Here is a 64,736-nt window from a genome sequence, read left to right on the forward strand (position 1 = left end):
GTGGCTAGCACTGGCATCAAAAGGAACTTCCAGATTAGGCTGCTGTACTTCCGTTCCCGGAGAAATCATGGGTTGTCGGCCGATAAATAATAATGCCCTAAACAGTAAACACGAGGAAACGTCAAGCGGCGGGTGTCCCGTGTAAACTGCGTGGAAAGAAGTGATCAATCAAATGTTAGGCACGTTTAGAGCGGTCGCGAAAGCCCTCGGCATCGAAAGTCCCCGCGTCAAAAAAGCGATCGGCGCTCACAAACGTGTGTCCAAAACAACTGCGCATTTGGGTATAAACTCAATTGAAAGGTCTGGAATAAAACTTCTGGCTCAACCATTCAGTTCATTTGAATACTTGTGTAGTAGCGCGCGAGAGGCGAGTCGGATATAAACCAATGTGATTGCTCCCGTACTACCCAGTCGTGTTTCATTTCGTTCACCTTCCTCCCCCTATTAGCGGCCCTACCAGAATATAAAGCTCACCTACCGCATAAACATAATCGCCCTTTGGCCGGGCGCAAATACAAACATGTTGTCGAGCAGATCAAGCAGTAGCTGCTCGCATCAAGAGCATGGAGCATAAGCATCGTCTTTCAACACTTGCTAGCTATAGCTTGCAAGTACCACTTCGAGGCATCGTAAGTATGCATATAATTGGGCTATGAGACAATTATTGACACAATGCGTTATCGCGCGGTGTGAGAACACTTTTTTAATGCGCTGCTGTTTATAAGGTGGGCCCGCACTTCCAAGTAAACTACGCGTGCGTTCCAAAGTAAACAGCTCTCATTCGTCGTCGACACTGGATCCCGTTTCAACTTATTTATCTAATTCATTGTTGCGTTCAGAGACGTTTAAAAAAAAGGTAACAGGAAAAACAGCACGCACATAATCGCGTCGAAACGTCGGCCGCAGTGCGCATACAAGCCCAGCAGTGGCGACGGCTTGTGGCCCCCATACGACGGGTGGCGCCTCTAGCGACAAATTTTGTCCCTATATCAACCTTCGGGCGGAGTTTCGTCACCAGAAAAGCATTGAAGGACTCTGGTATTACCATAGATCATTGTTTGGCAATTTCCTGCTTAAAAGTTTGATAGATATCTAGTGCGGACTTCTTAATCATGCTAATTCTCCACATATCGGTCTCAGCTTCCTTCACCTGGGGTACAGCTGGGTAGGGTGCCTTGATGCCCGCGCGCTCCGCTGAGGGTGAGGACAGCCGCGTCGTCTGCTACGACGGCCGCCATTACGGCTCCTGCGGTAGTGGGGCAGCATGCGAAGCGCATTACCGCTTGCGGTGCTCGCGTATGGTAGGAAAGAAGTACTCGTTGGCGAGCTTTTTTTTTTGGTGCAACTTGGACACCTCTTAGTGCTGTTGTTGCCTAATTGTTAAATGGAACAACGCACGTCATACAAACTGGTGGCCTGTGCTTGTACAATGCGCCAGGGGCTGACATAGACTGAATGAAATGAGCCACGAACTCCCACACCAGAAAGATTCGCGTTAAACCGTTGTCGTCGTTAAGACGGAAGGGCGCATGAACTTTTATTACTACGCTTGCTGAAAGGAATGCAATATTTGGGTCTTTGTGAATCAGCCGAATAGCAAAGGCAGGAATCGCTGTACTTTATATACTTGCGTGTGTGTGTATATATAACACACACACACGCACACACACACACACACACATTATCTGACATTCGGTACCACCTTCCCCTGCCTCACCATTTCATGCACTGTGCAGGCAGCATACCCGAGAGTAACATGCTTTACCAGTGTACCTTTATGAAACGACACCCACGATTTCAGTGAACAGGCCATTTATTTGTGCGCCTTAATGCTGCGTTGTCCCACTAGTGAAAATCAAAGTCAGATACAAGACAAACCAAATGCAGTACGAAATGAAATGTTTAAAAATAAAAAATGCAAGAGTCAAAAGCGTGCCCACGTGAGCCGAAACCTTTTAAGCATACATCTTATCTTGGCGTGTCCATTTCTCATGAGAGGTTGACGCCGGCACATGTTTTGCTTGCATGTCCATTGCAACTCCCGACTGGAACCTGCCGAAGGTGAATGCGCAGCCTTATTCTTGCGTACCTCTCTGTGAGCAGTCGGTATATACTGTCCTCGTGCTCCGCGCATACACACAAGCTGCGGCGGTGCACCTTGTTTAGGTATGCGGTGAGTGAACGAAGCGGCGACTTCATCGTGACTACTTTGTCCGTGCACCAAGAGTTTATGGCAGCAAAATGCTCCTCATAGTCTATCAAGGCTTTCATAACTCCCTTGCTGGGGTAGATGAGGTTGCCTCCATCTGAAACGTACTCTTTCAGTGCTGTCAGCGAAGCATGCTCGTCGTTGGCAGTTCCAAGGAGAGCATCTTTGCATTTTGCGCACTTCACAGATGTCAAAATTCCCTTCAAAATAAATCCTCCTAGGTAAAAGAGAATACTGCATTCTGTGGACGACAATCCTTCGATGAACAAAATCTCTGAATCATCGATTTCTTGAGCTTCCTTCTCGACGCAGGCTTCCTTCCCCTGGGATAGCAGGTCCACCAGGTACTCCCTGTCATCAAGCTCGTAGCTGGTCGTCCTCGGTGTATGCAAAAATTGGCTTACGCTCACCAGTCTCAGAGCGCACTTGAGATCGTAGGCATTGGGAACCGGCTTCATAAGCCGCACCACAGAAAAGAGGTTCTCTAAGCAGTCCTGCAGGAGCCTGCTCGTAAGAAAAAACTCATAGCCTTCGTCTCCTAAAAGAACGTCTTGGAGGCGAAGTACAACTGTAGTTGATATGAGTACACCTGCTTGCGACGGTTTCCAATGGGATGTGGCACCCATTTTCATAGTTCTGATGGTTTCTATTGCTGTGTGTAATGTATCTAGGGCTTCGGAGTACTTAGCCCTACTTCTCCGACTCAGGGCCAGTGTTGGATGCTGCGAAGACATCAGTGCATACCATTTTGAAATCAGCTCCATGAACCAAGCTGTTGTTTCTGCTTCCTGTTTAAGAACTCCTTCCTTTATAAGGAATCTGATAGCTGGGGGAGCTTCCCGAAAAAGTTGTACAGCGACACCAACCTTCATTTTGGTGAAGTGGCCTGCGCTGGTGTGCATTTCGGATAAGTTTGGGGCTACCTTCAGTTCTCTTTTAGAATCTTCTTCGAGCACAGCCTGAACATATTCCAAGTTGACTTGTGAAGAAGGCAGGCCATGTTTGGCAACTGTGGCCTCACTCAACGTGAAAACTTCTGAGCTCAAGAGCTGGCCTCTGAGGTTCTTCAAGACGTGAGCCGGATCAGCAATGAAAAAAGTTCCTTCCCGTCCATGCACGGATGAGGTATGGAGCACACCGTGGAAGAATCTCTGTGACTGGAAAAGGCGAATTCCCTCCACATTGCGCGGTTTGCCGAGCCCATGTCACATGTGATTGCGTGAACTCTCAGATATATTTGACTGCACAGCTGTACTAGTTCCAACACATAGTTTTTCAGCAAGCCGCCATCGATGTTTCTTCCGGTAAATTCATATGCAATCACCTGCTTCCATCGCTGGTTAAGTCCGCCCAACATAAATACCAGAGCATGAACCGCAGGCTCTTCAGGCTTCGGAGGAAGAGTTATTCCTCCGAGAAGTGCGTCTTCAGCCCGATCTAGCTCAAACCCCGGCACTATCTCCATTTCATCCAAAAAAAGGACGCAGTCCTTTTCTACATCCTCCATGGTCTCGGCTTTGCATTTCATAACGTCTATCACTTCGTGAAGAACGCCTGGGAGAAACTTCAAATTTTGAATCCTCCGTGCGAGCGTTCTTTTGGATGGGAGAGGATATCCCATTTTTCTCAAAGTTTCATATCCGGTTGTTCCACAAGCAAACTTAATTTGAAGGCCTTGCTTGACAGTGTGCGGAGACCAAGAGTTCCCCAAGCTGCTGCTCCTTGAGAGAGCGCGTACTTGATCGTCGTTGAGAAATTTCATATTTTGCGAAATATTTGTTGCCTCAGTCTCGTGTTTTTGCACTTTTTTCTTGAGACCACTAATGGTGTTCTTGGCTGTGTCATGATGTTGCTGAAGTTCAGAGTACTTTCTTGTAAGGTCAGCAAGCTTCTTCTTCAGTTCTGCTGATTCTGCAGTAGAATTTGATGTCTCACCAGCCGCTGCATTAACTTCTCTTGAATCTGCATCACTAGTGTTCGCTGACAGTTCAACAACGGCGTCGTCAACTTCCATGGTGTCGTGCCCATAACACGATGTTCCTTGCCGTGTAGATTCAGGAACGGCGTGGTTTTGTGGGGTCTCTAGGGTAGTTTTAACTGCAGCTGGATATTGACGCAGACCAGGAGGAGATTTGTTGGTCTCGTTGCTGGAGTGTGCAGGCACAGTTCTTTCTTTTGGTGGCTTTCGTTCCTTAGGCAGTGCTGCAAGCAGAAATGTATGTATTCATGAACATATTCAAGCAATGCCAGTTCATGTCTAGCTTGTTAATTTTACAAATGTAACACATGCAGCAGATACCGGCTTAGTTATTGACGTGAGGAAGACACTTGTCCTTCCCCCGCCCTTTCCACAAGGGATAGGGGAAGGTCTTAAAATACCATAATTAAATTGTGCTCAAAATTTCTCCCCACAATAAATGGCTCTAATTCAAATTGGAGCTTCATATGCCAGAGCTACACGTGTGCGCCGTTGTGGAGGGCTCAACTGACATTCGCTCCCTATGCAGTTTATTGATTATTTGATTGTAGGGCTTAACACGCCAACGCAACGCAGGTAATGAGGCGCACTGTAGTGGGGGCTCGTGCATCGTGGATCTCGTATACATAATGGTTTCCGTTTTCCCCCTTTGTAAATAACATAGCCACTGCACCTGACATCCTAGCAGTACACGACCGTGTGCTAAGTAGCGGAAAACTGTTGTGCAGTGGGTCATGCCTGTAAACACTGAAATCCAGACGTATATACAGTCATGACCAAAAAATGCAAACAAGAAATATAAACCACAACACTCAAGTACCGCAATTTTTTTTACATGCAAGTCAAAGTGATGCAACGTAATCACAAAAACAAAGTTGGGAAATGTAGCTTTCCAAACGCACTAATAGCGTGCCATTATTTGACCGTCTAATATTAGCAGTATTTTTCGATTTTGCGTGGTCTGGTTCACATTTTTGTGTTCGCATTTCCTAGCTTTGTCCGTGACTGCATTTCCAGAATTTATGCACTAATGTGGACGCAGCATATGAGGACCTATTTGGTGTTAGCTTCGTAGAAATCCCGGGTACATAGAGTACTTGCAACTGGTGCTGCTTTATGTAATGCAAGAAAAAAGTTCAATCTTACGTTTGAATGTGAACAAAGTTGGGACGGCATTTGGTTTCAACTTCTTCCAGCCATCCGCACGATGTTGCTCATAGTTGTTCTCTTCAAAGTGAGCCTGCAAATAAAACCAGAATTGGAAATTAACACACTGGCAGAAGAAAAACGAATGTCTGTCACTGTCAATAAACAAGATTTCATGTATGCATTCAGTATGATTCGCAGCAGGAACTAGCAGCAACTTTGAAGCACAAAAAGAAGGAAACTAATTGAGCTCACGCGCGCTTTCACGTAAGCCACTTCAGTGAGCGCGATCATAGACCCAGCCTGCTGTTATAATAACCCTTTCAATTTTCGCACTGAAAATCTGTAAGGATTCCTGAATTCATGTGAATAAAATATTAGTCTATTGTGCCGACAAAGGACCAGGTCTGATTTTATAGCGAGCGTTACAGATTTCGTTCTATCGAAAGCTTTGTACCCAAGCCTCCAAGTTCCCAATGCAATCGAATTTATTTGTCAGGTAAAAATGACAACACTCCGTAACAGCGCTTGTTTTGTTCGTCACTGAAGTGTTCCTGATTCCCAAGTATACATACGACGATACACACAAGACGGGCAGAAGTCCGGCCTCGTAATATTACGAGTTTTTCGCAGGAACAGCATGTTTATGTTCAAACGGCTTGATTTCACAAGAGGCGTTCAAATTTCGACCGATCAGTGCCAACGCGTGCACGAATAAACATGGGCAGGCCTCGTAAGCGTTGTGAAATCCCCCTACCACGCACCCGAGCCTATGTTAATTCCCTGCGAGGCCATATGCGCGCATTTCACGTCCAATTTCCTCTTATGTGAATTACGTGAACTCTACGTGCCGTACTCTTGAAGTTCGGCAGCAGTCAGACGCCGTCAGATTTCCGTACTCGCTCGCCGGCACGCGGCCTGAACTCACTCCCCGTTTTCTGCCCTTGCATATAATTTTCTCCCTCCTCCACTTTCTAAATTCTCATCTGTTTAACTACACCTCCTGCGTCCCCATCTCTTGCCTACTTTTCGTTCAGCTCAACTCCGCCAGCACCCGGTCGACGCGTACGCTGTCGGGGCGAGTTGGCGAGCGAGTACGGCAATTTCACGAAGTCTGTCTTCGGGCTGCGAGGCGGACGGTCACGACAGCGGCAGCCGGTCTCGCGAGCAAAATAGCTGCGAAGCGCAGTGCACGAAATTAACAGCCTCGGGTAGGGGGTGGGAAGGATTTCACAACGCTGCTGCCAAGGCAACACTTTCCCGTGCAAGGGCACTGAAACTAGTCGCAATTCCTATGAATGTAGTAGCACACTCGAGGCCCTTGAACCAGCATGAAATGTTATCGACACGGGGGCTTCCGAAGCCCCCGTACTTGACGCATTTTCTTAAAGCGTGATCTTTTAACACGAGCACGCCGCACAGTACCCTGCACGACGTTTGGCTGTCCTGCGTTTACATTGCGCACCTAAATAAAAAACAACGGCGCCCTAAATAATGCTGACCAGTCAGAATACGACGCACTAAAAAAAAAATGTTTACTTACGCTGCATACGTGCGACGTATTAGTCGGTTGCCACTTGTCTCGTTTGATTTTAACGGTCCAAAGAAGCCTTCTTTTTGGGTCTCTTGGAAACCGGTACAACTTCCATCCGTTTCTCGAGTGATTCGAGCACTGCGGCACGCAGCAGCCGGGCATGGTGATGCGGAGATGGGTGCATAAAACTGTAAGGGAATGAACACTGCCCAACAACACCTCACACGCCAAGCACGAACTACCGGCCGGAGGCGCCAAAATGGCGGTCGCGCTGGCGCCGAAGCTGAGGCGGCGGCATCTGCCCTTGCAAAAGCTGACACCACTCTAAGCGGGGGCGCGCGCATCGAGGCACTCTACAGCTGGGGTAACTCGAGCTCCCCTAGGCGGCGAAGTTCGGAGTCCGAGCCGGCGCAGCCGCGCAGGCAGCTCCGTAGATCACCACCAGCTGGGCAGGTCAGGAGTACAGTAGGTCGTGATAAAAACAACAAAATTTCATAGTAAGACCGAACTGCAACCTTAGAAACATACTCGCGCAAATATTGAACGCATGCGTAGAGCGATGCGCTCACAATTTTAATCAGGGAGCATCGCGATCATCGCAGTGCCTTCTTGTTTTATCTAATGATTTTTAAGTGCAACCCTGTGGTTGCCCTTTGTGTACTTTTTCAATATGTTAGCGTTCAAATGTTCGACTTTTTCAATACGCTGTCTTTTCCAATTGCAAGGCGTGGCCAATGATTTTGACACGTTAAAACATGGTCGTCTCAGTATACCTGCCACATTTTACAGCAAGCAACAGCTTTTCAGTGTACGCTCGTAATTCATGCAGCGGACTAGCAATTGCGTGAATCTGCAAGGCCAATGCTTGCGAGTGCTCCGGCAACCGAAAGTGTATGAGGAACACTACAAGAAAGACGGTCATCGCCATCATTTACATCGCTAGCGATATTTGCGCACTGATAGAGTAGCGGACAATCTCTGAAACACAACGCACGCCAAACAAAATGGCGAACCGCACGGTAAAAGATGCGCACTCGGTGCGCGGCACGAACCCGCAATATTTAGTCGAAAAAATCATCAGATCGCGCATCTACGATTCTCGATACTGGAAAGAAGAATGCTTCGCGCTTACAGGTAAGCTTCTTGGTTTTTGTTCACCCCGGCGCGTTGCACTGCAACTCGTGCTCCCGGCGTTTTGCAGCCGAATTGCTGGTCGACAAGGCGATGGAGTTACGCTACATCGGCGGTGTTTACGGAGGGAACGTTAAGCCGGCACCGTTCCTTTGCCTGCTGCTCAAGATGCTGCAGATCCAACCGGAGAAGGACATCGTTGTCGAGTTCATCCGTCAGGATGAGTTCAAGTAAGGCTGATCCGGCGCGGTGTCTTCGAGTATCATTGCCGCGAAAGCGATTTTGTGTTTGTGAGAATGCTCGTGAAGACGTGACCCGATCTAGGCTAACCACTTACTGGGTGCGCGCTAAACCGTCGGGTTGTAAATGTCCGTCAGATCGGCATGCAATGTCTTCGTTGTGTAGTACAGACTGTGCAAGCGCTCGCTGCATGAACGTTGTGATTACCGTACTATGATCCGAACCTTGTCAATGCCATCGCAGCACTTGGGCAGCTCACCTGGCAACATGTTGCAACACTAGCCGTAGGTGACGCTAGTTTACGCAACATTATGAACTAGAAAGTTCGGATGCACTGTAGCGGTGCCAGAGAATTACTGAGCATAGCAACGACACAACTGTCGACGCCAGGCGTCACGTAACTAAGTAGTCAAATATCAGTACTTATATTTCAGAACAGGGGGTATTCTGGCATCTTAAATGCTTCTTGAATACTTCTGAAAGGGGTGACATTACGTACATCATATAACTAGGGTGCATGCATGTTGTTGACGTGTTGGAGCATGGAAATTTCTTTTATAATTGTTTTTCAAAATATCGGAGACTTTCTTCGTCTGATTCACCTGCAATGTGTAATATATAGACTGGATACTGCATAAAATACACTCATGCCTTGCCAATGCTGGTGTTATTCTTAGGCCTTGTAAGAAGCATTGTGAAAAATATGTGAAAAGAATGGCATTTTTTAACACTGTAGCAAACTTCAACATCCTGGATTGATAGGTCACTAGTGTAGGCTTGAATCTCAGCCATTCTCACGTTTGGTGTTTACATGCAGTATTCAGGTGATTTCTTGCTGAAATGCTAGCATATTTAGTCAGTTAAATAAGAAATCTCATATTTTTAACACATGCATGGCTACTTTTAACCACGACCTACTGTACTCCTGACCTGCCCAAATGGTGGTGTTCCTATGGGAGCGTGTCCCCGCTCTCGTTCAACCGCTCACCGTTAGTGGCGCTACCTGTTGATCTGCTACTCTACGACTGTTTGGACGGCACTGGAGTAAGAATGTTGTCATTCTATGATCAACTGCTGGCATATATTTGACTATTTCTTCACTTACATGACTGGTCAAGTAACCTGTTCAGTGCAGTTTTTTTTTAGGTATTTATTATTGCACACTAGTTGACAAACGTGTGAACCGGTAAACTTACATAATGTACAACAGCCTGTATGGTGTCGCATCCATTTAATTGCAAACAATTTCTGAATGACTTCTAGTATATTTATTTACAAATTATTTATTTGTGCATGATAATTACACACTGTGAGTGCTCTGTTGGCCGAAATATGACCACAAACGCTGAAGATGACGTCGGCAAACAGGTGCTGACTAGTGCCAGGTCGCTCGTATATTATGGCTCTAGCGGCAGAAGGTACAAACAAGATGTGGGCACTGGAGAAGGGCTATCTGGTCAGGTAAGGAGTACAGTAGGTCGTGCTTTTGACTACTTTTATTACCGTTGGCTCATTTTGGCAAGTTTTCTCAACTTGGTGCTTTTGACTTTTTGACCTGGCAACGCTGTCTTCTTTTATCATAAGAAGTACCAATTGGCTCAGCTTAACGTTTTTCTGACTCGGTGTATTTCTTTTTTTACATTGTACAGTGCGTTCATTCTGTAAATGCTTTCCCAGATATGTGCGGGCCCTAGGTGCCAACTACATGCGTCTTGTGGGCAGCTCACTAGACTGCTACAAGTACCTGGAGCCCTTGTACAACGACTACCGCAAGCTCCGGCGTCAAAATCGGGACGGTGGTGAGTGAATCATTGTGTGCGTGTGTAATACCCCTGTCACTCGACAAATGTCATGTCAGTAGCCAAAGTGGCATTCGCAAAATAACATTAGCAATAGACCTCTACCGAGGTACGTCACAGCGTGACATCACTAGCGCACGTGCAAATATGAGGTTGCCAAAACAACCCTGCTGGTGGCTCAGCGCGGTACAGTCATGTGGAGTTTGGTGCAAGTTTTTTTTTCTTTTTTAAAGCCTAAACTTGTATGCTCAGGGCTAAGGGTTGACTGAAGCCTTCAGAAAGCAGACCGAGGCAGTATTAGAAACATGACCTTCATCGACTGCGCGCAAGCTCGACTGCCAGGGGGCCGTTTTTCCATGCCCGCGTGAGCTCGTGCGCTCGAGCACCAAAAACCAGGGTGATACTGACAAATTTCTCGTTACAGTGGCGATATTAGCTGTAGTACACGTCAGAGAACTTCTAGCCATGTGGTAAACTGTCTGGTGAAATGTTTGCTACGCTGGCTGCTTACCTTGAAGAAGTGAACACACATGTCTGCCTACACAATAAACATCGGCATTGTCTTCGAAAATGTGCAGTGTTGATTGTGGCATGTAGTGTGCGTTGAAAAGGATCACCAATATTGGTTCACCGTTACGTATGGTGAAACTGGGAAAACTGTGCGTGGTGTGTGCAGTGTGAATAAGGATGAGTCTTGTTTGCGAAAATATTGGCACTGGCTGTGGGTTGGTGGCAAAAACCGGTTGTCGACAGAACTTCTCGGTTTGACGTTTTGGTCAAGGCACAAAATGGATTTGACGCGATCATCTGCGAGTGGGTACATCTTAGCGTTTGCACTGTGTGCAGAGGAAGAATCGCATAATCTCTGGGCTAAAAGATACAACCACGCATGAATTATAAGGATGTTTACCATTGCCGAAGTTGCAGATACGCTTTGCGCTAGGGGTACGCAAACCCAATAAAAAGAGCCCACGAAATGTGAAAAGAAGCCGTGTGACGGACCGCGAGCGCACTGCTGTAGTACTGCTGTAGGCTTTCTTTAAATCGCAGAAAAAATAACAGCACTAGACGTCTCGTACAGGAAACAATTTCGTCGGTGGTTTGTGAAAGTGCTCTATATCTCAGCGTATATATTTGGGTTTCCAGCCCACAAACAAAAAATAGGCAATAATAATTAGGAAATAATTAGTATGCAGAGAAAAAAAAATTTTCCTGAGTACCTACAGACTAGTGCGCGTAGTATGCGTTTGGTTCTATCTGCCACTGAAGTGTCTTTCATTTTCAAATTCTTTGCTTAAGGGGGGAGGCTACCCTGGAGACCGAACTTTTTTATTTTTTAAGATATCTGGATGAACTTTGAGGGGTTGTTCACTACAATAAAACTAGCACAACTGCTAAGTTTCACAAGCTGTGTTTCTTAGTTCCAGAGTTATTGAGGTTTAACTGGGTGCTTCACATGGGTGCCTGAGGAAGAGTCGTGAGAAATCCCAGGACATAGTAGAAAGCTGAAATTCATTGTGGTCATTCCTTGATAGCTATCCCAGGGCGCTACAAAGCCGTTTTTTTTTAAATTTCCCCCCTCAAAAATGTTCACGCAACTTTGAATTTGATGTAACCAGTAATGACTAGATTCATCAAAAATTAATTATTATAAATTAACAGCACCGATTTTCAAAAAAAGGAGCTTGTTACGCCCTTGCAAGGTGATTCAGGAACAGAATAAAAAAAACGGCACACAAATCTAATGAACGGTTTTCGAGTTCTTGCTTTCCTCAGCACCACAACTAGTAAAAAAATCTGTTCTGAAAAAACAGGCCGAGAAAGTTCAAAACACGTGTTTTCTTCAAAAAGCTCCAGCACAGTAGCTAGAAGTGTCCTGGCTCACTCTTTTCTTCTTTTGCCTGGCCTCCATCTTCTCTTGGTGTCTTTTAGAATTCTTTTTTAGGCGTAAAGCGTCTTTTTCACGAGCTCGCTGGATGGCCAGATGACCTGGTTGAAGTCCAATGGAGTCCGATATCACTTGGGTTGCTTTGCAGCAGCCGGCATTGTAGCACAGCACTGCTTCATGCAGTGCTGTTTCTACCGCGATCAAGGATGAGTGTTGTTCCTTCGGCATCAGAGACCACAGAATGGAGTGGAATGATTCTGATGCATTTTGCGTCTTCGCTCCCAGGCAGCGCTGAAGAAGTGACTTTTGTGACAGTCTTTCGTAGATGGGCAGCATAGCTGCAGCGACATAGTCCGGTAGGCTGTGTTTATGTTTTGGCTGTGGCTCACGCTTTGCCTCTGCAGCTCTATGGCGGCACCACGATTGAGCCCCCTCTGGGCAAAGTTCATGGTGAGGGTCCTGGTCAGTCGATGTGACGTGGTGATATGTTGCCATCACTGCACGCTGCATGGCTGTTAGGTCAGTTGAATTGTTTCTCAGGGCCCAACCATGATATCCTGTCAGCTTTTCAATGAGGGCTTTAGTCAGCTTCCCCTTCCCACTCAGTGGCTTATCACTTTTCTGCACAATGTTTCGAAGAGCACTTCCAATCCTTTTCTGAACATGGTTCAGACATTCTTCTTTTACAATTGGCACTAGCCCGTACACATTCTCTTCTGTCAGGGCAGCGAAGGTACGGCTGTCTCCGTCGGGCACAAGAGTGGTGTACCGCAAGCCATGCTTGGATACAGACCGCCCAAAGAGAGTCAAGCCTGCCTCCACTTCCATGCTTCCCGATTTCGCGTTTGTGTTTTTCTGGCAAATGTGGTGCTTCTGCCAGCTTTCGTATGCTGCATCTCCAGGTTTGGGCCCTGTTTGGCATCCAAGGCAGTGGTTTGAAAGAACTACAGCATCCAAGATGAGACCTGTAAAGAAGTCAATTACCGATCCCACTCCGATGTGTGATGTGTGACCCCGCTTATGCCATGTGCCATCGTACACTACGGTGATGTCCTTGCAGAAGCTGGGGTCCATTTCTTTATATGTTTTGATCACTGCTGTGGCAGAATCAGCATAAAACTTCTCCAAAGCGGTGGCCTCTGGCTTCCTGAACGTCTCTTTCAAGTGCTTTTGAAACGTCTTGTGGTGAAGACCTCTGTAAGAGACGTTCATGGCAGCCCAAAAGTCATTAAGAGCTGTTTGCCCCTTGCCTATTTGCTTTATAGCCATTATGGCGCGGACATTTACATCGAAGGCCTGCGTGTCCTTTTTGCAGGGTGGTGTCCATAATTTATCGGCGGTGCCACAAGAGGCGCACACGACTTCAAGTTTTGTTGCAAGTCCAAGCTTGGTGCTCTCTCGGACAGTCATAGCACCTTTCAAACATTCTTTGCACACTGTGCGGCTGAGCACGACGTTAAAGATGTTCATTTGAACGAGCGAAAATTGTTCGCCCTCACTTGTCACTGCAGGTGCAAGAGCCGGCTGCATCAGTTGAAATTTCTTCTGCGTCGCCAGCATAGACTCGAGTTCAGCGCGAACGACGGCACGACGTTTCGCATTCGCATCGATTTCTTCCTTCGTTAGGAAACGCGTCCGCAGAGGAAGCGACGGTCCACTCACCCTCGATGGCGGCACCGATTCAGACGAAGTGCTGGGTCCGGCGATATCAGAAGCACTTGGTGTCACGCTCGATGGCACCGATTCAGGCGAAGTGCTGGGTCTGGCGATATCAGAAGCACTCGGTGTCACACTGGATGGCATCGATTCGGAGCACGTGTCGAGCCCGGCGATCTCGGAAACACTCGATGCATTTGCGGCTCCAGCCACACTCGATGTGTCGGATTCTCGACTGGCGACAGCCGACAACACAGTTCCGTCGCTGCAAGCGTCTACGCAGTCGGCACCCGCAGCAGAATAGCGGAATTTCGATGATCGTACAAGCCGCATAGCGCGTTTCCGCGCACCGGACTTCCGCACTGACTTCGGCTTCGTTGCCGGCATCGCCCGCAACAACTAAGACGAAAGGCACAGAACTAGTGCAAAAAGAAAAAAAAAAAAAACGAGAGAAAATGATCGAAAAGATAGCACTAGGCGAAGAGCGGCTCGTAAGCAGACGTCTGTCGAGGCGGACGGAGCAGAGAGCAACAACGAAGCGAGCGCGCTGGACGCGCCATCGAGAGGAGCGACCGCCCCCCGCTGCTGCACAGCAGCCAATGGCGGGCACGCTTTCTCCCGCGAGATATGAATACGCTGCTCTAGCCAATCAGCGCTCCGCATCGCATCGCGGGAAAACGCCAATAGCGTATCAACTGCGCTGCCGACACCATTTTGCAAGGCGGCGAACGAGAGAGAAAGAATTCACGGTCAAAACAACACCATGATGGCGCGGGACGACCGCATGGTCCGGGAATGGCGCGCATTTGCGCCTGTTTTGGACGCCGCAGCGGCCTCGAAAATAGTATTTTTTCTTGCGCTTTGCGGTTGAATTAGGTGCTGATAATTACAGAATAGGTAGTTTATGAGACATACAACCCAAAAATGTGGTTTTTCAAAAACCGACTTTTTCGCGATTTTTCTGTTTTCAAGGGCCGCGTCCCCCCTTAAGTTATGTGGGACACCCTGTATACTTCGTACCTCTACGACCTGATATTTATGAAGTGATGATGCGCACTACATGTTTGTATGTCAAGTCTTAAAGGAGCAATGTAAATATGCAAATACGTTGTAGGCATCAGATTCAGTGATGTAACTGCTCGAAAGGTTACGTATATAATTAGGTTACTGAGTTTAAAATAGCATGAATTTTCGGTGGCCTATGAGGAACACACGAACAACTTCACTTTGATTTTAGTGAGGATGTGTTAACGTCAGCTGAACGCACGACAAAGAGTGCTTTTTGTGTTGTTGTTTTTTTCCTTTTTGCCCCATTCACTTTCGATCAGAATTTTGCTCTGAGAGTGAGAATCTTGTTCATAACCTCTCCCACGGCAACTCTAAACCATGCTGCTGCCAATGCTGTGCCTCGTTTAGAACTGCAGTGCAGATTTCGCAGCGAAAATTCAAAGCATGCGTTACTGTCAACACGCAGAACGTTTGCTTTCAAAGAGGAAAAGATTGTTTTTAATGGGTTTCATCTACGACGAGCAAATCGGCGCAAGTTAACCTTACAGAATCGTGCAGTGACCCTTCGCTTTAGTGTCTGTAGAAAAGCAAGAATTCGCCGAAATTTCTGTCTGAGGAATGCAGATACACGCAGCCCTTCTATGCAGAAAAATCCCGTCGGTGGAACTTTCTTGCCAACCAGCCCCTGCCCCGATGGAGGGAATGGTGGGCGCGGTTTTCGCAGTCATGTTACACTGTTTGCAAACAGAGAGAGTTCTATTAATGTTAATGTCTGTTGTCAGTCCTGTGTGCTTTCTGCTTTTTTATTAGTTTCTGCTGACAAAACTTCAAAATGCTTTCTGCACAGAATAATATAGCTTTTGAAATTCTTATCTTGTTACCAAAGTGCCACTTCATTTGAATTGCGGAGGACATAAAAAAAGCACTAATTAGTGTTTGTGATCGTGACTGACTACACAGTGAGTATTTAGTCGAAATGAGGAAAAAAGAAAAGAGTTGTGGAAATAGCTTTAACTGTCATGCTGTATGTTAGATAGTTCTCAAAAAGCTGACATGGACAGTACATGAGAACTTTCTAACATTTTTCTTCAACAATTTGAGGGTGGAATTGACTGAATGTAATCATCCAGTGTTGCCGTTTTTGTCGCTTATTTAAGTTATTTAGATAAATATGTTTTCAAAAAAATTATAATTTGTTAAGGGTGACTACAAAGTGACAAAATGTTGTTTGTGTTGTTGCGTAAGTTCTAAAAACAAGCGTATACAACTTGGAAAATGGTGATTGCAAATAGGTGTTCACAGACCTGGGAAAATAAGTGCTCAAAGGGTTGTCAAATGGAAACATGGAGGGAGAAAAGTCACCTTTAGTCCAGTCAGCCTTGCCTCACTGCATACACTTTTGATATGTCGCTTGTTCATCAACATCAGAATCTTAATTCGAATGTAGCTCCTCATATGATGAGCTCGCATTCAATGAATTAGATTCTGATGTGGCAGTTCAGCGGCATTCTGGGAAATTGTCGCACTACTCACTTACAGCAGAGCAACCGCTGCAAGCTTCCATGGCACAAGCAAACTTTGTGGGTCAGTGCACATGTCCAGAAAGGTAAAACAAGTGAGAAACCTATAGCAATTGCCCGTCTCATCACCGAGATCAGAACAGCTATTTTGACTCCCAAAAATAAGAAACGCTGCCGCAGAGGCATAAATTGTGCAAGTTTACAGGTGTAATCGCACCACGAGGAGCAATAAATAAAGGAGTAATGTAGCAGTCACCCTTTGAGACATTATAAGCCAGGCAGTCATCAGTTTTGTTAAATCCAGAAGTTAAAGGACGAAACCAGCCAGCATTCACGACTGGATGTATATAAAAAGCAAGTGGAGAAAAAAAAACTTCAAGAAATACGTCAAGAAAATACTCCACGTAATCGTGCAACATGGCCAAGCAAGCGAAATGGTAAAAAAAAAAAAAGGTGCAGTTTTCAAACAAACCATATTTACTCGCGTAATGGAAGCACCTTTTTTCTCGAAAAATTGAAGCCAAGTTGGGGTTGCTTTTATTATGCAGGGCAAATTTTATGAAAACCACAATTCCCTAACCGTAAAATGCACCGTAAGATGAACCTCAACCCCCTGGTGAAAGAAAAGGTGGGAGAGGGGAGGGGGGCTGTAGTAGATAGAAAATTTTTTGTCTTTGGTTCTAACTTGAGCAGAGAATGCTGCTCAAGCCGCTTTAACCTCAGTACACAGGTGCCCTGCGGAAAAGAGTTTTAAGATTAGGAAGGGGCTGTTAGCGTTATTCAGGGCACACTAGACATTTTGCTAGGTTACTTATGAGTTTGTATGCCACATAATTCTATGTACCAGTATAATAAGTGACATATAGATAAGTTAGTGACATTCATATGGAGCAGTGTACTATACTGGTATCACACGGCACTTTTAATCGCGATCAGTGTCAGTCCAGATTAACCACGATCCAGATTAGGTGCTGCTACACGGTAACTTTTAATCACAATTAGGCGTGATCAGGATCAAGACTATCGCAATCCGTGCATTGCGATCTGCCTAAGAGTTCGTGAATTTGCTGTCCTCTGCGCCCCCTAGCCGAGCTTGTTGAAAGCACAATAAACAAGAAAATCGAGCATAGATTAATAAAACTGCTTTAAAATCATAAAGAATCAAATTCTAAACTGCTCGTATTGGAACAATATCTGAAGTATTACATATTTTAGGATTCGCATCGACCGCGTATAGTTAGGGGAGAAGCAGACGACAAGCAGTCGACCGTTGCTTTCAGCGCTTAGTTGAACTCTCACCCCGTCGGAGCTGTTGGATCATTTCGAAGCAAAGTTATTATGATTTTTGCAAACCTTTCGACTACGTCGCAGAGTACGCACACTTCAAGGTCGAATGAAGAGATCTTTACAGCAATTGACTGCTGGCAGGAGCGACTGGAACAGACTTTGAGGTGCCAGAAGTGAAACACTAGTGCGTACAACTAGATTGACGCTTCGCTGCGACTACACGGCTACGCGTGGGGGCCATTAGAAATAAAAGCGAAGGTAAAGAATCTCACACAGCAATACAGGTAAGTGCTAGGAAAATTTCATCGGGCGATGAATTTATGAAATTGCTATCGTATAATGGCATGCAAAGTTTTTGACGTTCCAGCGGTTCTTGCACGAATAATATTGCTGATAAAGGGCGCTATAGATATACCGTACGCAGAGTTTTGTCAGTGGCATGCTTTACGGGACGCAAATGCCACCTGGGGCATTTCATCTGACCCAAGCTCGAAACGGATTAGCTTGGGTCGTGTAGCAGCGGTCATAATGTTGATTGCGATCAAGAAAACTGATCCGGATCACCTTGATCGCGATTAAGGGGGGACATGGTTCTTAGGGCTCTCTCATTTATTTTTGAACCAAGTGTGACAAAAGTTGGTATGCTTACTTAGTTTGTTCTCCAGATTCTAAAAATGTAGTTATTCTTTTCTGTAGCTTTACTAGTTATTTAATTAATCAGTGTAACAATTTTTATTGTTCTTACCATAATAGAAATATATCCACCTGTAAAGAATTTATAAATAACATAGGGATTGACAGTAGAAAGCTTAAGACATGCAGCATCAGAAGCACTTTTTTGAACGGGTCATCATTTATTACTTTACAGTGCACTAAACTTCACAGCCCTGAATGTGGTCATTGTGTGGTCACACAAAAGACTAGTTTGAAAAACTTGCATCAAAAAAATCAAAATCTGCTTGCTATGTTGTGTGCTCCAAACATATAGCTTCATGCTGCAAAATAAAATATTCTGCTATCTGTAATAGTTTCAGATATATTGCAGTAATTTTCATGCAGGGTGTACAAAATTGCCATTTTGAGAAAATAATGAAAACAAAGAATTCTAACATTTTTAAGTGTAATAATGTGTACACTTATAATTACATAGCCATTGACATATAAATGAATGCTAGAAAGCCTAAGGAGTGCAATGCTGCAAGCTGATCGAAAATTGAACGAGTACTTCACGAATTACAGCACAGTAAAGTTCATTGCATGTAACCAAATACAGAAATTTTTATATTAAAATAAAAAAATGTAGCTGACCATTAAAAATAGGCTCCCAGCATTGTTTTTTGTGCACATTTAGCTACATTGTGCAAAAACAATTACAGCTCTAGCTGTCCTAGGTCCACTTTTACCGAACAAGCAAAAGAAAGTTGTCAAAATCTGTGCTTCGAGAATAATGCTGTTAAAACTTAATTTTGCCGTTCGGAGGGGAAAATATCATGGCACACATACTTTTAGTCAGTTAATATGCACCGGGAATGTAATAGGACTGATTGTTTTGTAGTGAAGAGGAATGCCCACTACTAAAGCGACATCGACGCGTTGGCGCGAGACACGAGCTAAGACTGCCTGGTTGTTGCTGCGACGCTGCCCGTACACCCGGCCAGCTCTTGCTACTTTTGTACAGACGCTGATACTGCTTTTGACCTTGCATTTACATTATATTTTGGTGGAGGTGCTGCGGTCTTCCCCAGTCCTGGAACCGCGTAGTAGAAAACTGCCGTCCGTCATGCCTGACGACGCTGTCTTCACACCCCCACCGGCTTCGCCACGCAGGAGCTGTCCCGGTGCCCAGCTCTTGCGGGAACCCGACATCTTCAGCGGCACCGACGAGCAAGACGTTGAGGATTGGCTGGAAACTTATGAACGAACCAGCGCTACTAACAAATGAGACGGTCCCACAAATCTTGGTACCGTGATGTTTTATTTAACGGATGTTGCCAAGCTGTGGTACAGAAACCATGAGGCGGATATTCCCACCTGGGTGACCTTCAAAGCCTCCATCGCAGATGTTTTTGGACGCCCTGGTGTGCGCAAACTTCGCGCAGAACAACGTCTACGAAGCCGGTCCCAACAAACTGCCGAAACATTCACTAGCTACATCCAGGACATCCTCGACCTCTGCCGGCGTGTCGACCCGACGATGGCGGAAACTGACAAGGTACGACACATCATGAAAGGCATTTCCGACGACGCCTTTCAAATGCTGCTCTCTGTCACCGTCTCTGAGCTCATCGAGTTGTGTCAGAGTTTCGACGAGCTCCGACGACAGCGTCTTCTCACGCGACGCACTAACGTCGCGGATGACACACTCTCAAGCCTAACCACCATATCTGACCATGAGTCCCTGCTATCGCAGATCAAAGAGTTTGTTCGTGCTGAAGTTGCTCGTCAGCTATCGCTGCTATCGACAGTCGGCCAACCACAGTCACCTCTTCCAGCAAACCTTCGCCACGCCATCCAGAAGCAAGTTTGCGCGGCTCTGCCATCTGCCCGTGACGCTTCTCCGTTGCCGACCCCCGTTGCCTGTGCCGAGGTAAATGCACCTCTAAGCTATGCTGAAGTGGCCACTCGACCACCTCTTCAGACTTTTACTTCACTACCATCAGCCGTGCCACCGCGACCCACTACTGCTCGGTTCGCTCAGCCAAGGTCCCCCCAGAGTAGTGGACAATGGCGTACAGTCGACAATTGGCCCATATGCTTTGCCTGTGGCCTACCTGGCCACATAGCGCGATACTGCCATCGACGCGTCCCTGTCTACCACGAGAGCTTCGAACCTGCCCCATATGTGCCACCGTGCCCTTCGTTCACAGGATCTCAGCCTCCTGACCAGATGTCATCATACGCCGACCACCGCCCTCCTGTTAACCGTCGCTCGCCATCACCTCGACGCCGCTCGCCATCCCCGACGCGTCGTCGTCCTTCATCGCCGGAGCGGGAAAACTGATTGCCGCAGTTCCAGAGGCAGGAACTGCGTTGCCCGCGAAAAGACCAAGGCTTCTCACTTCCCAACGAATGTTCTCGACGTATATGTGGACGGCGTCGCTGCACTCGCTCTTGTCGACACTGGTGCCGCAGTTTTAGTTATCAGTGCCAGACTCTGCCGCTTGCTCAAAAAGGTTATGACGCCAGTAGCTAGTATATCACTTCGTACAGCCAGCGCAGAGCACGTCACGCCAGCCGCTGCCTGTACTGCTCGCATCACGATTGATGGCCTCATCTATGTCGTTGAATTACTAGTTTTAGATTCCTGCTCCCATGACCTCATTTTGGGTTGGGACTTTCTCTCCGCTAACAAGGCCGTCATCGACTGCTCTCGCGCTGAGGTAGAATTTGAAGTGTTTGGCGACGCGCCGTTAAATGATGCTCTTGAAACTGGGGACAAACTATTTGTTGCTGAAGACGTCATCATACCGCCGCACTCTTTCGCCCTTACCATGGTATCTTGCAACTCGCTCGCCGAGTCGAGTGCCCTTTTCACGCCATCTGCCCTTTTCGTTCGCCGCAAGTGTTCGCCGCTACCTTATGCCCTTCTAGAACTTCATGACGGCTTCAGCAGACTGCTCATCTCGAACCTCTTGTCATGTCCTGTAACACTACTTCGGGGTGAGTGCGTCGGGTGGGTTTACAGTCTCGACCCTTCTGCAATTTTTGACATGTCGACTGGTCCTTCCGCCTAACACGAAGTCGCCGGAATAACTTGTGCCTCTTCGCCGCAGACTACTAGGCCTGACGTACTCAGCAGCTCCATCGCCAACACGTTAACCATTTCGCACCGTGCTCAGCTTCTGCGACTGCTGGAGAAGTTCCGTTCTTCCTTTGACTGCCAGCATACTCCCCTCGGCCGCACGTCCACTGTGTGTCACCGCATCAATAAGGGTACCAATGCGCCATTGCGTCAAAGACCCTATCGCGTAACCGCAGCCGAGTGCTAGGTTATCGATGACCAAGTAGCTGACATGCTCAAGCGTGGTGTCATCCAGCCTTTGAATAGCCCTTGGGCATCTCCAGTCGTTTTCGTTAAGAAGGACGGGTCAATTCGCCTCTGTGTTGACTACCGTCGTCTTAACAAAATAACTCGAAAAGCCGGTTATCCCTTATCGAGAATCGACGATGCCCTTGACTGCCTCCAAGGTGCGGAGTACTTCTCTTCTATTGACCTACGGAGTGGCTACTGGCAAGTCCCTCTGGCACCTGAAGATCAGCCTAAGACGGCCTTTGTCACACCTGATGGCCTTTACAAATTCTGTGTCATGCCTTTTGGTCTTTGCAACGCGCCTGCAACATTTGAGCGGATGATGGATAATCTTTTGCGTGGCCTGAAGTGGAAAAATTGCTTGTGCTACTTGGATGACGTAGTTATATTTTCACCAGATTTTCCAACGCATCTCCGCAGGCTAGATGAAGTACTGCAGTGCCTAACTGACGCCGGCCTTCAGCTCAACCTGAAGAAATGCCGCTTCGGCGCAAATCAGTTCACCATCCTCGGCCATGTTGTCTCTATAGACGGTATTCTTCCTGACACCACCAAGCTTCGGGCAGTTGCAGAGTTTCCTAAACCTGCGTCTCTGAAGGATCTGCGCAGCTTTCTTGGCCTCTGCTCCTATTTCCGCCACTTTATTCAGAATTTTGCGATGATCAGCGCCCCCTTGACTGAACTTCTGCGCAGTGACTCGAAAAGTTATGCTTGGTCACCCGCCTGTGACGATGCTTTCGGAAAGTTGCGTCGCCTGTTAACCTCACCGCCAATCTTGCGTCACTTTGACCCGACTGCTCCGACTGAGGTACACACCGATGCCAGTGGTGTTGGACTCGGCGCAGTGCTCGCGCAGCGCAAATCGGGATTCGAGGAGTACGTAGTCGCATACGCAAGCCGTACCCTCACCAAAGCGGAAAAGAACTATTCTGTGACAGAGAAGGAGTGTCTGGCAATTATATGGGCTCTAGGTAAATTTAAACCATACCTATATGGTCACCCCTTCGACGTAGTCGCCGATCACCATGCGCTTTGCTGGTTATCCACATTGAAAGACCCCTCCGGCCGTTTAGCTCGCTGGGTTTTGTGGTTGAAAGAGTTCGACATGCGTGTTGTCTACAGGTCTGGTCGACGTCACACTGATGCCGACGCCCTATCACGTTCACCTGTGTCCTCCGAAGGCTCTGCATGTCTATCTGTCGTGGACGAAATGGTTGCGTTCCCAGAAAACTGCGACATGGCGTCTGAGCAACGTAAGGATGACTGGATCAGCACTCTTCTGCGATTCCTTTCGGAGCCGTCGACTTCTCCATCTTCTCTAACGTTGCGCCGTCAAGCGGCTCACTTTGAGGTCCGCGATGGCCTCCTTTATCGCAGGAACTACAAGTCCGACGGCCAAAAGTGGTTACTCGTCATTCCACGCCATCTTCGTGCTGCAATATCTTCAGCTTTCCACGCTGACCCTCAGTGTGCACATGCAGGCATCTTCAAAACACACGCTCGGCTTTCCTCCCGGCTTTATTGGCAAGGCATGTACACCTTTTTGCGCAAGTACATTCAGTCATGCCCACAGTGCCAACGACGGAAAGCTCTGTCTCATCATACCTCTGGTCCGATCCAGCCAATCCCTTGCCCAGCCAGGCCTTTTGACTGCATTGCGATCGATCTGTACGGGCCTCTTCCATTCACGGCTTCCGGAAACCGTTGGATTGTTGTCGCTGTCGCTGTCGACTATTTGACGCGGTACGCATAAACAGCCGCTTTGCTTGCTGCCACAGCACGCGACGTATCCTCTTTTCTCCTGCGGAACTTCATTCTCCTTCACGGCGCACCGCGTGAACTTCTCAGCGATAGAGGGCGTGTATTCTTCTCTGAAGTCGTGAACGCACTCCTTGCCGAATGCCGTATCATTCACCGGACTACCACCGCCTACCATCCGCAGACGAATGGCTTGACGGAAAGATGCAACCGTACCCTAGGGGACATGATATCAAAGTACGTTGCCTCAGACCACTCCGATTGGGACCTCATTCTCCCGTTTGTGACGTACGCATATAACACTGCTCCACAGGCAACTGCGGGCTTTTCGACATTTTTCCTGTTATATGGCCGAGACCCTTCCACCACACTAGATATCGTTATACCCTACCACCCAGATTCCTCCGAGTCTACGCCTATCTCTGAAGCTGCCCGCCGTGCCGAGGAATGCCGTAAGCTCGCCCAGTCATTTACAACTGTCGACCAATGGAGACAAAAATCTCGACGTGACGATAACCAGCCGTACCCTAACTTTGTTCCGGACACTCTTGTGTGGCTTTGGGTTCCTGCTGTGCCTACAGGCCTTTCCTCGAAGCTTGTTTCAAACTACCACGGACCCTACCGCATTGTCTCGCAGACTTCACCTGTTAACTACATTGTCGAACCCGTTAGGCCATCCACAGACCAGTGCTTTCGGGGTCGTGAAACTGTTCACGTACAGCGGTTGAAACCTTATTACGATCCGCTCGTACTCTGTTCACCGTGAGTCGCCAGGATGGCTCCTTTTCCGACGGGGGACGAAGAGTAGTGAAGAGGAATGCCCACTACTAAAGCGACATCGACACATTGGCGCGAGACACGAGCTAAGACTGCCTGGTTGATGCTGCGACGCTGCCCGTACACCCCACCAGCTCTTGCTGGTTTTGTACAGACGCTGATACTGCTTTTGACCTTGCATTTACATTATAGTTTTATGAGTGTGTAATTTCTTCTAGTCCTGTAGCAAGTTGTCGCCGTGTGCTCGTCTGCCGCGAAGCCGCTTATCAGTTCGGTGACTGTACTGACGGCGATGTGCGAAAAATGTGCGTGTGTCATCCACGATCTGTGGAATAACACGGCGATGTTTTCCCGCTTGTCCAAAATAAGTTACCCGTAAGTGTCGCGAACCAAAGTCGCTTCTTCGCTGATCAATTTCGAGGCTACACGAGTGCCGAGGTGTTAGTTTCCTTTTCGCGTAAGACTGCCGCATTTTCGAGCGGAGAAGGCGACAACGTTGTGAACACGTCGTCAAAAGCAGTTTACGTTGCCAGTAGCCTTCATTGCGAGGGCCGCGAGCATGTTTACCGCGAACGGATTGACTTTCTGTTGTTCGTGGACGCGCGGCGTACTCCACTCTGACGACCCGTTGCGCAGTTCAAGGTCCTTTTGTCAGGCGGGGGGAACCGCGGCATCGGCGCGCTTAGCGATAAGACTGCGCTTCCGTTCCATCGCTACGAAGATTGATATTTCTGGTAGCTTCACTTCTGCTTTTTACTTGCCGTCCTCTAACTGATGAGGCTGCAAAACACAGTCGTTCTCAGTAACGTTGTCGGCAACCAACGGCTCGTACGTGAGTTAGGCCTACACCGGTGACTCGGCAACCGCCGTTGACTGCTTCGAGTTCGTTATCCTCGTTGTCCTGAGCCATAGCGGGGATCTTTCTGAAGTTCACAGAGATTGAACCACCGCCACACCCGCTTCACAAATTACTGTAGCACGGAACTTCTTTACTGCCGCAAGCAGTCAGTAGCACCATGACAAAATGGTGCATGTTTGTGCGCGTCACGATGGTGAAGCCAACGCCTCCTTTAGGAAGATGCCTGCCGCATGAGAAAAAAACAGCTGCCACACCTTTTCCTTCCTTCACTTTGAAAATGTTCTCAGTCGCTAGCGTCACCTGTGGCGGACGGTGCAACAACGCAACACTTTGCATAGCCTCCGAAAGAGTGGTGCACAGTTGCAGGTCTCGAACAACTCTCGACTGACGCGCCCCTATGTGCTGCAGATCAAAAACGCTTAGCTGGTAAAACGCCTCCTCTAGAAGATGCCTGCCGCATGAGAAGAAAAACGGCTGCCACACCTTTTGCCTCCTTTATTTTAGAATGTTCTCGGTCGCTAGCATCACCAGTGGCGGACGGTGCAACAACGCAACACTTTGCATAGCCTCCGAAGCAGTAGTGCACAGTTGCAGGTCTCGAATAACTCTCGACGGCCGCGCCCCTATGGGCCGCAGATGCGGAACGCTTAGCTGGTACCGCCCGCTGCCGTGATAATGGATGGATAGATGGATGGATAGATGGATATGGCTGTACCCTTTAGATCGGGCAGTGGCTAGTGCCACCAAGCCGTAATACTTAATTAACCAAAAACTAGATTTATTTTTTTTCTTTAAAAAGTGAGTATGAAGATTCGTACTTTGCAGTGAAGAGTTTAATTTTCACTCGTGCTTTGACTTTAGCCACTAATCAGATAACCGTCCGTCTAGTCAAGTCTACCCGCTTAAAGTCTATTTTGCCCTCCCGGTCCCTAAACCCCAGTGCTTTGAAAAACTCTGTGCCACCATCCTGAACTATAGGGTGAAGCCCTTTACAGAACATTATCAAGTGTTCGGCAGTTTCTTCTTCCACTCCACACGCACTGCATACTGTGTCTACCCTTTCGTATTTGGCCCGATAAGTCTTGGTTCGCAGTACTCCCGTCCTGGCCTCAAACAGTAGAGAACTACCCCGAGTATTATCATAGATCCTTTCCTTGGCAATTTCCTGCTTAAAAGTTCGATAAATCTCTAGTGCGGACTTCTTAATAATGCAAATTATCCACATAACAGTCTCAGCTTCCTTCACCTTCTTCTTAACTGATAATTCTTTTTGGTTTGGCCACCTGCTGTTTTCTAAGTATTTACCAGTCAATTTCCTGGTTCGCTTCCTCCATTTTGTATCAACATTCTTCATGTACAAGTAGCTGAAAACCTTCCTAGCCCAACGCTCCTCCCCCATTTCTCTCAATCGCTTCTCAAATTTTATCTTGCTGCTAGCTTCCCTGCCCTCAAATGATGTCCATCCCGTATCACCTTGTACTCCCTGATTTGGTGTATTCCCGTGAGCTCCTAAAGCAAGCCTACCTATTCCACGTTGCTTAATTTGTAATCTTGCTTGAACTTCTGATCTCATGCACAAAACCGCATTGCCGAACGTCAGCCGAGGAACCATGACACTTTTCCATATTCCTCTCACAACATCATACCTATTGTAATTCCACAGTGCCCTATTTTTCATCACTGCTGCATTCTTGTTACCTTTAGTCGTCACGTATTGACTAAAGAGAGGTTGAAGCCCAGTCCACTTCCCTCTAATTTGGCCTCTAATCCTTGTAGGTACATCATGAATAATAAGGGTGACAGGGGACACCCCTGCCTAATAGTCTCGGTCGCGAGCACCACCGCGCGGCGCTTGCTCAAAACTGAAAGCAGGCCAACTTTGCTGGTAGCGCGAGTCGTTCCCCAGGCATTGTTTACAGGAGGCGTTGGTGAAGCAGACGCCGAAAGCGCCCCTTGGCCAATCGGATGCCTAAATTTGGTCACGTGCCCCAAGCAGCCAATTGAATCGCGCGCTAGTGCTTCTCGATGACGCGTTTTTGCTAAAAAAACCAATGAGCAAGGTGAGCCAGCAGTGGCAGGAAATTGAAGATGAAGAACAACCCTTCCAAACGAGACCAAGATGAACACGATAGCTCGTGTGTAACGGCAACAGTTTGGCGCATAAAAAGCGCGATTTTAGCGTCAATTTGCACTCACATTGATCTCGCAGAGATTGTTATAAATTTATTTGGTGCTAGAAATAATGACGCGAGAAGCTAGAAACTTCTCAGATAAGTGCAAAAATAGGCACAGGTTTCGAAAATGTGAGCTTCAAAAAGTCCATTTTTTTGCGATTTTTTGCCTTCTAAGACCCATGTCCCCCCTTAAGTGCACCCGTGTGACACCGGCATTACATTTTTGCTTCCCTAAAAAAAAAAACAAAAGAACTAAATTGTCTGCCATTTTTTTTTTCTCCCACTCCTACTCCCCAGTGTTACGAATATCCCAACTTTCAAGATTGCGAGCTTGGCAGATTCATATTTGAATTCGCAGAGTCTGTAAAGTGATTTGAGAGGCGCAGCAAAGGCTAATATGGACTTCACTGTTTGCTCAGTGGGGCGCTTTCAAGTACTACTTTCATTGAAGTAGCAGTTCACACTGCACAATTTAGGTGATGCTGAATGGTTTATACATATCTTTTTTTTTTTTTTCAAAATCTCAGCAGTCTTATTTAGACTACTCCAAATTCGGTATTTCATGTAAAAAAAAAAAGTAGGATTTTTTTTTGTAGCCTGCTCCAAATTTAGATTTTAGTGTTCTAAAAGTAACATATATCTGTTTCGAAAATTGCTCGAAGTTGTATTTTGGCTGTTGCACCCCTGTGTGAAGCAAGCAAGCTATCATAGAAGCATCAAAACAAACCGTTGATAACAAGATTGATGACAAAATACGGCCGCCGCCTCGCTGTCCACATGAGAAGTTACTGTAGAAAAATTAGCCTATGTCTTACATTTCTTGAGTTACGGGCGGATAACAAGCACGAAGAGCTAATTGCAAATAAAGCGAGAATCGGGGGTGCTACCTGTTGCGGAAATTGTCACAACTTTTTCTGGGCGATGAACGATTTTTGGTTGCCTGGTTTTCCAGAAACCAGCTACGTGATGCATGAATAGCAAATCCCGCCGTAGTCGCTCGAAAATTGCATGCGCATGGTTGCGTTTTAAAGGTTTCCTATTTGCAGCGATCCTCAGTTGGTGCAGGCTGTTTTGTGGCCTTTGCTCATTGTATGCTTGTCAGTTGCTATGTCTTCAGCGCGGTGCAAAAGTGCCGCCTCAAATGCGTCATGTGCTGTTCTGCGCGTATGTATTGCATCGCATGTGTGTTCCATTTATGTATGTTATGTATAACTTCGAGTTGCTGGTCACAATAATACCGAGAAATTATCTCGAGACCTGTACGGTACTTCTTTTTTGCAAATAATTGTTTGTACTTCCACCCTGTAACGGCCCACTTCTGGGCTAACAGTATAAATAAATGAAATGAAATGAAATGTCGCTGCACTCGCACCATTCCTGAACTCGCTGTGGTGCATACATAATTAAAGAGACGGGGAACGTGCCACTACACATAAAAAGAAAAACAGTACAGTGCGCCGCACTCAGCGAAAGGGGGGGAACGGGATAGGAGCGAGCCAGGGGGGCTGAGAGGGTTGGCATAAAAATAAAAAATGGAAGAGATTTAACAGGCAAGAAGGCGCCAGATGTCAGTTAGTGAGACTGCAGCGGATGAATATAGGAGGTGCGTTTTTACGCGGCGAAAAAAGAAGTCCTAATTGTGTCGACTGAATTTGGATGTGTGTTTATTATGCGAGTGTGTTCATTACGTGAGTAAATACGATACAAGTAATGACGTACTTGTGTGTCATTGACCATCTTGTAGTTATTTGCAGGAGATGTACGCAATGGTCCACTGTTTAAGGGAAGCATCTGTGTGTGTGGTGGCTGCTCGGTGCCATCGCCAGCCAGCAAGAGTTTCGCACAGGCGCAGTGTGCCTGTGAACGGTGCTCTTTCGTCATCTGCTTTCGAGTTATAAATTGTCGCAAAGCAAACAGTTCACGGAATGAAAAAGCACTGTGCCTCCAGGAGACTCATTGCAGCTGCTTATGAGGGGTGGCACCGAGTGGCTGGCATGTACATCAATATTCCCTTTAACAGTGGACTGCTGTGTACAGTTGTGTCCTTGACCCTGAAAAGGTTAAGTTATCGACTTCAACATTTTTTGGCGAGCCCCTGTCAATGAGATCACATGTCACGTGTGATCGGTCAATGCATTCAATTGATAAGTAAATAAACCTCATTCACACTGTGCCTTTGTAGCAACAGTAATGGCATGAAGACATAATCCCATACGCTGTGAATGACACTCCATGTGCCAGTCGACAGTGCCCCAATGAGGGGATGACACATGCAGCTGCGGCAGAAACGTCGCTCGGCATCGTCAAACGTGGTAATATTTTTCATGCAGGCAAACTTGCTGCACTCGATCTCGCTGCCGATGCACTAATCGAAGCAACAGTTTTTACCGGCTCCCGCTCCTTCAGACTCTCCTACCACACCCGAACTGCTTGTGAAGGATGTCCGAGGACCAGTAGTTGCCTCTTTTATCATGCAAAAGCTCGAAGCAGTGCAGGCTCTTGGCTGTGATCTAATAATTTGTGGATCTTAGCACATGTCAGAATCTGCTGCAACGAGGCAGCGGACGAGCTCGCAAAGGCAGCATGCTCATCTGACATGCCGACACAACAGCTGTCAGCACTTTCGACATAGCATGAGGTTGAATCAGTGGCTCTGCAAGCTCTGGCCACCCGGATCCTCGAGTTGCGGCCGGCAAGCCACCATGCCTCTTCCCGAAAATTGCCTTGACGGAGAAGGAGCATGCCTTCCATCTCTGCATCGGCTAAGAAGTGTGTACATTGTCTATCGGGTGAGGGCAGCTCGCTCTGCTCACATTGCATGGAATCTGAGATGCTGGGGCACGTTTTCTCGTGCTATGCGAAGTACTATTCTGATGACTGCCAAATTCTTATCCAAGGCTACCGCCAGCAAGAACTCGCCACCAACAGCTACCATTTCTCTAGTGCACTTGCATACATCGTGAAGCGTGCCCTCAGAGCGCTGACCTCATTCTTCGAGGCCACGGCTCTCTTCAAGTGCCTTTAATCAAAAGGAACTCTTGCCTGCTAACCTTTTGGCGGATTTTCTGGCGGGCAGCAAAGGGGGAGGGGCTCTGGTGAGAAAAAAAACGAACACAAAAAGGTGCTTGTTTGCCGAAGCTTTGTATGACTGCATCTCTATGTACCAGCACTAGACACAGACCCCACCAGCTCATCCAAGGTTTGCTTTGATTTACCCATTGGTCTCTGCGCTTTATTTCTTGTGTTTGAAACCAACATTTTCTGCACTGAAAACTGCATATCGTTGGGCACTTTTCGTAGTGCTGCGCAGTGACGTCAGTTCTCCACATGGCCCCTTTGGCCATGTATTATTTGGACTGTATAGGATGTCTGAAATGTGTCAAACTCACAAATTTAATTTTAAAGCAGCTGATTTTACAGCCCAGGACAAGTTGTTTTGGGGGACATTTAGTAATTATTAATAACAGATAAATAACTCTCTTATTATTTTGCCCTCAGTGAGCTTCAAAAAGTCAAATGTTAGGCGTGAATGGCATGCCCAATTTCTTTCATGGTTGTTCTTTTTTAGAGCAAATAAAAGTGATACTCTTGACATTAGTCCTGGAGTCTGCCTTGTGAAACGATCACTAAACATGGTTGTGGTGCCAGCAAAGTGAACCTCTGCAGCAACACGCAGCACTGTGAAGCAGGGTGTCTGGAAAACTTGGAAATCCAGGAAAAGGCAGGGAATTTGGACCCTTCTGGAGAAGTCATGGAAAAGTCAGGAAATTTCTGAAAAACCTAGCCAGGTCATGGAAACTGACAGCATTTATGTGCGACCATCACAAAAATAAGCATTAGCATTGATCAAAGCTTAAAAAGTCTCTCTCAGCTTCAACTACAGTGAGCTGCTTGAAGGCTTGTAAAAAAAAAAGCAGTGCATCACTGTTGCTTCTTAGTGTAAGTGGGAAAGGATACACCAACCTATAGAAGACGAAGTTTACTGACATTTCATTACCTGTTATGGGAGGGAGTCTTGTTCACAATAAAAGCCATAAGAAAGGCACAGCGTACCTGAGTACGCATAAATATGGGATGTAAACAGCGAGAGTACATTGTAAGAAGGTTCCCATCACTCCTGTTCAGCGTGTATACAGTTGTCTGTATTTGGATACATGGTGCAGGCATGATGCAAGCTCCTTTTAAGTGCGAAGCATTTTATAGTAGCACATACTAGCAAATCCAGCATTGGCGGTGGTGTCTACACCCCTACTGTGCATGCTCGTGTCTTGTGGCAACTGTCGCTCCCCCCCCACTCTCTCGCCTCGAAAGACTGACGTAGGCAGCATCTGCTAGTGAAAATGGACTGCTCGCGCTGCACAACCGTTCACTGAAGACCCCGTACATGTAGGCACTGGATCGGGCATTCGGAAATGAGTCAAAAGCGTCCTTATTTCGCTTTCACTTGGCTCGACACTTTGCTTGCTTCGAGTAGATGCGATGGAAGCAACAGTACCTTCAACTAGTAGTGGGGCACGACCCAATAGTGTCCCACTACTTGTCAATGTCCAACAGTGTCTCACAACGCTTTTCCTTCATTCAATAGATACAAATTAGAAAGACAAAGTAACAATTAAGCATTCCTAAACCTTACTACATTATGCAATATTCGCGGGATACACCCACCACTCCAAGAAGCACTTACTTAAATCCCCTCCTCTCCCCCCCCACTCACGGTGGGAGGATGCAGGTGTTTTCTTTGTCCAGAATACGCGAGCTTTACAAGTGTATTTGGTGTATTTGGTGATTTCGCATGTTCAGCGACGGCAGTCGAGGCCACGCATCGTTTCGTGATGTCATATTTGTGTTGTTTACCTTTTCTTGGAATCACCAGTTTCACCGATGTACTGGTTTTCAAATTGTGGCAGCCTATGGCATAAACAAGACCAAGGAAACTTTTGCTCGGCAACTTGTCCTTCACCTTGGCTCAAGCATTCTTTAGCTTCCATGTTGTCACATTCACTATTTTGATGTCTGTTGCTTTTACATATCGCATTGCATATCTGACTTTCGAAGTACAACTTTACCCACATCTGTAAGTTTATGCATGTTTTATCTATGCCACGATTTCAGCTTGGCTTGACGGCCATGTGGCTTGTCTAGGCTACAACAGCCATCAGCAGAAGCTTGCTGGGCTACTCATGTCTTTTGACAACAAGAATAACAACAACAACAACAACAACAATAATAATAATAATAATAATTATTATTATTATTATTATTATTATTATTATTATTATTATTATTATTATTATTATTATTCGTGATGCAACAGCAAACATTCTCAGCTACACACTTATTGCTGGTAGCTTGTGTTTCAAGGGTAGCACTTGGGTAACTTCAGGTAAATTTTTCATTTCAATTTCGTGAGATTGTGTAAACAAATCTGCAATCATTTTTTCGTGTGACATCCACAGCAGAGTACGTAAATCAAGGTAACATGCCGACATTCGTGATACATCTGTGAAATCAAGGAAGCCGTTGCACTTTGACAGATTCCATCTTGCCACCACATATTCAAACTTCAGCACTTTGAAAGGGCCCTGCAACACTTTTTGAACATAGTCAGAAAATGCTGCCGATTGGTAGTAGAGGCTCCCGACAACACGCGAGCCAAATAATATGGCACAGCGTGCGGCCTGGAATTCACAATAAATTATCAAAATCAGCTGAAATTTGCTATCTCTTCTCTCGACAAATCGCGTTGTATGTCCGAAAATCACACGTCAACAACCCATTTATCAACTATTGGCTGATTCGAACATGGCGGGCTCGCTCGTTAGAGATCGACGGGGGTGGCCGCTATTTGTCCATGCATGCACATGCAATCGCACTCAAAAAGCCACGCATTCGAAGAAAAAAAAAAAGAAAAAAAGTGTTCAAGGTCGCCAAGCACGTGTGACGTTTTTCTGTGGCCCTGCCATTCCTCCCTGCTTAGCTTCCAGCACTTTTGTCAAGACAAGAGAAGAGAGAACGCAATTGCAGCATGCGACAAACTTTTGTAATTCCACTCGCACTGGACGGATTCTTAAAATTTTCGCATCGTTGAATTCGGGGGGCTATAACTCTTCCAGTGAATTCATTCCATGGTTACTTGAAAAAGTGTTTCAGGGCCCCTTTAGACGCTGTCCCCAGCTTTCATCAAGGCAGCGCCCAGTTCATGGAAACAGTAGGGCGTCTTGGCGCTGCTCCTTATCTCCACAAAAGGAGGCGGCTGCCTTTGTTCCAGTCTGGCGGCCGCGGTAAAAGGGTGGCCCGCCAAACGCAACAGCACTCAGAACATTCTGAGTGCACATAGTAAATATGTTTACTTTTATGGACTGCCTGTTTTTTTTTCCACTCAGGGGTTTGTTTACAGTGCACAGAGTTTTCCATGCAGACGTGGCGGTCATGGAATTTGCTTTTAATCATCATGGAAAACCTGGAACAGTCGGGGAACTCAGAACTATATAATTGGTAGACACCCTGTGAAGTTAAATGATGACTACTTGTTCATTCAGCAAGCCTGCACAGAAGTGCACAAAGTGTGTCAAGCCATTTTACAAAACACGCAGTGCATAATGTGCCTCCATAGTTTATGTGTACAACGGTGCGCAGTGCACATTGCCATTGAAGGGAATATTTTAAAAAATAAATTTTACCTTTGCCTTTTTTGAAGCTATTTTACGACACATAGGTTGAAGTAGCTAAATAAAAAAAAGAATCCATATTTTTATGTAGCTTTTGGCCAAAAACTTGTTAGCAAAAAGATTAAAATCTCAAAATGACAAGATAGGAAATATATGCCTACTTCATGACAGTTCGCACGGAAACCCACCTTTTCTGTGCATTTATTCATTTTCGGTGCTCAGTGTGCTTCTTGCTAGCATTAATGAACTGCATAGATTCCCTGATTCTCATTTCTATCTTTTGGTCTTCAAATGTTTCAAGTTTCAATAATGAGTCTGATGCACTGTGAAATGTTTTTATCCCTGCTAAGGAATAAAGTGCTTTAACCATGTTTTTATTGATTCTTTATTGCAGTGTCATTGCTGTTTCAACTAAGTTCTAAATACTCTTGTCTTCACTCTCTTTGGCAACACTGAAAGCCTATTTGATTTTTGTTGCCATACTTTTGTTACCTTTGGCTTTTACAAGTAAGAGCTGTGATTTCCTTGTGAGAATATTCTTTACATGATTATTAAAAAGCGTCGTTTCTTTCTTACAGTTTATGTAATTGTCCATATGGATGAGTTCATTGATGAACTTCTGCGAGAGGAGCGTGTGGCGGACATCATCCTTCCTCGAATTCAGGTGAGGATGCAAATATTTCAGATTGTGTGGATTCTAAAGGATGCAGCCCTGTGTTCTCATGGCACCTGTGTAACATGCGGACATTTGCCTTTGACCCTTTCCTGCACTTCGGTATGAAAAGGGGAACCCTGATGTATTGAACAGAGGTGTTGCTGAATTGCACAATTTCAACCCTCGTTATAATCAGTGGATTCTGCAAATGAGGACAACTGGTGTGCATAAGTACTTTCTTTCACGTCCTCAGTTCTGAGCGGATACTTACCGTTGCAAAATTAATCTAAGTTGTCACAATGCCGATATTTTTGACGCATTAAAGGAATGTATGCCACAATACTATAGCACCTATTTATATTCGCTAGTGCAGCTGCTTGTCGTCGGATGGGAAGAGTCCAGAGATGAATTCAGTGCTAATGCTTCATGTTGTGGCACTTTAGTTTTCAGTGATATTGTAGCTGCAGAGCAGGCAATTCACGACACTGCTAGCACATCTTCGCTATGTGCATGTAGCGACTACTCTTAAGCAGGCAAGCTCAAAGGCTCGTGCTATAATAAATATATTATTTTGTTAAAATATTATTTCTTGATTGCTGCATGCAGTAAAACTGTGCCCATATGCATGTCCAGGCAAGATCTGTTCAGGCATGTCCAGGCAAAGCCAAAGAGGCTGCATTTTTTTTTCGCGTACCAAACATGGAGCTTCCGCTACACCACGCATCATGAATGTATGGTGGTTTCGCATGTGAAGCTCTTAGCTGTTTTGTAAGTTTCATGTAGTAATCACAGCACACATGTTCAGAAAAAAAAAAAGACGTTTATAGAGCATGTGCCACCAGATGAACCAAACATTACACAGTTATGCCGCTATCATATGCACACATTTTCAAATGATACACATCTAGAGAAGGCCTCACAGATGCACGAGCCCTACATTCCACTGCGGTTTGCATTCGTGACAAGTTATTGTCGTGAGGCCGCCGAGGCAGACATTCAGAAGGATCAGCTGATGATTTCAGTCGCTTCCTTGGAGGTTTTCTTATCTGCGGTTCTGCATACAAAAAAAAAAAAAAGAATTGTAGCTTCACCAACAAATATTCTTTCCAAGAATAGCTTAAAAGGATTAATTATTTTTCACTACCCAAGATGCCAAGTGCATCATTCACAAACTGTTACGTATTTCTAAAGCATAACCTAACCTGCTCGTTTCCTCTACGCTGATCAAAACTGTGCAGCTCGTTCAAATGATGGCACACGTGTGCAGGGTTTTGACGAGGCGAGATGTAACGGTGGCCATAAACTGGGGCTTGACAGAAGCAAAATCTTAAGAAATGTCATATAACAACCCCAGCAATGTTAGTGCTACTGCAGCACGCTGTTGCAAGCTCAACTTCATTTCTTTAATGAATGCCTCAATCGTTCTCATAAAAATAATGAAAGCATGCACACAAATTAGATATTCTCATTTTATTACCTATTGCTCCAGAAGTAGTCAGTGTTGACAAAGTGTGCGCTGCACTCTTTCATTGGCGACGTGAGTGTCTATGCAAATTTCAACGTCACGATCCATTCTTTTTTTTTTTTTTCTCGCTGCATCCCTTGGCAAGGCGTGGAGGCTGACTCTTGTCGATGCTCTCCTTGTACAATGCGGCACGCAGCACGTACGATTGCTTTTGAAGCCTTTAAATTTGGGATAATAACGACTCGAAGAAGCAAAAAAGCAAATGCATCCTTGGAGTGCCACTGTCTCGTCGGTACTTAAAAATTAAGCTGGTGGCCGGGGGGGCGGCATGACAGTCTACGGAACTTGCGAATTCGCTGAGCGTCTGCTCTTTGTGGCTTCCGCAGTTTTCAAACATCGCACTTGCTGGACCCACATGCCTTGCAGGGTCCCTGTTATAGCAAAGTTGTATGTCCTACGTAGACAGGGCTCTCGGTTAGGTTTCAGTACTGCAATTTCTTGCTAATTGTAAATTCTTTTTGAATTTATTGAGCAATTTAGCTATTGGGCGCTTGACAGGAGTGTGTGGGAACATAACGGCACCATTACCCTGACATAGTGCGAAAATGGTGGCCTTTAAAATCGGTCTATAAAGCTGGTGCGTGGGGATGCAACCCCTGAAAGTGTGCAGGTCACATGCTGGCCTGTTTTCCAATAATTGATGCTCTCTCTTGTAGGCTTGTTGGCAGTCAGTGATTTCTGACATGGCAATCTGGTCTTTATTCTTGGCATGTAAAAGGAAATTATCAGGAAAGAGCATTGTGCAACATGGCACATTCGCGACAGGCTGTATTTTTAACTTGGGTAAAACTAGTTATTCTTTATACTGAATCATTTTTTATCATGGTCGCGAATTAACATCATAGCATAGGGAAATCTACGGGTACACCAGCTTAAAAAAGAGCCAGAACACTTGATATATCAAACATTGGGCAGGAGCTATTGCTCTGAGAAATTGGCTTTCCCTCATGGAATGGGCATTCTAGAAAACACTTCGATGCGCACTCAGTGGACAAGAAAATAGAAAGCAAGAAGACAAACAGCCGCACCTGTTCGTCTTCTTGCCTTCCGTTCTCCCGTCCACTCTGTGTATGCCAAAATGTTTCTAAGAATGTCCTCAAACCAACGCGCTCAGCTTCCCATATTATTACATGGCATGGGCATTTGAAAGACTGAGCGGTGGGATTAGGATGACGCCAGTGGAGCTTGTGGGACTATCATATGTCATCAAGTTCTGCTCCTAATTTTGTCGTTTCATCACTGGCATGTCCTGCAGAGTCTTGCCGTTTGCTCCTCCGCCTGCTCGTTGATGCAGTGGACGCAGTGAAACTATAGAACCTGTTGTTTTCTGCAAAGCTGGCAATAATCATTGCATCATTGCAGTCAATCTTGGGGAGAAGATGCCTTTTACTGCCATTGCATACAGCATCCCAAGTAGCATGTTAAGTATTATGTAAAAAAAGAAAGCGAACTTTAAGGCTCGTTTACACCGAAGGTGGCACAGCTCAAGCGGGAAAGTAGGAAAACCTCCTCTCACGGCTGAAGAAGGACAGGGGAAATAGGCACCCAGTAACGCTCAGGTGACCGATCACAACACGTGTGCTAAAGTACAAGATGCCCTGCCTTTTCAGCCACGTGGGCAGCCATAGGAGGCATGCAGGGTGAACAGGTGTGCGCACTCGCCACCTTGCCTCTTTGGAAAGCCTGCTTGCCTGCTGTGCCACTACTACTACGTGTTCGGTGTGAAAGAGCCTCCTAAGGCAGACTAGGTGCTTCTGGTGCTCACTCACAGCTTCATGTGGTACACACAGCTTCATGGGACAATTATTACGCATCATTTATATTGGTGCTGTATTTCCTCGCTTGTAGCCCATGCCTGAATATACAACCATGCATCCCCAACTGCAAGCAGCAGAAAAACACAACACACAAAAGAAAGATAACATACACTCATATCTCTAATAATTCTGCTACAATTATGAAAGACACTGATATAAGAGACAAATGGGTATAAGAGAAACCAGTGTGCCTACAGTTAAATATGGGTTGATAGATAAATGCATACATGCTACCCTGCCTATAAAATCGTCTCACGTAAAAGAAAAGAATTTCTGCCCAAAGCATGCCCATAATAAAGGGGTTCAACTCTATATCTAAAAATTTCTCATAATGCTTATTCCTAACACTCTATCTATTGCAAAACCACTTCTTATTGAATTTGTTAGAACTGATATTTTTTTATATGTGTGTGTTATATTGATGTTAGAGTATATTGCCGTGCATCTTGCATACATAAAGATGAAGCAGTGCCTTGAAGCCAACTTGGTCACTACAATTAGCATCGCTAATAAAAAATAATTAAAAGTAGTATGCAAACTTATTCATTTTTAAACTAATTTAAATTTTTTAATAAGCTAAATATATTTGGGGTCAACTGTCAATAAAAAAAGGCACGCATGCTGCAGGTGTATCACAAATTTCTGCAACTCTCTCTTTAGCTACTTTGGTCCTTTTTTTTATGCCATATCAGTGATGGAAGTGACATTCCTCAATTCTTTGTGAGCTTCAGCGTAAAACACTTTTGGTGGAAAAAAAGAAGGACACTTTTTTATACTTCAACAAGAGTTCTGATCTTTCTTTTTAATCGGCCGATCTTGTGCATGAGATTTTTGTGCCGCAGAGCCTGCACTCTTTATTTTGATTCACTGTAAGGTGGCTCTGGCAGCCATTCACAAGCAAAGAAGAAGGCACTCGAATTTCTGCCTGCATGCCAGCATCTAATTGACTGACTATCAAAGCACTTAAAAATGAGTTAATTCAGCATGTCTATGATTGTGTATCACTTATCTGGTATCAAAATAACTATAATGTTATGTATGCGACGGATACAGTAGATGTCGCATAGATCGAGAAACTCACTCAGACTCGGATCAAGCTTTGAGTCTGACTCTGAAAGAGGCAGGGTGAGTAATCTATTGGCGAGTGTAAATACGAGTGAGCGCAGATGAGAAAAATTTGAGTGAGTCGAGTGAGCCCAAATTCCAAAATGTATTTCTTCAGCGAGTCTCAATAAGCTGTACACTTTCTTGCTGATCTATGGTTCTACCTACTCAACTTCAACATCACACTTAAAGGGGGATGGAGTACAAACTCAACCGAAAATGTGATTTTTATGTTTTCATAGCATGGTATTCCAGTATTACTGACAAGTGCTTTCACGAAGTGACACGTTTTTACATACAGTGGAAAGCATTTGAAATCGGCCCCTGATGCGCCTTATCCCGTGTCCGCACCACAGAAGCTCAAACTTTAAATGGTGTTTTCTCCAAACACTACTTTTTGTCAGAAAAAGAACATTTTCTCTGTAACGACTGCAGCTATCAAGTGCAAACTTTTGTGAATTCTTTAGCATGTGTCTATTCTGAAGCAAAATAATAGTGTTGCAACCGGAATTGTATTTTTGCAATGTTTTTCCTTAAGGCAAGTCCTAAAATTCTACTAATCGAACATCGCAATTTTTGACTAGAGAATGGCCATGGCTGCAAAGATAATTTTGGTTCAGAAGAATATATGTAATAACCAGGGAAGATTTCAAATTTTGCGTGCAGAATATTTTTTCACAAATGTTCCTTTCAAAAATGAAAATAACAAAATGATACATTTTAATAATTTTACAATGGCTTTGTATTTTATTGCCAAATTTCCAAAACACCTAGTAAGATGTCAATTAAAGCTACTAATAAACTCAGAATCGTGAGCTGTACTAATCGCGTAAGTGTTATTGACTGTTTGGTGTATTCTTTGTGGTTCTAGTTCAGTTTTTTTTTTTAATAAAGTGTACTCCTTGCATGCAAAACTTCATCATTATATTTATTTTCATGTTAAATGTGTTTACATAATCCTGTAGTTATTTTGTTGTTCATTTGTATTTCTGCCCCTCCCCTCCATAAAGCACAAATGTACCCTAAGGGTTTTACAATTAAATAAATAAACAAAAACATTTTTGAGTTTGCTTTAGAAATAACTAAGCGATAGGCAGTAGTATAGTAGCTGCACTCTGCTGTCCATCCCCCCTTAACTCTTTTGTTACCACGCCTATTCAGACCGATCACCGGTGATAGACGCTTTGGATCGTCGATTTCGACATGTTTATTACGTTTCTCATTCACCCAGTAGTTAGTCCAGCCACTCAACTTTCAGAATCAATTTGAATTTGGTTGTTTTATGCAAGATAGTGATTTTTGACAGATCTTTACGTGAACCAATGTGCGTATGTTGTGGGGGAAATGCACTTGGCTGGTGAACTTGGCAAAAGTCCATGCCAGTCATGGTTCTGTAATCAAAAGAACCTTTGCAAGTCAAATATCAAATTAAGGTGTCATCTTCACAATCTGACAGTGCTGAGCAGTAATAATTACCAGAACTTTAAGCCAGCTATTCAGCAGATAGCTGTTGCTAGGAGTAAGGGAAAGTTTATTCCACAAAAAATACTTCCGAAGTAATACTGCACTAAGGAATACTGTCTGTGTCTCAGTGTACATTGGAAATAAGTTATTATGTAATATTTCCGAAGGTACGCCGCATGTCTGAAGTGTGGAGGTGGCCTTCTCAGTCAGTTTTAAGCAGCTTTGATTTCGCTTGTATTGTTATATCATACAGAGGGCTGCTACTGATGTCACTAGTCGCTCCTATTTGCTCCTACTAGTGCACATGGGTGCACACGTGCGCTGAAAAAAAGATGCGCCGCTCAAAACTTTCACGCAACCGCACCTGAATTGAGTGAAGACGAGCTTAGAGTCCAAGGATGACAGCACCTCAGCTTCAAGTTTGATGGCGAGGATGTTTTGCGTCAGCCTGAGATATTCCCAGCTGTAATGGGTTAGTTTTGTTTACGGTCTCAAGTTGTCTCATCAACTGCAAGTGTGTAGCTGCTGACATTTGTGCACACTTTTACAGCTACTGACTTATGAAAAATGGCCATTTTTTTTAGATAACGAAATAGTTCAGCCCACGTTGATACTCATCCCGACTAACACATACTTCAAAACACCAGTGTTATTATGCCAGCTGAATATATATATTGATCACAAGCATGAGTTACTTAGGAGGAAGTGTCATGACCTACCTGCCACCTTAAAAACTCTTTCTCGAGAACTTGTGATAAAAATATTTTATGTGAGTGCTTACTGGATTGCAACCACTGATATCTCATATTTGAAGGTATGAGATCAAAAGGTGCCAAGTAGAGCTCCAAATATATGAGATATTCGTTTTAAGGAGCAGTGTCATCAAGTTCAAATAAGCCAGTTGTATGCTAACGTACTCAGGAGTCGGCTTACTCAGACTTAATTAGAGCTGTGAGTCTGAGTAGGAGTGAGTCCCAAAGGCAGAAAATATTTCATGAGTGAATCTGAGTTAGTTCCACATGTTTTGCTTTTTTTTGTCCAGCTTGCATGTTTGTGTGTGCCAGAAACTATCAACATCAATTTTTCACTAATGTTACTGCTTCAAAGCGATATGGCATTGCAGCTTTCGGCAAAGCACACCAAGTCTTTATAGCAGATCAATTCATGCAATTGCAACGGGCAGTGACAATTATATCCGTGATAACGAGCTGAATTCGTGAACCGGCAACATCTGTTTTCATGTGGCCGTCACATTGCAGCAGGACATTTCATGTGCTCTGAAAGATGGCCAGAACAGTCTCTTGGTGTAGGATTGGAGCAACTTATACAGCTTGCACAGGTTTCAGCAGTCATATGATATCTCTCGCACTTGCTTGGTCATCGCAGCTGTGGGAAATGCTAGACAGCTGCCGAGCATAAACCGCAAACTCGTAAATTTGCGTGTTTATGTGTGCTTTAGTGGGCTGTCAATACTCGCCAATTATTCAGTTAATAAAAATCAACATAGTCTTCAAGATTCTAGTCCGCTGCGATGGAAAGGTGGTTATGGTGCTTGTCAACTGACCTGAAGGTGCTAGGTTTGATTTCCATCGTGGCGGCCACATTCCGGTGGAGGCGAAATGGTAGGCTTGGGTGTTCTGTGCAATGTCAGTGCACGTTGAAGAACACCAGTTGGTCATAATTTCCAGGGCCCTCAACTACAGTGTCTTTTAGAATCATATAGTTAATTTGGGACATAAAATGCCAGATATTGTTATTCACGATTCTGGGGTGTTGTAGCTGATGTTTCTATTGTTGGTGGTGGTGGCTAGCTAGTGTGTGACACACTACTTCTCGCTTCGTCGAGAAAGTTACCACCATTGCAAGAGCTAGCTATAGCATTGTGTAGTGGAAGATATCCATGCTAGATTGCATTGTCATGCGATTTAAGTAACTGTAATTAATTGACTCCTTAATACATGGAGTTCCATGAAGCTGTGCTGGACCATGTCATGGAATTATTGGAAAAACATTGAAGGATCAAACAATTTAAATCAGACAGGTGGAAATTAAAAAACTTTTGTTGTTGTTGTATTTGCAGAATGTAGGTTATAGAAGTCTGAAACTAATGGGTGACAAAAAGCACCGAAAATCATGCAGTACCCACAAGTCATGTGTGGAGAAAGTAAACCAAGACTTTGCCTTGAAACTTTTCATCAGTTCTAAGCTGCGCGAGTCATGTCTTTATTTTTAGAAATAGTTGTGTGTTCTAAAAAATAAAGAACAAAACAAAAACATTTAATGAACCCTGCAGAAGCGGCAAGTGCTGGAGGAAAGCGGCGAGCTGGAGCCACGAGTGAGTGCACTTGAGGACGACCTGGACGATGTTGACTCGGGCGAAGATGAAATCGAAGATGTGCCCAAGGTCAGTTATTTCTCTCCTGATTATTCTTTGTTGGATGCGTCAGCATTTATTTAACGCGAGGCATTCGTTCTTTCTTTCGGATGCAACTGTGTCATCAGCTTCTGACTGTCCTGCTATAATTATTGTCAGCTCTCCAAAAGTTCTCTCTGCATTCAGGAAGTTATTCTTGTTTCGCAATTTTACTAATGTTTCACTTTCAGTTTGTTATTTTTAATGTGCTTAGAGTTGGTTGCAGGTAATATGCTGACAGTGGAGTCAGAATCACACTGCAAAGGGTTCATTGCTCAGCTATAAAAATGTGATGTGGAAAGGCTTGTTGTGTCAATATATACAGGTGAACCCACTTATATATGGGCCTTTCCATAGAAACTGAGTGATTATATGAACACTGGTTACAGAGCTTACTCTTCAGTACTTCTGTTTCATTCAAATTACAGTGTCTATGCATTAAACAATTACAGTCAAGCACGGTTATATCAAATCCACATATATAGAATTTTCAGGTATATCAAATTCAAAAGTTATCCTCTTGAAGTACTTTTGTAAAAGTATAGAAATTCACACGTTTATATTGAAAGGTATTTTTACCCACCTTCTGATATATCGAATGCTGCGTGAGCTGGTAGGTGCACTTCTGCACTATATCCCCCCCCCCCCCCCCCCCCGCGATCTCTGCGACAGCGCGGCTCCATGGTGGCGCGGCACTGTGCGAGACTTGGAAAGCATGTTTTAGCATGCACACTACCCAGCGACCTCCGCCGGGCGGTGCGACGCCTCTGCCAAAATGCCTTCGCCAAAACCAGAAATGCTCGAAAAAAAGGTAGGGGCGAGAGGGCTCAGACTGCACAATTGCAAACTTGCAGAACGGTTTTTTCCCCCCCCGTTTCTCTTTCTCTCTCTCTCATGCTTTCTCTGCGTATCCGTCATCTTGGAGAGAAGGCAGAAAGGAGCCGCCATCCTCCTCTTTTCGCCTTTTCTTTTATTTTTTGTTGCTGTTTTATGAGTTTTGATCAGCCAACCACAGCTCGTGCCTCGTGCTGTTGCCCTCGCAGGTGGCCATTGCCTCACGAGCGCTTTGTTGCTTCCGCTACCGCGTCGCCTACGTGCCGCCGCATGTGCACCATTTGTCTTTTGCGGGCGTGGTGTGCAAAGCGGCTTCGGACTCCTTGAATTGCCAACTTCTTGTGTAGCTATGGCCAGCGTCAAGACGCGCAAGACCCTTGACTTTGCGATGAAGTTGAAGGCTATTCAGCATGTTTAGGCGGTTGAGAAATGTTCGACTGCCGCGGACGACTTCAGGATACCACGGAGCACTCCGAGTACCTTGTTGAAAAACAAAGCAGATATCGCTGCAAAGGTGGCAGAGCCACGAATGGATGGAGCCTGTCATGTGTGTTCTGCCTATGGGAATGTAGAAAAGACACACTATGCCTGGTTTTTAAAAGTGTGCGCGAAGAACATTCTGGTGTATGGCCCGATGCTGATCGCCAAGGCCAAATGGTTTGTCACTGCACTCGGTTAAACAACTTCGCCAATAGCAGGTGGCTTCACAATTTAAGCAGTACATTATCGTTGGCAAAACCAATTTTGGCGAAAGCAAAGCTGTCAGCAGCCAGAACACCCAGCAGTGGATGACGAAGGAGTGGCCAGAAATCTCTGCTATGTTTTCTCCTGTGGATATCTTCAATGCCTGGCGAGACATGAAGGCGGGCACAGTGGTCAACTGCTTCCGCAAGGCAGGCTTCGAGACGGCAGAGCTTGCGGAAACTGGTGAAGACGACAAGCACATAGGCGAGGCGTTTTGCGAGTTCTCGTCCCGCTTTCTGGCAGCAGTTCCACACAAAGTGTCCGCGGACGACTTCATGGAAGCGGGCAGCTCATGTGACGAGGAAGATCGACCAGACGAAGCGCTGGCTACACACGCGTATTTCGCCGCTGATGTGGCGGCAGCGTTCGGCATCATTCGCTGTTGTATCGGTCACATGGAGGAAGCCGGGCTGTCCTACCTGAACATCCTCGATAAGATCAAGACTGGCGTCAACATTTCAAAAACGAAGAAGCAGGTTAAAATTAGCTTTTTTTTTTTCACGCAAATAAATCATTTTGTTGCGGCGTGTGTGCAAAATTAGTTGTCAGTCTTGAGTGCGCCTATTGTAGGTGATGATCCGCTGCAGGTAAGCTCACTGGGCCTCTATTTCTTATTTTTAATTTTTCATATATTGAACTAATTTGCAATTGCCTTTGAGTTCGATATATCCGTGTTTGACTGTATATCTATTAGTACAACAAATAGTAGTATGCGTACTTACTCGACATAACTGCATACATAAATGCATAATGTCACTTGTCAGCTAAATGTAATGTTGGCTGTAATGCAAGTGTTCGAGTTGAAAGTATGGCAATATGACAACTGTTGGAAATTTCAAATGAATTGTTGTTGAAATATGTTCAAGTCTGCATAGTTGTTGAAGATGATGAACTGTTTTCTAGTAATGCCTCTGACATTTCTGACCGAGTCCTTCTCAGAGCTACTCGGCTTCTAATCAGTGTTTTACACTTGTGGCTTGGGGAAGTAACTTACCTATTTGTCCAGCGGCCTGGAGGCGACATGGGGAAAAGGGAAAAATTTTTAGGTACATTTATTTGTCCAAGCACAAGGCAGCAGAAACGAACTTTTGTGGTATTTCACTGGAAGTGGTGAGGTACCCGATATTTGTCGAAGAAAATGGGTGCGCCTAGCAGGTATTCATTTTGAAACATTTGAAGGAGCAACGAATGTGGCTCAAGTTCACGTGCGAAATCATAGTGGCATCAATCATTTGGTTTTTGGGTTTCTAGTTATACTATTGAGTCTTATCATGCTTGCTGAAAGTATTATCCCAAAACCAAGAAGCCAATCTTGCACTTCTTTTAGTTGCAAACTGTATTGCTTTGTCTGGCCTGAGGAACACCTTAACAAAATCGTGGCTCCACAAAGGAGGCAACAGCTTGTTGGACAAAGTAGCTCAGCTGAGTGCAGCTGGTTTCCCACCAGCCATCATATCTGCATGTAGAAAATTATTGCTCGCAGGCAATAGAAAGATAAGGCTTGGGGAGCTCAATTAAGAGATTGGATGTTGTTTGAAACGTGCACGGTACGTCACACACGATTTAAAAAAAAAAGGCCATTTTGCTATGGCATGAATGTTTTTTCAGCAAAGAGCAAGCTTGTTTGCATTTGTTGAGCTGCACACAGGCATAGTAAAAGGTCCAGCAATCACACTACAGATGCTAGTGTTGACCAGGCTAACCAATTTTCGTCTTGCACAACATCACTAGTGTATTCCGTTCCGTTCTCATGTGGCCATATCTGTATTTGGCTAACTGGCAGGTGCTACACCACCAGACTTGAACTGCCTTTGACTGCAAGAAGTTCCTCTGGTCACGCATGTGAAAAAAGGGCAACTCACTATATGAGTGCATGCCTCACTTTGAAGGAATCATCTGTTCTTCTTAAGCATTGGTACAAAATGACAAGAGGGGTCGCTGGAGGAAAATCAGTCGAGCATTGTCGGCTTGATGATGTGGTTGTTTTTTAGGTGAATCCTAAACATGAGGTGGGTATTTCTGATATCATAGCGGATTGAGTTTTTTGCTTGTCTGCTCATTTAATGTATTTTATGACAATGATGTAATATTTTTTTGTCGCATGTATACCTTCGAAAGAACGTCCAGTCGATGAGTATCGCAATGCCACAAGTGTATTGACTTGATGAAATTGTCGCACCGGGGCACAGTGCTTTTGAATAGCCATTGAGTGGTTCAGGCGATTCTTGAAAAGATGGTGCAGCACCGCAGATTTTTTTTTTTTAATTTGTGGTCATGTCACCAATAGTTAAATGATATAAATATACTTAAAGGCACACATATATCTGGTGCCTTTGTTTACTCATTTCAATAAGTAGTTCATTCGCATTTATCAATACATACTATGTAGGTTTTATGTTTTTAGACAGCAAAACTGTGGTGAGTGATACAAGGCAAGGCGGCACGATGAAGACAAGCATGCAGGGGTGCAACAGCTGCACCAATTGTGCCAGATACAATCGCCGATTGTGGCGCCACACTGCTCCGAAATGCTCAGCCAGCCTCAAAATTCTTTTCAGGTACGCTAATTGTGGCAAGAAATGCAGGCCACATCGGCCACCTGCAGTTTGCGCCATCAATCAAAGCGTGCAGACCCAAACTATAGTGCCTAAAATACACTCAAAATATTCTATGCATTCGCCCAAGGCTTGGGAGAAGCGATCAACCAAATAATATAATAACGTTGCGTGCTCATCGGTCCGCTGAACACAGTGGATACCTATCGGCGGGACAATGGAACTTCAAGACAAAAATTAATTTCTGTAGCCACCAACGCTTCACGGGAAATGTAAATTTCCTGGTTCCAAAATGTGCCTATGCCTTTTTAAAAACGAAAGCTAAAAGCGTATGCTATGTTTTCCTCGCGCGAGCAAGCTTAATCTGCTGCAAAGGCCGGTGCTGCCAGCGACCACGTTGATTGCCTTAGCAGGGGCACACAAAACATTAATTTTGGTCTTGAACTTGTGCTGTCCCTAGCACGGTTTTAGCAATAGATATTCAGTATCGTCGCCGGGCTAAGGGGCGCACACTGCTGTTATTTTACTTTGTTGAACGCGCCTTGCGAGAGAGCCGAAGTGGCGCCTAACACGCACGATGAAAAAAAAAAAAAGCCTGGAAAGTGTGGTGGTGATGTAATGCTGCTTTTGCCACCTTCACCGCAGTACAGTGGTGCCGTGCGAAAAGGGATATGAAAATTTAGAAGGGGCTGTTAGCGCTAGTGGAACACTGCACATTTTGCTCAGTCGCTTGTGCGTTTGTAAGCCGCATAATTCTGAGTACCAGTAGAACCAATGACATCTAAATAAGCTAGTGGCAATCATTTGAAGCAGTGTGTCACATTTGTGCTTCCCTAAAAAAAACTAACTTGTGCGCCAGTTTTTTTTTTTTCCACCACCCCTACTCCTCGATTTAACAAATCTCCTAAATATCAAAATCGCGAGCTTGACAGATTGATAATTAAATTAGAAAAATCTGTCAAATGATTTCACAGGCACCGCAAATGCTAATATGGCCTTTATCATTGTTTGCTCAGTAGGGTGCTTCCAAGTACTACTTTCATTGAAATAGCAGTGCTCTTGATCACACTGCACAATTTAGGTGAAGTTGAATGGTTTATACATATTTTTTTCTAAATATAGGCCTTGTTTTTGATACTGCTCCCAACTTGGTATTTCATGTTAACAAATGCATGTTCCCCCCTCCCCGTAACCTGCTCAAATTTGGAAGTTAGTGTTCCAAATATAAAATTTTGCTGCTCCGAGAATCGCCCCAAATTGTATTTTGGCTGTTGCACCCTTGAGCATGCTGCTGTTGTGGGTTTGTGTAGTTTGTACAATTCCAGTGAGAAAATACTTTATTAAAGAATTCCGAACATCTAGGCATAGCGCTCTTAAAGCATGCCGGGTAGATTCCTTTTTTCAAATCATAGCTTTAGTGTATGAAAGGGCACATTTGAGTTGTTTCCACTTCCATTGCAAGATGGCTATCAAAACTTTTGACAAAGTTGTGGGCAGCTTCGTTGACTGGACAGTAAAAGGTTGCCAATTCGTACTCGAAGGGCGCTATAAAATTGAATAAGCAGGCAAGCGCTAAAATGAACCGACATCGCACCACACTGCGGAGAGAAGTCAAAGAAGCCACCTCTGGACTCGTTTTCATGAATTAAGGGATGCTGCATGTTGGTGGCAGGTAATTCTTAAATTAAGTTCATGCTCTAACAGCAAACAGAATTTATTGATTGGTAGTGAAACGCCAGAAACAAGCAGCGACTTGAAATGATGTCAGCAGTGAGCCCTAATGGAAAATTGTATGAATATATACGTACTCCAAAACACTTTCATTTACATTCATCGTGAATACGTGACCCAATTCACTGGTAAGAGTAATTGGGGCAGTATGCAGGGGGTTCAAAACCTGCCAAAATTTTTTTTTGGTTGTTAGTCAGCATGCTTGGTAAGACAATGTTGAAAAAAAGAATTCTTTGCGTTTTGAACTGTGCATAAATAAGCTTTTTCAGCTGCGTAGTATTTCTGCCACTTTTGCGGGTCTTCTAGTCTTTTTGCTAATCTAAACAGGCGTTTTTCTTGTTTTCTAATCTTTTCAGAGTTTAGAGAACCGTGGCTTTTGGCAGTTTGCGTGGAAGTGGAATTTCGGAATAAACCTGTCAGTCAATTCATTGACCTTGTCCTTAAACAGCGTCCAGTTTTTTTCGATGAACCGGGAAAAGAAAGTAGTTTCTAAACTGGATAAGAATGCGTTAAGCGCCAAATTTATTGCTTCATAATTCCCCTTGTCGTACAACCGAATGGTTTTCTGGGTGTTTTGATGAATTAACGGTTTAAATGCAAATTCTGTATGGATGACCTTATGGTCCCTTATTTCAGGGAGATAAGGAACTAAGACCATGTTCTCTGGATCACTGGTTAGTATTAGGTCCAAATGTTTTCATACTCCTGTGTTACGCGTGTTGGTGCAGTTATCATTTGTGAAAGATTAAAATTTAAACAAACGTCCAAGCAAGCCCCGGCTTCGCCTTGTGCCTGTGACTGCATGGTTTGGTTAAGCCAGTTAATACCCGGAAAATTAAAATCACCGAACAAAACTACGGGGGCGTTGGGATACTTTTTTGTGACTTCGTTTAAGACGTCGTTAAGGTTATTAGAAAAGTCACGACAGCTATTCGGGGGCCTGTAGCAGACACCAAGTAATACTGAATGATGCTTAGCAGAACAAAGAGTCCAAATTATTTCAAGGTCAGATAACAGATTAACTAACGAACAGGATATTTTTTGGTTTATGGCAATAAGAACTCCTGTGTAGAGCCTCCACACGTCCTTGGCGTGTTGCTTGAGTCGTTCCGGTAGGTTTTTCGTCTTGCCGACATACGAAGAAGGGCACGTGGCGCACGGGATCTTGTAAACGACACCGGGGGTTCTCTCCATTGTTGGCCGGTCTTTTGGCCGGGGATGGAGGTGGCCCAGCGTACACGAAGGCACATGCGCGATGCAGACACCTTCTTTTTTGATGATCCAACACTTTGCTGGTTCTCTGGACGTATGGGACAGGCACACGTTTCGGAGAATCGACAACTAAAGCTGATTGGGATTTTCCTATCCTCTGTTGTTCAGCGCGGCGGGTGGCGGCTCGAATGAAGTTTTTTGGGTATTTGGTTTTTCTGAAATCTGCAATTACGTGGGCCTCTTCTTTCTTTCGCTCTGCGTCATTGGAGCATATGTTCTTAGCTCTCTGAAGTAGCATGGTCACAACCGAGGCCTTGTGGCAGGCGGGATAGGAAGAATCATACTAAAGGTAGCGGCCGGTGTGGCTTGGCTCCCTGGGAACGGAGAACTCCAGGCTGTTGCGCCTTCTTGCCACCTGGACGTAGAGAAAGGGCAGGCAGCGGTTGCTTTCACACGCGGCCGTGAACTGCATGGCTGGGTGCACGGAATTCAGATGCTGTCTGAAGTTTTCAATTGAAAACGTCTTCATGACGCAGAAGCAATCGTTGATATAACGAAGTAAAAGCTTGGGTCGCGGCGAGAAGGGGCTGAGTTCTTTTTCTTTTATATGCTCCATGGTCAGTTTTGCCATCGTGATGGAGATGGAAGCTCCCATCGCGGTTCCACTGTTCTGCCTGAAAATTGTTTCTTTGTAGAAGTACGTACTAGACAGGCAGAATTCTAGTAGACGGCAGAGCTTGTCAACAGCCAAAGGAGTCCTTTCACTGAGGCTTGCGTCGCCCTCAAGTGCAGCACAAGCTGAGGACACAGCTTAAGGGCACTAGCACATTGGTGCGAACGAGACCAGGCTCTCGTCATTATCGATGCTCACCTCTGATGCTAGCTGCACGAAGTGGCTGGACTCACGGACATGACTTGGTGTCTCCCGGGTTAGGGGGGCAAAGATTCAGTGTAGACAATTTGAAAGGGCTCAGAATGGAGAGGAAGTGAAGTCTTCAATCGGTCGGAGGGGGATGTCTGGCTTGTGAATTTTCGGCAGTCCATAGAAATTCGGTGCGGATCCGTTATGGCAGATTTGTTGCAGGTAAAGTTTTCTAAGATCTGGGTAATGCTTGAAAATTTCCGTGAGTAGCTCGTTTACCTGTGTCTGGGTTTGCTTCATTGGGTCCTTTTGTAGCTGCATGTATGTGTCTCCCTCTAAAAGAGCTGAAATCTTCCGATCATAGTCCTTGCTGTCAACACCACCGTCGAATTGCCCTTGTCGGCGAGCCAGATGACAATACGCAAATCCTGTTGGAGTATTTTAAGTGCCTGGTTCTCCTCTGTGGTCAAGTTCTTTTTCCTTTGTAACAGTAATTTCGAAAGGATCCCAATTGATTTCAGCCTAATTTCTTCTCTGGCGCTCGGCCTCACGCTTTAGATGGCTTCGTCTATAGCCCCGACAAGTTTCGGTAGATGGGGCGTCGTTGATATGTTTTAGCCATGTCCCTTTGCCAGAACAGACATTTCCCGATCAGTGAGTGGACGAGATGAAAGATTGGTGACCAACCTGGTAGTTTGAATGCTTTGGGGGGGACTCCGATCCAATAGGTAGGAAAGTTTCTTATCCTGCGTGGTTCAGTGCTTTTTTGCCGTCGATGCTGCAACAGAGTCCGCGAATGTGTCAACTGCGGACATCAACTCGAGGATGCGGGGCTCAAGTTGAGGCTTGGCGAAGAACAGGTCCAATTCTTTTTTCCGTAGAGAGGCATTAATTCTATGAAGGCGGGCATCGATCAGTCGTTGTTTAGCTCTCGTGACGACTTGCAAGTCTTCATGAGTTGAGACAGGTCATTTTAGGTGCAGGCTTTGAGGGACAACTTTCCTTTCTTTGCAGGTGCGGTTGAAGACGAGATTAGTCTTGAAGACAGAGATGCATTCCTTAAGGGGGGACGCGGCACTTCGGGACCGAAAATCAGCCAAAAAATCGAGTTTTCGCGGACCTTCTTTTCGCGTTCCCGACATCATTGCGCACCTATTTACAAAATTTCATCGCCGAATACCATCAAGTTTTATCGTTATTCAACTTTAAAAAACCGAAAACGGGCGTCCTGCCCTTTAAATTGAGGGCGAATAGCGCAGGTTTCGGCTCTACGATACGCGGGAACTACGCGCTCGATCGGCGCCATTTTGGTCTTGTTTGAAAGAACGCGTTTTCAGCTGTTTTTTTTATTCAGTAAGCAACATTGAGCGTTTCCCCGGCTCGAAAAACGGGGCCTCAAAGACGAAGAGCCGCGCTCACTGCCATTGGCTAAACGGCGCACGTGACTGAAATGGCGCTTTCCGGTTGGCTGGAAGCTCGCGGCTTGCGCCTGCATACGCGACCCGACGCCATTTTGAAAGGGTTACCGCTGTGACGCCTCGAAATCGGCAGAGCACTCTGAAGCTTCTGATCGTATCGCCATGCCTGGAAACGCGAAAAAGTATCGGACCGTGCACGCATTTGGTCGCAGGAAACGCAAAGGTCGTGGCAGAAAGTCTACGAAGTCATCAAAGCCCTTGGTTGACTCCGACGAACGATGTGTCGATGCTCCGTGGCCGTTCAGCGATGGTGCGACCGAGCGCGTTGCCTCCGACGACGATGACGGTGAAGCGAACTCCGGACGACTACGAATCGACGCCAAGGTGGTGACAAACGCCGAAGTTGAAGAAAATCATGCCCGGGAGAAAGCGACGCTCAACCGGCTTTCATCGGCGCCAGCAACTGCACGGAAAATTGACTTTTTCACCGCGAGTTGTAGCGAGGCAACCGCACAGGACTCGGACCACGCTGCTCCTTATCTGCTTATGCATCTAGATATCCTAAACGCAATAATGGGTGCCTTGTGTTGCAAAGCCTGCCACGGACCGGCTACGATCGTCAGAGGGGATCGGGACTACGGACTTGCCGTGAAAGTGCTAGTGCAGTGTGAAAGGTGCGGCGAGATCGTGAATGAATGGACTTCGCCCCGCGCGAACGGCACGAAAACGCGCAATCCGTTTGAAGTAAATCTTCTCGCTTCGAAAGCGATGGTGGCTACCGGCTACGGCCAAACGAAAATGAACGATATTTTCGCAACAATGGGCATCTCACACCGCGGTATGCACCACAAGACGTTTCAGCGGCATTTGAAGAACACGCTGGCACCCGCTGCAATGCGAGCGGCTGAGTCCGCTATGAGCGAATGTGCGGAAAAGGTTAGAACAATTTATGATGACTTGTGCTTCGGCCACCAGGGCAATATTGCCGTTAGCTACGACGGCACGTGGAAGACGCGAGGCCATTCTTCCCACATCGGCGTGGGCACAGTTATCGAATTATTTAGTGGCTACGTGTTGGACTACGTCGTTCTTTCCAACTTTTGCCTAGGCTGCGAGGTGGGCCCAAAGCCTAGTAGTGAGGGCTATCAGGAATGGAAGGCTAACCACAAATGCCAAAAAATACGAACAGCAAAGCGGGGCAAATGGAAGTGGAGGCGGCTCTAATTCTATTTCAGAGGTCGCTTGAACGCCATGGCCTGCGATACACAACTATGCTGTCTGATGGAGACTCTAGGACATTTTGCGCCATACAAGGCGCCAAGGTGTATTGTTACATTGACGTGCAGAAGGAAGACTGTATTAATCATGTACAGAAATGGATGGGCACCGCATTGAGAAACCTGGTGCAGAAACAAAAGTGCGATGGGAAAAGAGGCCTTGGTGGGAAAGGCAGGCTCACAGGTGAGCTGATCACCAGGCTGAGCACATATTATGGCCGGGCTCTGAAATCGCATGAAGGTGACGTGGGCGAGATGCAAAAGGCTGTGATGGCCACATACCGCCACGTCACCTCCACTAATGAATGCTCGGACCACAGTCTGTGCCCAGCTGGTGAAACTTCATGGTGTCGGCACAATGCCGCAAAAGCAAAGGGTGAGCCCGACCCCAGGCATGCCTACAATCTACCGAAAGACGTGGCAGAGGCATTACTACCGGTTTATACCCGGCTTTCGGAAAGAGCCCTGCTTCAGAGGTGCGAACGCGGCAAAACGCAGAACTCCAACGAGAGCCTACATTCGGTAATCTGGAGTTTGGCCCCCAAGGAGCACCATGCGTCCCTGTTCGCTGTTGAAGCAGCTGTTGCAGAAGCAGTGCTGCGCTTCAACACGGGCAATTTGAATTCTGCAACGGCAATCTTAGGTGAAATGGACATGAATGCGACAAGTACTGGTGCCAGGAGAGCGAGAGAAAAAGACCACCGTCGCAGCATTGTCTCCAACAAGAAAAGAACAGCCTCATTGGAACTCCGCAAGCTAGTGAAGAGGAGGCATGAGCACAGAATGCATTCAGACTATGCTTCTGGTGCGTTTTGAGGTTGTCTTGTTGCATCTTCTGCAATAAAAATGTGTGCCCACGTTTTTTCTCGATTTCTCAAAACGACAATTTTCATGTGCTTCCCATTATGCCGGAGCAATATCTCTTGTTCTATCTGGGTTATCATTACGATTTCTTTTTTGTTTCGAAGATAAATGCAGGGGATGTGTCGTAAAGTAAGTTTTATTGTAATAATTTTTGGAGAAAATTCTCTAAATGGATCTTTTGTTTCAAGTGTAGATGGGGAAATTTTTCATGTCATATTCAACATCCCACAACTTTGCTTCGAAATAGCCCAGAACAATGATTTATACTTTATTGCACACTGTGAACATACCGAATTGGTTCTATAGGTTGCACATCAATATCCAAGTTACAGTTAATTAGCTAATTAGGCCTTAATTGAAAAAGTCGCAGTTCATTATATCTTTAAAACTAATTGTCACAGCAAAAAAATAATTAGATTTTTGAAATCAGCAGTAAAATCTACATAGGCTCTCCAAATTTGACTGAGGTACTCGCAAAAATAAAAGTTTTTGGAAGGTGTAGCATCCCCCCTTAATGTGGATGTAGCGCTTGACGAGCTGCATGGTATCGTGTCCGAATTCTTGGCAGATTGACTTGAATGTAAACATTCGAGAGATGTCTGTCTTGTTGGGTATGAAAACTGGGTCTTGTTGGGTCTTGTCTTGTTGGGTATGAAAAGCCGGTCTCGCCAGGTCCGTTCGCCATTACGTGTCCTCCTGCGATAAATGCCAACGTTGGAAGCGACCTACTGCGCCCCCGGCTGGACTTCTTCAACCGATATCCATCCCAATTGAACCATTCTTCCGTGTGGGTATAGATCTTCTCAGTCTTTTTCCTGAGTCGAAATCGGGCATCAAGTGGGTCGCCGTTGCTATAGACTGTGTTACTAGGTATGCCATCACTCGAGCACTCCCCACCAGCACCGCTTCTGACCTTACGAACTTTTTGCTCCGCGATGTCATCCTACATTATGGCGCTCCTTGCCAATTACTCACGGATCGCTGCCCCGCATTTCTGTCCCAAGTAATTGACGATCTTCTGCGCTCTTCCTCGACCCAGCACAAGTTGACCAGTTCCTACCCTCCCCAAACAAATGGCCTTACCGAATGCCTCAATCGCACCCTCACAGACATGCTTGCGATGTATGTGTCCTCCGACCACCATGACTGGGACCTGGCGCTACCTCACGTGACCTTCGCGTACAATTCTTTGCACCATGACACCACTGGTTTTTCACCCTTTTATTCGCTCTATGGCCGTGATACGATGTTACCACTCGACACCCTACTTCCAACCACTACAACGCTGTCAACCGAATATGCACACGACGCTATTGCTCGGGCTGAGCACGCACGTCAGGTCGCCCGCTCTAGACTTTTGGCTTCGCAAGCCACCCAGAAAGCCATCTACGACAGCCGGCATGTTGACGTTCGCTTCTCACCCGGTTCTCTCGTTCTCCTGTGGTGCCCAGTTCGTCGAGTTGGCTTATCAGAGAAGTTGTCTCGCCACATGGGTCCTTACCGTATCATCCGCCAGGTAACCGACATCACCTATGAGATCATTCCTGCATCTGAGACCACAAGCCTGCCTGTAACCACACCCAGTGATGTGCATGTTAGCAGGCTAAAACCTTGCCACCTGCTTACTGAAGACCGTAATTAATGGGCAACAAGACGACGCTTTTACCGCCAGGGGGGTAATAATGCTATGTAGCTGGCATATCAGCGATCAGAAGATGACAACGAAGAAGTGGTTTGTCAGTTGTGCGTGCTGTCCTCCATCTTAGTCGATGCTATACGCATCATTTTAATATAGATTCTAAATAGACACGGCTCATGTCATTTTTACGTAACAATATTGCCCGTGTGAATGTGCTGAACTCATTTGGAATTTCACCAGGTCCATGCACAGTGCGGGGCCTACGCGCATCTGACCTGCGTCGACAGTAGTTCGCTGACAAGGCTGCAAAGCAGGAGACAAAGGAGGCCTGCCAGGCCAGAAGTCTCAAATCAAAAAAAGAAAAAAGTTATATTGGTGATGGGTATATGGCTGGTGCCTATTGAAAATGTCCTCCGATTGGCAGTTATTTTGTGGTACTTTTGAAATAAATCATACTTTGCACTTCAAACGTGATTATCTGAAAACGTAGTGTTTTGTATGCAAGTACCTTTCTCTCGGCAACCACTGTATCTAGAAACTCTGATTTCAGCTATTTAGAGAACATGCTAGAAAATATACTGATGCAGAAATATTGTGTGAGGAATTGCTTTCTTTTAACACATTTAATACCAATTAACGGGTGGTATTAAGTACCTCAAGTAAAAAAATACAAAAAATTTGTGTTACTAGTTATAGGGATAATTCTGCTTCAGTAAGGAGAGGAGTGGCTTACGATCACAGTGATTATAAAATAATTACTGTAACTTTTAGGGTTATGGAGAAAAAGGTACGTAAGCTTCATCTAAAATACATGGCGGGTTTTCCCTTAAATGGAAAAGTGGGAAAAAGTATGATGGTCTTCTAGAAGGCAATACTGGTTGGAGTCTAGATAAAGTGAGTTAACCATGATGTATCAAGGAGATCAGTGCAAGTGCACGCTGTAGCAATGCACCATACTAAAATGTCAAACGACTTCATCAAGGTCATCTTGGTCACTAATGCGAGTTACATTCTCAACTTGAGTTCTGCACCCAAAAACGTGTCCATTTTTCTGCCACACATAGAGATAGTTTTTTTTTTTTTCAGAACTTCTTGATTGGACAAGCCATGAAAGCCACATGTTTGCAGGTGTCAAATTATCGTAAATCTTAACCCTTGGTTTCTTATTACTGAGATCAGTGATTTTGCATTCATTCTGCTAGAAATGGGATGAAAATTGGCTGATTACGACGGCTTCGATGGTGTAAGACGTGTTCAGTCACAAAAGGGTGCTAATTATACAAGTGTTTGTTATGTTGTCACTATTGTTCACTATTGTTACTATCTTGTCTGTTTGTGTGTTTATTTACATTTGTCTTTTTTGTTCATTGTCTTATACACCATGCTTGCCCACCAACTCGCCCATTTTTCTCTGCGGAGAGGCAATGCTTGCAGGCAATATGTCCCAGATTTATCTGCTTCATTATGCAGCAAGCTTTCAAATGAAATTGTGCATTTTCAGTTTTGGGGGGGGGGGGGAGCTAGGTATATACTCACACAGTTTGTTGTGTTAAATCATTGTGCATGCAGCTGGAACATCTAGGAACAGTGAATTCTTCAGCTTACAAGCAGAAAAGCTGGTAGAAAATTCAGCAGTTTGTTGCGTGCTAACAATAGCTGCATTGATAACTGAATATCTATTATTGAATATCTTTGTATACTGTGGAACCTAACTAAAGAAACTGCATAGACTGCAATCCTCACATTTGATCTACCAATCATGTTTGTGTCCTTGGTTTGCATGATGTATATTTGTAACTTTACTTGCACACTTTCATTTCATGATATCTAAAGTGAGAGTCTTTAAAGAGTAGCAGGAGTCCTCGTTAGTGTCGTGCATGCAGCTTACTATTAGCTTAGTTTGAGAAATTCTTGCAAATAAGGCAGAATTTCAGCGGGAAATTGAATTTTGAAGTGATGAAGTTTTGCAAGTAGCAATGTTGGCTCCAGTGACACCCCCATGGTCTAAGAAGTTTTCGGAACCCTTTCTCTAAACCCCACGTATCATCAATGGGTATAAAAAAGAAAATTAACGAAGGGCCATAAGGGCTCAAATGGAAGTACAACGCTCAACAAGTAGCGCTGATTCATTATATATAGCGCGGTGACTGGTACTGGAAATTAGAAGGGCTCGATTGCAGTGCAGGGTTATTTATTTAAAACACTTGACAAGAAAGTTCGAACAAGTAATTTTTTTTATGGTCCTTAGCTCAGTTTCTCGATTGGGACGTCCGATCACATTGCTTCGTCAAAGGTGAAAGGGTGCTGGCTGCGGACTGCTTCATTTTCATCAGCATAAAGGATTTCACTGGCGAAACGGCAGAAATAGTTGCGCTGTGCATGCAAACATTAAGCCTCGATCTTCGGCAAACCACGTCAGATTTACTTCAAGTTGAAGAACCTGTCTAGCGAGCCCGACGTTGAACAAGGCAACTGCTCATGTGTAGTGGGCCTCTCCAAAAGGTGCTAACACTTTTGCGTTGCGTTGCTACGTTGCTACAGTCAAAGCCTTAGCAGTTTATGAGATAATTACGCTGTGACTCGTGCTGCTGATTGCATGTATTCTATCGAGTTTCGTTGTCCTGTAAAAAGCTGAACACGCATGCCGTTCACTTCATTACAGAATGGAGCTATGCCTGGGTCATGGTGTATCTTGAAATAAGGCAAATCATCATTTCAATTGTAATAAAAGTGCTACATTTTTGTTCGTTAATCCATGTCATTAGGTTTCCAATGAATAAGGTCGTGTTTCTCCGAACACTCGCTTGTTCATGTTGGCAGTAGTTGATCTTCAAAGGAGATATATGCATGCACACTACGCATGCACACTACGCATGCTACAAATGGCCAGACGCGCCCGCACGACCTTTGCGTGCACATGTGTGTGCTTGTTTACACAAAAGTGAAATAAAAATTGTTTGGGGAGAAGGACAACGGCTTGATTTGAGAATGAGTAGCACTAAGACTTGTGCATGAAACAATCATGCAGAAAATACAGTCACACACGTAACGCATCAAATTTTTTACACCCCTTGCTTATATAGACGAAACTGTACTCTGCTCTTACAAATACGTGAATATCGATAAGAATGCGCACACGGTAATGGTGTACTCACTGGGGAGAATTAAGTCGTCGAGAGCGAATTGATTGAAAGAAACTATTGTAGTGTTTGTCACCTTCTTTCTAATGAGTAAATTTTTTATACGCGCCGTTCTCCATCGTGCGACCTCTGCATTCTTCCGGAAGTGGTAAAAGGCTACCTTAATTGTTATTTTTCCACCGCATTGCCACAGATTGCGGCACACTGCAATGGTCTTTGGACATCGCTTTCTTCTGTTCAGGGCTTGCGCATGTGGGATGATGAAAATAAAGGAACTACGCAGCTGCTTCTCAACACACGTAATGTGGTAATATATCTCATTCCAAGACTGACCCTGTTATCGCTGTTTCCAGGCACAGCTGCTAAGTGGTGAGCGCTCACTTGGAGTCGAATTCACCCTTCATCCGACAGATATGGCCTGCTCGTTTCATGTCTGCTCTAGCTGTGTTCTTCGGCAGCACCGGCACAATTTAGGTTGGGTATGGAACGTGCGACGCGCAGAGCGCTGTTATTTATGGGACTTAGTGCAGAACGTGACGGTGTCACTCATGGCAAGAACCTGCTGAGAGTTCATATATCGCAACAATATAAACGCAGAATTTGAAAAGCTCCGAGCTGCATTTGCGGTCAGGTGAGAACATGCCACCTAAATAGAAATATGCACTGCCCCCTGTTGCTCTAGCGTCTGTGTTTGCCTCTTTTTGTTTGTGCTCAATTCTCAACTGACGTCACCATTATAGTCAAAGCATTAACGGCTCCCGAATATTTGTGTGTTTATTTTATACAGGCACCTATCGAGCAGAAAAAGGAAACACAGAGGCACCGCACGTCGAAATCGCAGCATGAGTCAGCCGGCAGCAAAAATACTAGTCGCTCGACGCACAACAGAGAAAGAGAACACCGAGAAAAGGGTGCTCCCAAAGATCACCGTGACGTCCGAGATCAGCGAGACTTCCGAGATCAGCGCGACTTCCGAGAACAGCGCGACTTCCGAGAACAGCGTGACCTCCGAGACCAGCGGGACTTCCGAGACCAGCGGGACTTCCGAGACCAACGTGACTTCCGAGACCAGCGTGACTTCCGAGATCAGCGCGATTTCCGGGACTCCAGAGAGTTTCGAGATCAGAGAGACTTCAGAGATTCTCGAGACTTCCGGGCCGATGTACGGGGGGATGGTCGAGACTCCCGGGATGTTAGGGACAAGGACTACCGGGAACATCGAGAGAAGGAGCACCGCGACCACAGGGACAAGGATTACAGGGACAAAGATTATCGCGACAAGGACTACCGAGAAAAAGATAAGGACTATAGAGAAAAGGACAAGGATTACAGAGACAAAGACTATCGCGAGAAGGACCACCGGGACAAGGACAGTCGAGACCACCACAGCCGCCGGCACCGTGACCAAGGAGAGAAACGAAAATCGAACAAATGAAACTGCTGGTGATGGTGAAAGTGAGATCGTGTACATATGCATTAAATTCTCATCTTTCGTTCTTTTCAATGTACATATATTGAGTCTTTTTACAACTTGAATGTGACAACAGTTCAGTAGTGTGACTGCTGCACTGTTGTCACACACTGTCGGTTTCATTAGGTTGTGTCTTGAAAAGGAGCGAGCCCTTGTTTTATCCACCCTGTTTCGTTTACTGAACTTCTGCCACAACAGTTTGTCAATGCATGTTTGCTGACGCGAACTCATAAAATTGCAAAGCTGCTTTTAATTTTGTTTGCTAGGAGTTGTCATGGATAGGTTTCGAGGTAGTGAAAAGTTAAGTTAGGCTGTTCATGTTTTATAGGGCCCCTAAACCCCCTCCGATATTTTCCCAAACATTTCAAGCAAACAAGAGCATCGCGTGCAGAATGCCGTCGCGATCAATGATGCCACACGCCGCAGCGCTACAGGTAGTGGGCGTGCCACAATTTCGAAAAAACAACAGGTTCTCCTTTGCGGTCCCCGTCATTACCGCCACTGACATGCGTGACATCACCAGTGAAACTCGATGATGTCACCAATTTTGATGCTTGCGATTTGCCGCACGACAACCGTCGACTTCCGGTCACTCTGCAAGCAGCTGTTCGTGCGCATCTTGCTGTTCTTGGTCGTGTTGGCACTTGCGAATCGACATCTGCGGCCAATAACGCAACCGCCAAGTCGCTAGCGTAGGGTCATGGACCGGCACGACAGCAACAGCGGTTAGTCAACGATCAGTGCACCCAGATGACACACAACACAGTTGACTGCGAACTGGGGCGTCGGAGTGGTAGATCGCGGCAAATGGAAGTAGAAGCTGTCTCGAACAGTACGTCAGCGGTGACGTATGCCACGCGAGATGAGGAGGGGCACTCAGCTGACTCAGCGAGGAGGGGCCAAGCGGTTTTGGAAGACGGCAGTGTAGGAAAGAGGGAAAGAAGCGATCGTCGCGTTTTGATCATCAAACGCGCGTAACTCCGCCAGAACGGCTTCGTTTCGAAAAATTTTCAGAGCTACGTGTTCGTTGTGAACTCTAGCACAACTTCCTCACCTCAGCTAAACTTCGACCGCTGGGTGGTTTATGGGCCCTTTAAGTAGAAATTGTAATGTTTTATCAATAAAGAAAGTCATGGAACAACATATGCCGATACACGCTATGGCCACTGCCATGATGACACGGTGTGACCACGTTTGATATTGGACACGTTTGACCTTAGACATTGTCATAATCTGCACTCTTGTGGGTAATTTGTTTACGTGGCTTCAAATCGCATTCAGCGTAGATTGAGTTTTTTTATGATAAAAGGAATTTAGGTGTTTAAGCTACTCTCTATCGAGCTTTCTGGCTGAGAACGTTGAAAAAAATACCAATCTTTTTTTATTTGCTTGTTTGGTTCCAGGCCTCCTGAAAATGCTAATAAATATTCATAGTAGCTTTATGTGCAATACAAGCAAAATATATTTTTTTTAATGAAAACGCTCTCTTTCTGGTGGTTGTTTTCAGAGATCTCGACTTTATATTAGAGGAACAGAATACGCTTCAACTACTCGGGACAAAAAAAAAATGTTGCGTATCTGCCTTACAACACTAGACGGGCTTGCATTTCTGGCCCGGCCATTATAAAAACAACTATTGAGTTGTTGAAGTTCAACTGATTTATTGAATTAACCAATTTTCAACGACTTAGCAAGATGTATTGACGCTGCTCAGGACATACTTAATGATTTTCTGTGGACTTTATCAACAGAAAACTCTGTTAACTATATCAACTATATCAACGAAAAAAGATGTTTACAGTAGTTATTGAGTACCGGTGTACGTATGAGCATGCATTGCCTAACTTGTAAGGTATCTGAACTTTTTTATAGTTGAAAGCATGAAAGGTAGGAAGCGCATACCCTCACAGATTGCATGTTACAATTGTTCCGTGGATATGCGGTCTTCTATTGCTTGAGTAAAGCTATATACACCTGGCAACGTGATTTCACCTGCCTAGTCATTCCAATTAGCGCTAATCGAACGATGCTCCACATGACTATTCAGGTGGCAACAATGCTAAAGCGGGCTTATTGCTGCAAAACCGAAAATGACGCAGTGAAGGTGTACTTTTCTGTGCACAGCTGCGTCCAGCAACTGCACTGCTGCTGAATACACCAACAAAGCTAGGTTAATTCATTGGTGGAGTTACATGGGCCGAAATCACAATATGATTATGAAGCACTCCGTCGTGGAGGGCTTTAGAAATTTCGAAACACCCAGGGCTTCCTAACCAGCACTTAAAAGTAAATCAGCCCCTAGCATTGGCGCCTCCTTCAGAAAGTTAAAAAAAAAAAAAAGAGGACCTTTATGCAATAGCGATATTGGAACCTCGCCCATATGTAGCCTAATAGAGACCACAGCTAACTTCAAAAAACACGGACATGCACTAAGAAAAGCGAGGACACGCCGTATTGCTTTCACGGTCGCTAGCCTGCCCTCGTATCTCGTTTTACATGCACCGGCATCACAATATGATTATGAAGCACTCCACCGTGGAGGCTTCGGGAAATTTCTAACACACGAAGCTTAACCTACACGTAAACCAAAGCACATCAGCCCTGAGCATTTCAGCCTCATTAAAAATTTAAATTCACAGCTTTGCCGCAATGACGAAGCAATGAACGCAATAGCAACAAATTGGAAGGCCACGCGCACAATGGCAAGCAGATTGAAACGTGCCCCGCGTTTCTCATGCACAAATGACGCATGAAACGTACTCACAGGTACAGGTAAACGCGAATAAGTGTCTCGATTGATTGATTGATTTGTGGGGTTTAACGTCCCAAAACCACCATATGATTATGAGAGACGCCGTAGTGGAGGGCTCCGAAAATTTCGACCACCTGGGGTTCTTTAACGTGCACCCAAATCTGAGCACACGGGCCTACAATATTTCCGCCTCCATCGGAAATGCAGCCACCAAAGCCGGGAATTGAACTCGCGACCTGCGGGTCAGCAGCCGAGTACCTTAGCCACTAGACCACCGCGACGGGGCGCGAATAAGTGTCTCGGTTGTTAGTTCGCTCTGTCTGAAAAGCGCGTCTTTTTCGCAAACGGAAACTGTGCAACGATTGCAGCAACTTTCGTGCGCCTGGTAATGGATTTGTGGGGTTTAACGCCCCAAAACCACTGTTTGATTATGAGAGACGCCGTAGTGGAGGGCTCCGGAAATTTTGACCACCAGGGGTTCTTTAACGTGCACCCAATTCTGAGTACATGGGCCTACAACGTTTCCGCCACCTTCGGAAATGCAGCCGCCACAGCTGGGATTCGATCCCGCGACCTGCAGGTCAGCAGCCGAGTACCTTAGCCACTAGGTCACCATGGCGGGGCGTGGTAACTACAACGGAATCATTACAGTGAAAGCCCAACGCCAGCCGCAACATACCATCCTCCCCATCGAGTAATGACGCGCGAAAGAGCGTCCGCTTAAAGTTACTGTATATGCTTCCTTTTAAAGGTACCATATACAGTTACTCTACGTCCACTATCGTCTTCGCGGGCCGAAGTACGCGTGGGAGATGAGAGCGTGCGCCGCCGCGTCGTGACTATGTGGCGACGTGCGCTCATTTCGTTGTCTTGCTGATAATTCTGAAAACGCGATAGTTCCCCCCAAGATGCCCGTCAACAGCGGTAAGTGGTAGATATAAATATATCTCCGTTTGAACGTGAAAAGAGGTGCTCCTAGGTGGCTTATGGCGTACTCGGTAGGCCGCTCTGGTCCTTTGGCTCAGAGTCACCAGATGCAGAGGCAGCTCGAAATTGGAGCGTGAGAGGTAGCGTACCACCGAATACATCGGCAATCTCGGAGCGCCCAGAGCAGCGCCACTGTGCAGCCAGCGCGGGAAGCTGCATGGTAAACACTGCTGCGCTGCATCAGCAAATGGTGCCGATCAGTTCAGTGGATATCTCTGACATGTTTGGCCATTCCTATAATCTTACTTTCGCTCTCTCTTACATGTTTGAATGTAGCGAAAGCCTTCTGAGATCAGCACATAAATCTGGCGATCGTACTGGTCCGAGATGCCATCTTCAAGGCAAATCACGGGGCTGTATGCAAGCTGCTGTGACGACAGCATTGACACTTCCACCGCCTTTGCTAGTCGCCTCGCTAATGGCTTTGTAGATGTGAATTCGCCCCACACACGTCCAAAAACGCCACTAACAACGCACGTGCAAGAAGTACTACGCGGCTGGCAATGCCTCCTTTATATATAATTAAGTGGTTTTAACACACGAAAAGAGAAAAGTGCCGACCCGTAACTGTCTCTCCTTACAAGGACACCTCAAGAAGTCAGCACAGGAA

The 64,736-nt window shown here is 45.5% G+C and overlaps 2 protein-coding genes across 2 annotated transcripts; one reads left to right on the forward strand and one right to left on the reverse strand.

Annotated features, from left to right (window-relative positions):
- Window positions 1–1,669: 1,669 nt before the first annotated feature.
- LOC142784543 (uncharacterized) lies at window positions 1,670–7,133 on the reverse strand. The gene is made up of 3 exons (XM_075882983.1): window positions 6,877–7,133; window positions 5,334–5,427; window positions 1,670–4,411 (listed from the first exon to the last, which is right to left on the reverse strand). The coding sequence occupies exons 1-3, from the start codon at window positions 7,027–7,029 to the stop codon at window positions 3,276–3,278; spliced, it is 1,383 nt and encodes a 460-aa protein (XP_075739098.1). The 5' UTR covers window positions 7,030–7,133; the 3' UTR covers window positions 1,670–3,275.
- A 699-nt stretch (window positions 7,134–7,832) lies between these two features.
- Prp38 (pre-mRNA processing factor 38) lies at window positions 7,833–60,424 on the forward strand. The gene is made up of 6 exons (XM_037431943.2): window positions 7,833–8,001; window positions 8,069–8,228; window positions 9,916–10,037; window positions 34,241–34,326; window positions 42,521–42,631; window positions 59,704–60,424. The coding sequence occupies exons 1-6, from the start codon at window positions 7,872–7,874 to the stop codon at window positions 60,349–60,351; spliced, it is 1,257 nt and encodes a 418-aa protein (XP_037287840.2). The 5' UTR covers window positions 7,833–7,871; the 3' UTR covers window positions 60,352–60,424.
- The last annotated feature ends 4,312 nt before the right edge of the window (window positions 60,425–64,736 follow it).

The sequence above is a fragment of the Rhipicephalus microplus genome, unplaced genomic scaffold, assembly GCF_043290135.1.
Source record: "Rhipicephalus microplus isolate Deutch F79 unplaced genomic scaffold, USDA_Rmic scaffold_14, whole genome shotgun sequence".
Taxonomy (NCBI): Eukaryota; Metazoa; Arthropoda; class Arachnida; order Ixodida; family Ixodidae; genus Rhipicephalus; species Rhipicephalus microplus.

Bases quoted from the DNA above. Each gene is read 5' to 3' on its own strand.
- LOC142784543 (XM_075882983.1), bottom strand. From the start codon at position 7,029: ATGCCCGGCTGCTGCGTGCCGCAGTGCTCGAATCACTCGAGAAACGGA. The intron at 5,428-6,876 runs GTAAGTAAACAT...TTTTATTTGCAG, and splicing joins ATACGTCGCACGTATGCAGC to GCTCACTTTGAAGAGAACAA. The intron at 4,412-5,333 runs GTAAGATTGAAC...TTCTGCTTGCAG, and splicing joins AACTTTGTTCACATTCAAAC to CACTGCCTAAGGAACGAAAG.
- Prp38 (XM_037431943.2), top strand. From the start codon at position 7,872: ATGGCGAACCGCACGGTAAAAGATGCGCACTCGGTGCGCGGCACGAAC. The intron at 8,002-8,068 runs GTAAGCTTCTTG...GGCGTTTTGCAG, and splicing joins AGAATGCTTCGCGCTTACAG to CCGAATTGCTGGTCGACAAG. The intron at 10,038-34,240 runs GTGAGTGAATCA...TCTTTCTTACAG, and splicing joins GCGTCAAAATCGGGACGGTG to TTTATGTAATTGTCCATATG.